General features: G+C 36.1%; 2 protein-coding genes across 5 annotated transcripts; both read right to left on the reverse strand.

Annotated features, from left to right (window-relative positions):
* Window positions 1-32,343: 32,343 nt before the first annotated feature.
* On the reverse strand, window positions 32,344-45,661 carry LOC112314270 (caspase-12). Its single transcript, XM_053925793.2, has 11 exons — window positions 45,361-45,661; window positions 43,867-44,115; window positions 42,518-42,577; window positions 42,275-42,346; window positions 38,850-38,944; window positions 38,286-38,459; window positions 37,301-37,535; window positions 36,746-36,892; window positions 33,761-33,870; window positions 33,265-33,384; window positions 32,344-32,693 (listed from the first exon to the last, which is right to left on the reverse strand). The coding sequence occupies exons 1-10, from the start codon at window positions 45,365-45,367 to the stop codon at window positions 33,286-33,288; spliced, it is 1,248 nt and encodes a 415-aa protein (XP_053781768.1). The 5' UTR covers window positions 45,368-45,661; the 3' UTR covers window positions 32,344-32,693; window positions 33,265-33,285.
* A 10,584-nt stretch (window positions 45,662-56,245) lies between these two features.
* On the reverse strand, window positions 56,246-68,498 carry LOC112314322 (caspase-1-like). Of its 4 annotated transcripts, XR_008426991.1 has the most exons (10): window positions 68,423-68,498; window positions 67,522-67,788; window positions 65,424-65,524; window positions 64,463-64,636; window positions 62,811-63,045; window positions 61,622-61,765; window positions 60,356-60,465; window positions 59,107-59,210; window positions 56,783-56,906; window positions 56,246-56,364 (listed from the first exon to the last, which is right to left on the reverse strand). XR_008426991.1 is itself a non-coding variant. In XM_053925554.1 (9 exons), the coding sequence occupies exons 1-8, from the start codon at window positions 68,427-68,429 to the stop codon at window positions 59,112-59,114; spliced, it is 1,137 nt and encodes a 378-aa protein (XP_053781529.1). In that variant the 5' UTR covers window positions 68,430-68,498; the 3' UTR covers window positions 56,248-56,364; window positions 59,107-59,111. The 4 variants fall into 4 exon arrangements, 3 of the variants coding, with proteins under 3 accessions (XP_053781529.1, XP_024426647.2, XP_053781528.1); XM_053925554.1 differs by lacking the exon at window positions 56,783-56,906 and having other exon boundaries at window positions 56,248-56,364; XM_024570879.4 differs by lacking the exon at window positions 56,246-56,364 and having other exon boundaries at window positions 56,570-56,906.
* Window positions 68,499-72,089: the final 3,591 nt, after the last annotated feature.

Consider the following 72,089-nt stretch of genomic DNA (forward strand, 5'->3'; position numbering starts at 1 on the left):
TACCTGGGGCAAATCTTTCTCTGTGGACACACTGCCTTCTGGTCTAAATCAGGTTCCCACAATACTACAGGCCACTGAGAGTGAAAACTCTTGATTTATACCTATTTTGAGCGGCTGTGACTGCTATTTTATTCACTATTAAGCCCCACAGTCAATCATGCATAGTAGAAGTAAAGCCCATGTAACTTATTGAGATAGAGTGAGAGCCAATTACTTTTTTTAAGCTGACAGAGCTTACAAACAAGTAAAAGGCTGCCATTTTTGAATGGCCCTATATCTTTAAAAATATATATTTTACCTTAGTATAGAAACAGCCTAGGTACTTTGCAAGTTTTACAAAATTATAATAATGGAGAATGGAGGATCTTTTTGAAGTATCCAATATAAAGTTAGAGACACACAGATTTTAGGAAAAAGCATATTCAATAAAGCATTCTTATGACTTCTGTATTAGAAGAGGTAAAAAGAATGAGAAGGAGAAGAGGGAAGTCATCTAATGGGCATCAAACTGAGATTTTTTAGTTCATTAACTAGAGTATATTTTTCCTAAGTTTTTATCAAAATTATGGGAAATCACTTAAAAATCTTTGTGAAAACTATAATTAAAAAAAGCCTATTAGAAACTCTAAATTTATCAGCTTATCCTATTGAGCTATTATTCTAAATCTGTATTTGGGATTGTGGTAAAGGCTTTAAACATGATAAAAACTCATTTAGCTCCCAGCCATTTGGTAAAATATTGGTGGGCACAATACAAAGGTTTTTAAATATGTGATGATATGAGTCACAAAAGCATATAAGATTTGGGATAGGATGTCACCACAAGTTGGGGTAGTACATGAAAGCTTCATAATTACAGACTTGAAGCCAGTTTTTAAAAGATAGGTTGTATTTGTATAATAGGACAAGAAAGGATTTATTGGATAAGTATTTAATATAAAAAACAGATTATATTTAAAGCACTGTAATTCTGCATTAAAATGTTGCTCCCAATATCATTTCATGTAGTATATATTTATATTTATAACTAAATATTTAAATAAATAGTAATTTATATTTTTCATAATCTGTAAGATAATCTCAGTAAGAGCATACCTTTACTACTAAAATGATGATGTTTAATTTATCCCAAATAAAAATTAATTATGGGATTCATATTCTTACTACATCACAGTTATACTTTTTAAAGAACAATATTGACTTTTAGTGTATCTGTGTGGATTTTGTGCTGTTTTCTTTTTCATAAAATTTATGGGGGTTTTTTCCTGAATTTTGGATCCCAAGAAAAAATTAGTTGAGAAATCAGGGATGTGATTACTGTGCAAGAATTGAAGCTTGAAAGTCAGCATGGAGACATTGCTAGTTTGAAGGAAGAAAGCTGATGATGATTAAGGTTACCATTTCCAGCAGCAGGCAGAAGAGAAGCGTTCGTGACCTCCTCAGTCAGTCTCACCTGTAGCTGTTGCCATGGTAAAATGTGGGTTTTTTTTTAACGTAATTTTTGTTACTGACTCCATTTGAGTTAATTTCTGTGATTTAGCAAATTCATAGTGTTTCCATAGATATACAAATATGGGGAGAATTAATTCTTGATCTCACTACTTTTTATGTATTGTTTCCATACCTGTGTATTGCCAAAATCAAGCTCCATTATATGATGGAACTGAAAGCAATGGGAAGATCTATGGAATAGTTAATTTATCATAGGGTATTTACATTTCATACAAGTATTTAGTTAATTTAAATGTATGTTTTTCAATTATCTGGACGTTTCAATGTTCTCAATTTATATGTTAATAAAAGTTGGTTTAGGAAGAGGCTAAAAAAACTAAGAATTATAAAAACAAGATGCTTTTTGGTAAGTGCACAAAAATGATTTATCAGTCAAATCAGGCTACATTTAATATCCTTGCTTGTATGGTAAAAACTGGCATTTCCTTTTTTTCACATTTCCATTTTCAAAGCCCTAAAGTGATCTGTTTTCAGAAGAAGGTCAAGGAGGAAGAATGCTGTCTTCAGCATCATTCTGATTTTAAACCTAAAATTGCATCTGCCCTGGATTCTAGAAAACATTTTTTAACGAATAAAATGCTTCATCTAGTAAATTTCCTCTGATTCCAAGTGTACTTTTCAAGTGATTGTTAGGGAATTTGAGAAACTCTGAGTCACAAGTAAAATGAAGTGACAGTTAAAAATGTATACTTATTTTGTATATTTTATTTTATATTTTATTGTTTATGAAATTACAGATTTTCCTGCTTTTTCTTCCTTTTCCCACCTCCACCCAGACCCATACTCTCCCTCCTTAAGTCAATCCCCATATTGTTTTCTGTTCCCATGGATCATTCATAAATGTCTTCGGTTAATCCCTCACCACCTTTTTTCATTCAGTCCCCTGCTTTCCCCTCTGGACACTGTCAGTATGTTTTATATATTTATCTTCTGTTTCTATTCTGTTTATTAGCTTATTATGTTCATTAGATTCCACATATACATGAGGTGATGTGATATTTGTCTTTCACTGACTGGCTTATTTTGCTTACCATAATATTCTCCAGGTCCATCCATGCTGAGATCCATCTTCATTTTTACTGCTGTGTAGTATTCTATTGTATAAATGGACCACAGCTTTTTTATCCACTTATCTAGTGATGGGAACTTAGGCTGTTTCCAGTTCTTGGTTATTGTTATATATAGTGATATTTATATTATATAATTATATATATGTAATATATATAATTTTTATTGGTATTTTAGGATTCTTAGGATATATTCCCAGGACTTCAATTTCTGGGTCAAAAGGGAGTTTCATTTTTAATTATTTTGGGGATACTCTATATTGCTTCCACAGTGGCTACACTAGACCGCTTTCCCTCCAACAATAGCAGTTTTTTGACTGCATTAAAAACAGTGTAAAAATGGTAACAACTTTCACTAGAAGTCCATACAATATTCTAAAACATGATCTAGGAAACAACATGACTCATTGATTTACTAATAGATCACATAACAATCTGTACATGATTAATGTGTTGCTTTCTTAATCTCATGAACTAAAAAGTAATAATTTGTCTAGAGAAACAAAAAACTATGTCCAATATATGCTGTATACAGAAAAGCACATGAAACTAGTGAAATGTAACCTCACTCAGTGTTTATCAGAGAAAGGAATGAGGTAAGAACATGGATCAGGCAGCTGTTCAGGTTGCCCCTGGTGGGGGGGGATAAAAGGTATAGCGACATTTATCTTAAGTTTCTATAAAGTGGTTCTTTACATAACAGGCACACGCAAACTTACCTGTTTCCTGCATTAAATGGTAAATGCACTAAAAACAACACTGTTTAGCAGAGCTGAACAGTTTTTCTGAAGATGTTTGCAATGTACAAAAATGGCCTACATGATACCACTATGGGCCCAAATTTCAAACTCAAAACAAGTCAGATGATAGTAATCTTGAAGAAAGCAAGAACAGTAAGAGGAAAGTGTGATGAGAACAGTCAGAAGAAAATGTAGAATCAGAGTGAATGTTGTATTAAGGAAGTTACTGTAAACAGTGATTTATTTTATTACCTAAAGCATAAAAGTATCCCAAGAAGTCTTCCACAACAGAACAATCATAATATAAGGCACTCCAAATAACATAAAATGTCAGGTGCATGAAGGACAAAAAATTTCTTTCAATTTCCCCCAAGATACACAAAATAATAACCCAGACAACTAGCAAGGGTGCTCAATCAACTGACTTGGCAGAGAGGTTTTCAGTGTGCTCTGAACTTTATTTTTCTTTAAATTTAAAAAAATTTATTTATGTTTAGAGAGAGGGAAAGGGAAGGAAAAAGAGAGGGAGAGAAATATCAATGAGTGGTTGCCTCTCATGTGCCCCCCATTGGACACCTGACCTGCAACCCAGACATGTGCCCTGACTGGGAATCAAACCAATGACCCCTTGGTTCACAGCTTGTGCTGAATCCACTGAGCTGCACAAGCCAGCGCTATTTTTCTTTAATTTTTCATTAAATTTATTAGGGTGACATTGGTTAAAAATTACATAGGTTTAAAGTGTACAATTCTATATCACCTGTATTTTGCATTAATTGTTTACCATCCAAAGTGAAATCTCTACCCATCACATGTATTTGACCCCCTTTACCTTTTACTACCTCCCCCTACTTTCTTCCCTCTGGTAACTACCATACTGTTGTCTGTTCTATGAGTTTTTGTTTGTTTCTTTGACTTGTGTGTTTATTTGTTGCCTTTAATGTTTGAACCTAAAATATAATTGAGATTGTAGGCATTTTAGATCATATAGGAAGAGAAGGCAGTTGATTGATTCAAGGCTAGAACAAATGAAATGGCACCCAAGATGTGTGTCTGAGAGTGGGTCACAAAGAACTCAGTACTTCTGGCAAGTTGATGGGAAGCTCTGGGATCTGCAATTCTACCTACTGTTAAGGCTTGATTCTTTTCCCAGATGACATTTGAGCTCCCATTGAGGGTGAGGGAAGTAGAGTCAGATGATGCGTATAATACATGATGAACTTGGAAAGTTTCAAGCTAATGGCATTGAAATGTCTATGACTGAAAGTGCTCCAAGCTATTTTTGGCCATTGAGTTATGTTTTACTATCAGTAGGAGAGGCTAGGGTTCACATTCTCTTATTTCCATGGCTAGGAGTAAACAGGTGCCTATGCTTTTGGGGAACACATACTACTGTGTCTGGAAGAGAGCCTGTAGGCAAGTATGTCTTCTGCTCTATGCTACAGGCAGTGGTTGGGCAAAAACCTGTGCATCCAATGAAATGATCTGCACTGACCAAGGGATGCTGGGCCAGAGAAACGAGATCAGATCACCAGTCAGAGTCAGGGCTTAAAACTCAAGAAATGACCCTGTTGGTAATGCCAGGCTCTGCCAATTCTACCTTTGTAATCTTGGGAAAGTTACCTTTCTGGGCCATGATTATCTCATATGTAAAATGGGAATAATAACAGTATCCAACTTGTCAAGTTGTTAAGAAGATTGAATGAGATTATATCTATAAAATATTTAGAGCAGTGGCTAGCTTATAACAGTATCCATTAAATAATAGCAAATAAAAGTAACTTTTACTCTTTTCAGGAAAATCACCTCATAGTAATTTGGTTACTAAGTTTCCACAAGTCAGGCAATTAGGTAGAACTCTTACTTGTTCAAATGTAAGGAATACTAGATAGCCAACATTGTACCAAAAGTCTAATTTGACACCAAGTGAAGTCTGGTTCTGTATCTCAATTTACTGGTTAAATCTGAGAAACTATACTTAGAGGAGAGATAGAGCAGTTTTCGGTTTCTTCCACATCTCCTAATTCTCTAAAATAAATGCCTTTTGGTAACTCATCCAGCCCTATTTTGTTGTTGAATTCAGTGTTGCAGATGCCTATAGATTAATTGTAATACACCACAATTTATATACACTAACTCTTAAGATAATCATAGAAGCATAAACTCATAAACCTGAACAAAGTGTTATGATCATCAAGTTCAAAATTCACATTTACTCTTGAAGAAATGTACCTTTGCTTGGACTTCTTACTTAAACCCCTCTTTCCCTTCAGCTTTGAGAAGTGGAATCCGGAATGGGGATCCTGGTCCTCAGCTGTTGCTTACCCACTGTATGCATTCCCATTTACCTGCTCCGAGAGTGAGAATGCTAAAGGCTCAAGGGCCTTGATGAATGTGCTTCGCCCAATGCATGGTGCTTCATGTAACTCACTCCAACCATTGTATTAACAGTGAGCATGAAGTATAATGATAACAACATAAATCAATGTGAAGCTTCTTAATTTTAAAGAACAATACAATTAATATAGATGTGAATCCTTTATTGACCTTGAATTCTCTTGAGTTTATTATTTTGTGACCTAGCATTAACATTTTCTGGAATTTATAATATTTATGTCAATACCAATATATCTAATTATAGTGGATTCTGAATAATTAGATCTCAGACACGACAATGCTAAGGGTTTTCATTTTAGATTTAGAATAACCTGATGCCAAAGACAAGAGTAACTAGGCATGTAGTGCATTTAATCCCCAAAGAGATGACAGAAATCCAGTTGAGCATAGAGAGGATGTAGACTCCAAGCATTAACAGAAGCCTCTGGTACACATAAGGCAGAATGCTAGCCAGAGGAAATGTGGTGGCCCAGATAGTGCAAATGACAATTTTGGCTTAAAGTAAACAGGCAGCATGCTGTTACATTTCAGAATACAGGGCAGAAGCCTGTCCAGGTCTGTGACATTTTTCTAGCCTTTACTCATGCGATTGTAAGTATATGATGACCTCTCCAAAGGAAGATATCACAGTCTAATAGCACCATTTTAGAAAAGAGAGAGAGATTGTAACTTTACATGCCTATGAAATGAGAAAGGGAAATGCTAATGTTCAATATTTGAAACAGCATTGCCATTTCTCATTTCATAGGCATGTAAAGTTACAATCTCTCTCTTTTCTAAAATGGTGCTATTAGACTGTGATATCTTGAATGTATTAGACATATATTGAATACATTTTTACATTGCTAAAAATATAACGAAATATCTGTGTGTGTACACAACATACTAATAGCAATTGGACACAGGTTATGTCCCTTATTTGCATATATTCAGGTATTATTTAAAAGCTTCCTCTAATCTATAATAATAGATGGTAATAAGATCTCAAGATTAATGAGCTAAACAATTGAGATGATGAAAGAAGGCACATATATTTTTATAGTTGTTATTCAGAGAGACAGAAGATCAAATGACAAACACTTCTATTTTTATTACATATGCAAAATTTTTTATTTATGGCATTGATCTTATTTAAGTACTATTTATATAATATTATATATGTCTAATGGCTACCATCTGTACACTACAGTATTAACAGAAGTTCTTCAGAATATATGTGATCCAAAAGAATTAAGTAATCTCATTTTGATATGTATATAGACTTGTATTGCCTTGTGGGATAAAAGCAAGTTAGTCGCCTGTGCACACTATAACCCTAACCTTAAACAATCAAGCTGAATTACATTGCTATAAATCACATATGCAAAACAGTGCTTTGATTCCCTCCACTGCCAGGGTGTATAGTCTTGTATAAAGAACATACTGATGTAACTAGTTATTCAAATAAAATGGAAGGGCAGTGATGGCTATAGCCTAAGGTACTCAGTGAAATACCTGTGAAGTTCTCTTTTGAATTTCATTGGTTTCTGCATGTAATACTATTCCAAGTAAACAAGTCGTTAAGAAATAATTCACTCAAAGGGAACATACTGACCTCGCAATTCTCAAGACTTGTAAGAAGTAGCTCTCAAGCATAGCTGCCAACCACATTAGAATAGTATGAAAACATTTTTTAAAATATCTGCAGCCGGACTCTATCTTTCAGTTCTTATTGCTAGAGGGAGGAAAGCATAAGGGGACTAAATGGTAGTGGAAGAAAATACAATGAAGATTTAATTAAAAAGAAAAAATAAAAGAAAAATATTAGAAAGCAAAATACACAAAAAATGAATAGATTGACTTTAGCCTTCAATATACGAAGTCTTTCCAGAAGTTATCTAGCCATATCATATGAAGAATAGAGACATTATTGAAAAAGATACAAGATACAAGAAACATTGTACATAGGACAATGAAGCCTCAGTCCCCTTCAAAGTGGTACCTTGGGACCTCACACAGTTCTCCAAATCACTATCAGCTGCCCCGTCATATTTTCCTGAATCTCATAAACAGTCTGAAAGTCTCTTCCCTTTCACAGGTGATTTTACTTTTGGTAAAAGCTTGAAGTTGCAGGGTGCCAAATCTGGGCTGTAGGGGGACTGAGTCACCTGAGTGATATGATGTTTTGCCAAAAACTCTGCATGATATACAAGCATGTGTATTGTTGTGCTCAAACTGCCAATCACCAGTTGCCCAGGGCTGCAGCCAAATTGTTTCCATGGAGGAATGTTCAAGCTTAATGCAAAATTTGATGCAGATTCATTGCTCTACTCACTCAGTCATTTCGAATGTGGTGGCCACACAGTACACATGCTCACTCGACAGCATCTACCACCCCCACTGACTAGTACAATGAAGTCGTCATTATTTGCATATGGGCATTCCAGTCCACTCTCCTTTACATCAATGTCACCCAAACCATTCTCATTGTATTAACAATGGCTGGACTTTTCCTGGACAGACAGCATTAGCTAATATTTTGGATAAGTTACTTAATATTTTAAGCAAATATATTTATTTGTGAAATGGGTTTCCTCTTTTGCAAATGCTAAATTCTTACTTGGTGGTGAGTTTATGTGAGTATTAAATATGGTAAGAAACAGATTAGGGTTTCAAAATGCAGAAAATGCCATACAAGTATTGTCTTACTAGAGTAATCTAATTTTTTCTTTTATTTTTTATTATCATTTTTTATTGTTGTTCAAGTACAGTTGTTTCCATTTTCCTGCAATCACTTTCCCTGGACCCCCAACCCCACCTCCCACCCTCAATCCTTCACCCCTTTGGCTTTGTACTTGGGTCCTTTATACATGTTCTTTGACAATGCTTTCCCTTCTTAATCTATTTTTTTAATGTTTCTCACTACAGGTATTTTATTTTTATTTCATTTTTATCACAATAATAATTTTTGAAGAGTGCAGTGCAGTTTAGTAGTGTTATGTCCATAAGTTTTAAAAAAATAGTAAGTTATAATTGACAAAATTTTGAAGATATTTGAAGTGGCAGCATGATGATTTTGTCACCTGTGTATCATCTGTAAACAGATACTTAGGTTGCTTCCACACCTGGACTATTGGTCACAACACTGTAATGATCATGGGAGTACAAGTATCTCCTAGAAAAAATGGTGCAGTTTTCTTTGGCTATATATCCAAAAGTGAGACTGCTGAATTATATGGTAGTCTTATTCTCAATTTTTTTGAGAAACCTCTACACTGTTTTCCATCATGGCTGTTCCAATTTACATTTCCACCAACAGTTCACAAGAGTTCCCTTTTCTCCACATCTTCACCAGCATTAGTTATGTTTTGTATTTTGATACTAGACATCCTAACAAATGTGGGGTGATCTCAAATTGTGGTTTTAATTTGTATTTCTCTGACAATTAGTGATATTGATTACCTTTACATGTACCACTGGCCATTTGTGTGTCTTTGAAAAAAATGCCTATTTAGAGCCTTTACCCATTTTTTAATACCAAGTTATTTTTTTTTCACAGTATATCAGATGAACCTAACAGACATATACAGACCATTCCAATCAACAGCAGCAGGATACACATTCTTCTCAAGCACGTGTGAAACATTGTCCAGATAGACGCTATGTTAAACCATAAAACAAGACTTAATAAATTTAAGAAGACTGAAATTAATCAATTGTCTTTTCTGACCACAGTGTTATGAAACTATAAATTGATAAGGAAAAAAATGGAAAATTCACAAATATGTAGTGATTAAACATGTTACTGAACAACCAATAGGTCAAAGAAGTCAAAAATCAATCAAAGAATATCTTGAGACAAATGAAAATAAAGATACAACATATCAAAACTTATGAGATGCAGCAAAAGAAGTTCTAAGAGGAAAGTTCATAGTCATAAATGCTTATATTAAGAAATAAAAAAGATCTCAAATAAGAAACCTAATATTATACCTCAATAAATGAGACAAAGAAGAATAAATTAAGCCAAAAGTTAGTAAAAGGAAGGAAACAACAAATATCAGGGTGGAAATACACAAAATAGAGATTAAAATGAGAATAGAAATGATAAATAAAACTAAGAGCTAGGTTTTTGAAAAGATAAACAGAAAAGGCAAATATTTCACTCACCAAGAAAAAAGTTCTCTAATAAAATTATAAATGAAAGAGGAATTGATTTCTAGATTAATTTCTAGATTAATTTTATTGATGTCATAAAATATGCTACGTACAATCTTGACTTTTATTTTTATTTTTTATTATTGTTCAATTACAACTGTCCCCATTTTCCTCCCATAAAATTTTCTTTTAAGTAGACAAGGAGGAAAAGACTTCTCAAGAGAGGGCAATTAAATGGTTATTCTGAGAAGGAAAATGACACAAGGAGGAAGATACATTTCTGAGATCAAGAGAGGAAAAAGTTTTAGGAGGGAATTGTCACACAGCAAAGGGGTATCTGGTAAGTGGAAAGAGTTTTTTTGTTTTTTAAAGAGTCTATTGCACTTGCCAACCAAATAACCATTGGTACCGCTGCAAGTGTATTTTCATATAATGGTGGGATGATCAAGTACAATGCAGAATTTTGAAGAATGAATAAAATGTGAGAAAGGAAAGCAATTAAAGGACAATTTATTTTCTACATTTATTTCCTACATCTTTCTCTTCTATCACTATAACTATAATAAATTATCATTTTAAAAGCTATCACTTCACTTCTCTTTAGTGGTTTTTCATATCTCACTATATGTCCTTATATTGGCCTAGCTAGGATTCTCTGCTACTTCTCTGTCTCAGAACTTTTATTCTTTCCCTTAGGTACAGGGATCAGCCACCATAACGGCCTTGCTGTTCCAATAACAAATTAAGACTACTCCTTGTTCAGGGCCTCTACTCCTGCCATTCCTTATGTCTGAAAAGCTAATCCCCCAGAGGTCTGCTTGTCTTGCCACCTTCTTCAGGTGTCTGCTCAGATGTCTCTATCACACTAAAGACTAAGCACCCATTTAAAATAGCAGATATGCTCCACCCTCAATCACACATACTCCTTAGCTTTATTCCTGGCTTTATTTTTTTTCTCTCAGAGCACTTTCACCATCTAACATATATATTTTTACTAAAAATGTGCATGTATATAAAATTATATAGTTAAATGATGAAAAATAATCCAAAAGCATTTTAAAATTAATGCAAACCTAATCTGAAATTCTACTGGCATGTTAGAACATCTTTCCATGTTCCTCTAAATACACACAATTTAAACTAAATACAATCATAATATATCTATCTGCTTTTTGGTCTCTAACTTATTTTTAAAAATTGTATATTAGTACATAATCTCAGTTAAACTTTTCATATTTAATCTTAGTACCTTAGTTGAAAAAAACGTTCTTCTGGCAAAGAAAAGATAAACAGCAAGGTAAGTAATCTGAGTTCATTTCTATGATGGTTTAATTCTTATACCACTCACAACAATATAATATTTTACTATTTACAAAGTGTTTCCCGTTTTATTTTATTTAACAGTCTATACTAAGGAAGTATTTTTGTCTTTAGTTTACAATGAGGAAAGTGGGCTTTTAATATAATTAAATATCTTTACGGAAGTCACAAAACTAAGTGGCAAGTTTGGTATTTGCAAATACAAATAAAATATGTTCTCCAAGTCATACATTCAATAACAATATGACAAGAAGCCATGGCCATAAAAATTAATAGGAAATGGCTCGTCTCTCCTTCCTGCAATTCAAAGTTTAGTGAGAAAGGCATGTAAACACGTACAGTGAAATCACTCTGAGAAATCCTGGAAAAGATGTAAACATATTGGGAAAAAGTAGCCACCTTTCCTCCTTTGATGATAGGATTTGGGGTACAGATCACAACAGAATAAGTGTGTCATTGAAAAAATGTCAATCCACTTCAAAGGAGGTCTGGTGAGAAATGGGACAAAGCCTTCACTAGAGAACTTTCCTTGAGATTTGGACCTGTATTTTTTTTTAAACCTGATTTTAATAAATAACTGAATTCTCATAAACAAGCACAGCAAAATGAAAGTAGAAATCTGTCAACTACTATTCAAGGTGAGCCTGCTAAGTAGGTACAATGAAGATGAGTTAGAGAGTTTTAACAAAACACTATTAAAATATGCATGTTGTCTTTTTTAATTTTAAAAATGTGTGCTTTCTGTCTTTACCCATATTTGACTATTATTAAAAAAAAATTGCCCTGGCTGGTGTGGCTCAGTGGATTGGGTGCTGACCTGTGAACCAAAGGGTCGCCAGTTCGATTCCCCATCAGGGCATAGGCCTGGGTTGAGGGCCAGGTCCCCAGTATGGGGCACACAAGAGGCAACCACACATAGATGTTTCTCTCCCTCTCTTTCTTCCTCTCTTCTCCCTGTCTAAAAAGTAAATAAATAAAATCTGAAAAAAATTCTTTAAAGATGAAATATTCAGCAAATTCAGGGAATTTCTTTACTTTTTTCTACTTTTATTTCTTTTAATTTTATTAAATTTATTGGGGTGAATTGATTAATAAAATTATAAAGGTTTCAAGTGTACAATCTATAACACATCATCTGTATATTGCATTGTGTGTTGACCACCCAAAGTTAAGTCTTCTTTCATTACCACATATTTGATCTTCTTCACCCTTTCTACTTCCTTCCATTACCCCTTCCCTCTGGCAACCACCACACTGTTGTCTATAAGTTTTGTTTGTTGATTTGTTTTTTTCAATTTTACACCTCACATATGAGTGAAATCATGTGATTCTTGACATTTTTCTGTCTCAGATTTCACTTAGCATGGTATTCTCAATCTCCATATTGTTGAAAATGGCAGTACTTTAAAATGTTTTTTGTCTGAGAATTCCATTGTATACATATACCAAAACTTCTGTAACCAATCTGTTGAAGGACACCAGTTGTTTTCACATTTTGTTCACCATGAAAAATGCTACAATAGACAGAAGGGTCCATATATCTTTGTAAGTAAAAGTTTGGGCTATATACCCATAAGAGGGACTGATGTATCATTTGTTAACTTTATTCTTGATTTTTTGAGGAACATTTATACTTTTTTCCATAGTTTCAACACCAGTTACCAGCAGTGTATAAGTGTTCCTTTTTTTTCACATCTGCTCCAAAACATGCTATTGATTGTCTTGTTGAAAATAACCATTCTAAACAAGTGTGAAGTAGTATCTCATTGTGGTTTTGATTTGCATTTCCTTAAAAGCTAGCAAAGTTGAGCATCTTTTCATATATCTGTTGGCCATTAGTATGTCTTCTTGAGAGAAGTTTCTTTTCAGGTCCCATATTTAATTTAATTTAATTTAATTTATTTATTTACATTTTATTTATTTATTTATTTATTTATTTAAATATTTTATTTATATTTAGATAAAGGGGATGGGAGGTAGAAAGAGAAGAAACATTGACATGGGAAAGAAAAATTAATTGGCTGCCTCTCATGCACACCCCTGCCAGGGACCAAACCTATAAGCCAGGCATGTGCTCTGACCCTGAATCAAACTGGAAACCTTTTACTTATAGGATGATGCCCTACCAACAGAGCCACACTGGTCAGAGCATCCTCTGCTTTTTAAATGGGATTGTATGAGTTTTTGCTGCTGAGGTCTATGAGTTCTTTATATGTTTTGGTACTAATCCCTTATTGGAGGTGTTGTTTACAAATATCTTCTCCAATTTGGTTGCTTGACATTTTGCTTTGTTGATAGTTTCTTGCTTTGCAGAGACATGGATTGAAAGAATCAACATAGTTTAAATAGCCCTGTTAACCAAAACAATATAAAGCTTTAATTTAATCTCAATCAAAATCCCAATGGCATTCAAAAACAATAGAACAAAAAAAAAACATCTGAGTTTTATGGAATCACAACATACCAGTAACAGCCAAAACAATCCTAGCAAAAACAAAACAAAACAAAGACACCAAAGTCGAAGGTATCACATGTCCTGACTTCAAATTATATGTAGTACACAGTGACAATAACCAAAATGACATGGTATTAGCAGAAAAGCAGACACACAGAATAACGGAACAGTATTGAGAGCCCAGAAATAATCCACACATATATGGGCAAATAATTTTTGACAAAAGAGCCAAAGGCACATAATGGAGAAAAGAAGCTGTCTTCAAATGCCGTGGCAAAAATTTGAAAACCACATGCAAAAGAATGAAACTAGACTGCTATTTATCACTATACATAAGCATTACCTCAAAATGAACCGTGGACCTAAGTATAAGACCTGAAATAATAAAATACAAGAAAGAAAACATAGGTCCTAAACTAATGGACCTTGGTCTTAGAGAAGATTTTATGAATTTGACATTAAAGGCAAGAAATCAAAGCAAAACTAAATGAATCAGACTATATAAAACTAAAAAGCTTCCAACAATTTCTAATAACTCTTTAAATGGCAGAGAGAGCAGGATGTATCAAAATATGACCTAGTTTGAAGACTGGAAATATTAATAATTAAGCAGACCACCAAAGTGAGCTCTGTTCAGGAAGTGAAGACAAAATGGCTGGTAACTGAACCATGAAAACAGAGAGAATTTACTTATGGAAAATCATGGAAATGGAAGAAATCTTCAGAAAAATAAAAGGGTCTTCTCTGAACTGAGACAATCAGTACCTTTTTTCAGAATTGAATTTCAAAGACATCTTATTGACCTTCTTAGATATAAAGTTGTAGTTTTTGTTTTTCAAAAAACAATATGAAGAAAATTCTTTCAAAAGACCATAGAAATTACTTAGGGACATCAGCCTAATTTAGTTGACAATCTTAGAAATGTATTATCATATAATTGATGTAATGCATTAATATTCTTTCTTTGAATATTAACAATTTTATTATGTTAAGGAATAATGAAATAATATTTTTTTTGAAAACTTGCCATTGAAGACTCAAGGCTTCATTAAGCATCAAAAATCAGAATTTATATCATTTTCAGAGAACTAAAAACTGTTAATTTTCAGAATTCTATAATTCAGCTCTGAAGAAAATATCTATGTGTTATAAACTAAGCTTTGTGGAAATGAACACATAAATATAAAACAAATATTATTGTCTATGACATACATTACTTCTAAGTAAGATATTCATAATTAAAGCATTATGACAACTTAAGTGGGGAAAAAAGATGGAATTTTTTTCATTTGCAACCATACTTCTTTTAATTTAAACAGAGAAATCCATGGGTACATTGTTAGTTCAATATCAAAAATGACATTGTGTACATTAAGATATCATTCAGGAAAATGATTTATATGTAAGAGAACTGATTTTATGAAATTAACTTAAAGCTTAATTGCAGAAAATAAGTGCCATTACAGACTGGAAAAACACACAATGAAAATCATATGTAATTGACACAATTAGATTTTTTTTTCATTTTGAGAAGGATTTCTATTATATGAATCTTACAAAAATGCTATAGATTGCAGTTTAAAATGTAGAACATGAAATTCATCATTTTATATTTTATAATTATATATATTTTATGATTTTAATACTTAACCTCTTTGATTTAGGAATGAAAATACATCAATAACTGTTCAGTTACTTCCACATACCTGTTGCAGATGTGAGTTCTGGTCTGCAAACTCAGGTGAACATTTATTTCCACATTATTTTTTATTTATTGCAAATTAACTTATTTTCTACTCTAAGCACAACCCCCCAAATTGAATGAAAATCCAACTGTAGTTACTGTTTGGATTGCGCCCCTCTGTCCCAGCCTTAGAAGTATGCTTAAATACTGGGGTCTTACTTGGAGCCAAGGTATTGGTTATGACTTGGACATTGGTCTCTATTGACACGGACTGTTACTAGAAATCCCACTGTCTGACCTGTCTGACATATTTAGTCACTTCAGAGCTGCGACTATTCTGCAGCTCTGTCATATGGAGACACAGGGATGGATTTCTGGTGAGGCTGGGAGTCCCAGACCTGCAACCAGGGGCCCTGGCACACTCACCTCACTGTCATTTTCTCTGTTACCCTTCCACATCCTGCAGGCTCTGGAAGGAACATCTCCACCACTTTGCTTCTTACTGACCTCCATATCTCTGTATTCCCACTTCAGAGAATATGACTTTAGTGCTACAAATCCCTCTCTTTTTGTATTTGTACATTCTCTCCAGGTTTTGGAAAACAGCCAAGAAACCCTGCCACAAACATCATAAACATGCAAAAAATGAGGTGTCTTCCTACTTGCTAGAATGAAAGGAATGGGCATACAGGTGAGAAAGAAATAGCACAACATTATTTTCCCATATTCTCAAACAAAAATTTGTGAAGTTTATTTTGGGACTGTTTCTATATCCCCAAAATAATTCAACAATTTTAATGCACCTGCTATGGTACGCCAGCCCCTCTCAACCACAAAAAATCAAGTTGGTCAACTTATTTGACTTTTTCAGACTTGAATGTAGTTCATCCAGCCAAATATGATACAAATGTAAATATGGACTTTACGTTACACTGAGTTTAAATAGTATATTTTCTCCACGTCTGAGCATGCATATAGTTTTTCTGTATGTTAAATTGCTTATGTTCTCAATCAAAATATATTAAAGTTTTTATCACCTTCAACTATCAATCTAGAGGAAAATATTATGTTTCTGTTTCCATACTACTTTTACACTGCATCTATATTCTTTTTATGACTTATCATATTCTTTTTTGCTCAATTAATGAGATGATTGCATGTCTTTTTGACATTATTTAAGTTAAGCTCTAGAGATGGCTTTTAATAGCATTTCAAATGTTTTATAACTATGAGAAAGTGAAAAGCTTTCTTTTCATTTTTATTTTTTTATTCTTGTTCAAGTACAATTGCCTCCATTTTCACCCCACCACAACCCTGCCCCACTCATCCCCACCTCCCACCCTGAAAACCACCCCCTTTGGAACTCTGTCCATGTGTCCTTCGTACATGTTCCTTGATGGCCCTCCCCATTATCCCCTATTTTAACCCCTCTGCCCCCTCCTTTCTGGTTACTGTCAGATTGTTCTTTATTTCAATGTCTCTTCATATTTTGCTTGCTTGTTTGTTTTGTTGATCAGGTTCCACTTATAGGTGAGATCATATGGTATTTCTATTTTGTTTTTTATTGTATTTCAAGCACAGTTGTCTCCACTTTGCCCCCATTACCCTCCCCCATCCCACCCACCCTAACCTCCTACCCTCAATCCTACCCCCCCTTTGGCTTTGTCCATGGGTCCTTTATACATGTTTCTTCACAACCCTACCCCTTCTTTCCTCAACTCTCCCCCTCTATTTCCCCTCTGGTTACTGTCAGTTTGTTCTTTATTTCAATGTCTTTGGTTATATTTTGCTTGCTTGTTTCCTTTATTGATTAGGTTCCACTAATAGGTGAGATCATATGGTATTTATCCTTCACCACCTGGCTTATTTCACTTAGCATAATGCTCTCCAGTTACATCCATGCTGTCCTGAAGGTTAGGAGCTCCTTCTTTCTTTCTGCTGAGTAGTATTCCATTATGTAAATGTACCATAGATTTTTGATCTACTCAGAAAAACTTTCTTATACTTTCTAAACATCGATCCCTTGATTTGAAAGTGAAATTACAAGAATTACCTTATGATGTAGGGTATTGTATAAAAATAGGAAATGCAAAAATGTTATCATGACATAGTTTGTACTCAGTAAATAATTTATAGTAACTTTATTTTTCCAACCACTAGATAACCATTTATTTAATAAATGGATAAATGTAGCATTTACTTCTCATATGCACACACATACACACACAAACACAAACATACCTGGAAACATATATACAAACATATATTTTAACTCATTTTGATGTAAAAATATTAATAGACTTTTTAATAGATGGCTAGTACTAAATATTAATGACTTAAGGTACCTTTATATTTGTATATATATATGATTTAAAAATTGATGCTAACCAAGTGTCTGGTTCCAGCTGATTTAAAAACAGCATCTTAGTTCATATCCATGAGTCACATATGTAAGTTATGTGGCTACTCCATTTCCTATGCTGTACTTTGTATTCCCATGGCTATTCTGTAACTACCTATTTGTATGTCTTGATCCCTCAAAAGTGTGGGGATTACCTCAAGGAGTGTGGGTTGCTGGATGGAGAGGGGCAAAAGGGAAAAATTCAGACAACTGTAATAACATAATCAATAAAATATAATTTAAAAAATTAAAAAAATAAAAACACCACCTTAGATCTTCAATCATTAATGCTGTTAGGTCACATTATACTTTAAAGTCTAAATTTTTATACTGTAAAATATTCAGATAACTTCTGCACATATTCCATAGAGTTATTTGTGACAGGTGAAATTAAAAAATAAAACTAACAAAAAATAAAACAATGTTGCCTACTTATAGACACTCTAATATTCCAATATAATTTGTTTTTAAAGTGAAAATGTTTGGCCCAGTGGATTATATTCAGTCTGTATAGATTTAGTTTGGGTTTTGTTTTGTTTCTCTACCTTCCTCATCACCTCACCAGAAAAAGTATTAGATGATCTTCTCTAGAAGTTATATTTATGTTTTGTCTTTCTTATATATTCCAGGCATTCACCATGTTACAAGAATATATCATGGATCATTTTTTAATTAATAATATGGTATCTTATGGTATATATGTACTTTTAGGCTAATATAGGTCGAGTATCCTGGAAAACACACTCTGATATGAAAATTGAAGTATGGAAATTTTATGGGGGAATGTTCTTCAGAAACAAGACATATGAGGGACAAAGAAAACAGGATTGGGCTAAGAGAGGAGGTGAGATGCAGTGTAATTTCAGGGGAGGCCCCAGGCAGTCTCATGTGAGCACATCCAACATGGGATGAAACTTTAGGGACATATACATTTAGGGGCTATACATTTTTACCTTACCCCCAACAACAGTTAAATACCCAGGGTGGGGGGATATGCTCTTGGTTTTTAGCTATTCTCTTCACCTTGGTTGACTCATGGGACTGGGCTTACTAAGGAGCTCTTAGCAGCCAGCATTCCTTGCAACTGTGGGAGACAGTGCTTCAATCATGGAGGGTAATCTCAGTAACTGAAAATGTCACCTCATTAAGCCATTTAGATAAACTTGCCTTGTAAAATAAGTTTCCCTCATCTAGGAACAGCTCCTTTGGGATTGTAAATGATTTCTCTTTATGAAGAAACATACAGAAAGTAGGAGGAGGTATAGCCTTAGTCTTATAGGTGCTCCAAAGGATGCAATTTATTTTAATTACCCTTTCTTTTTTACTTTCTATAATCCCTTCACATTAACAACTCTACTAGTTTTGGAGAATTATCTGATGGCATGACACAGACCCACATCACTAAAGGATTCAAGGCCCTGTCTACCGATATCTTTCTAAGGTTCTGGCTGCTGTACTTTTATACTGTACTTTACCTTTTATCTCAGTTAAAGAGAAGAGTACCTAGAGGTTCCCAAATGGACCCCTTAGACGCCAAGTGTATTTTCCCTGTCCTCTTCTACCAATGTGTAATATCAGTCTTATCTTATGAAGATCATGGTCATTTACCCATTCCTAGAAGGTGACTCTGTTCCTTGTCTGCTAGTCTTTGGGCACAAAAAGCACAAAATAACCAGCAGTGTAGTAGTCATAGCTAAAATTTAATGAGATTCTGGGTGTCCTTCTGGAGACTTCTAGAACCAAATATATTTGAACTGTAGAAACAAGAAGGAAAACCTCCCCTACAGAGTTGTTAAGAATATTGGGAAATGGAGGCACTCGTGCCTCTCCCAGGAAGTCCAGGTTTCATGTGTCTTTCTTACCTTCTGGGGACATAGCACCACAAACTGGCTTTTGACTTAGGGTATAGTCTACAGCCATGGTGGTGTGTCATTTCTACAGTTTTAGAGTATGATATGCTAGCCGGCACTTCCGCTGCACCTTCAAAAGGCCTTTTTATTATTCTTTCAGATTGGCAACTTTTGCTTATTACAGCATTGGAACTGGTTTTAAGAATCAGTTTTAGAACTGGTAGATTTTATGATCATAAATGCCCACTTCTACATTTCATTTGCTATAAAGTGGGTCCTTTGATTGGTGCAATATTATGTAGGAATCATAGGCTTGTGAGGGTACATAGTCCCTGGGATAGTGTTCTTTTTTAGGCCTTATGGATAGGAAATATATGTAAACTTAACCAAGAAAATCTATTTACTCCAGTATGATGACTCACTGTTCCATTCAGAGTAGAAGGGACATAGTGTACTCAACATTCCAGCAAGTGCCTTGGCATGCTCCTCTGAGGATAGTGTATCAAGGGCTCAGCATTGATCTTTTTATGACATATTGGACATTTGATAGTGGCAATGGCCTTAAATATATCAATATTTGTGAATACTTAATACTATTTTATAGTTTATTCTTTAATAATATGCTCTGAAAATCAGAGAATCTAGCTCTGAATGAGCTGACACATTGCCAAATTGTTTTGGTGAGAGCAAGCAAGAAGAATATTAAATTTCTAAGGAACAAAAAACTCAAAGCTAAAAAAATAGATTAGTTAATAAACTTTCAGTGGTAATGTGTGGAATGAAATGGCTTGTGATTTACAAAATAAACTTTTTTTCTGTCCTTCTTAAAAGAGAAAAAAATATTTATCAATACCTTTACTCCACTAATATTTATGGTATATATTTTCTTGGGGAATGCCAAGAAGGGCTTTTGCGCACATGAAGGCTAGCTTTTAGCAAAAATAGTGTCGCTGCAACAGAGTTTACTATACTTACACATAAAAGAGTGATTGTCACTATCTATAAGCACATTTTTGATCAGCATTTATTAGTTGGACTTTATATTCTGGGAGAAGGTTCTACAAGGTCTGTCTGGAAAAAATCCAGCCATCGTTACATAATGAGAACAGTTTGCATGACATTGATGTAACCTGGCAGCCAAGGAGAGTGAACTGGAATGCACATGTGTGGATAATGATGATTTCACTATACTAGTCAGTGGGGGCAGTGGATGTCATCGAGTGAGCATGTGTACTGTGTAGCTGTCACATTCAAAATGACTGAGTAGAGCAAAACATCTGCATCAAATTTTGCATTAAGCTTGAACATTCCTCTGTGGAAACTATTTGGATGATTCAGAATGCTTTCAGGGACAATGCAGTGAGTGCATCTCAAATAAAAATGTGTGTGGTACAAATGCTTCAAAGATGGTTGAATATCTGTTGAAAGTGGTCCTCATTCTGGAAGGCCTGAAACAAGTAGAACACCTGACAATGTTGAAATGGACAGGCTGCAATCAACAAAGATCAGCAGCTGACAGTGAGAGAATTAGAAGCTCATATGCAGATTCTAAAAACTATTGTGTTTGAGATTTGGACCCAGGACCTCGGCATGAAACATGTAGTGGCAAAATTTGTTCTGAAGCTTCTGCTACTACAGCAGACAGAACTAGAGTTGGGAAAATTATGTGAGGTTTCAAGGTGCCTACCTTGAAGAGGACATAGGCATCATTGTCCTATGTACAATGTTTTTTGTATTTTGTATCTTCAATAAATGTCTCTATTTTTCATATCACATGGCTGGATACTTTCTGGGCAGACCTCTTATATCTTTGCTGTTTTCTTTGAAGTACATAGCAGAATACCTAAAATATGTAACGTTTCCACTTAAATTGCAATGAGTAAATCAATATATTTCTACATTTTATACTATTTGCATATCTGTTCTCATATGCATATTTTATTTCATTCTGCATGAGTTAGAGAAAATACTTTATTCATTTAGTTGTTACTAATGCATCCATCTGTTCAGCAAATGTTTATTGAACCTATATTCTGTTTTAAGCATTATGCTAGTAGTGGGGGATAGACAGTATCTTTCTTTTTGGCCAAAACATTCATTCAGTTTTTCTGTAAAATGGCTGTAGTAGACCTTACTTTTCTTTAATTTTATTTGAAATAATTTTGTTAGATTGCATTGTGATAGCTGTCATATCAGTGTGCATTAAAAAAAACATCAAAATTGGTGAATTTTTGCATAGCCATCTTCATACTGAAGATGGAAGAAAATAAGCAATATTTCTGGCATATTATGCTTTATTGTTGCAAGAAAAGTAAAAACACAACTGAAACGCAAAAAAAAAAAAAAAAACATTTGTGCAGTATATGGAGAAGGTGGTCTGACTGATCGGACCTGTCAAAAATGGTTTGTGAAGTTTAATGCTGGAGATTTCTCACTGGATGACGCTTCATGGTGGTAGACCAGGTGAAGTTGATAGTGATCAAACTGAGACATTAATTGAGAACGATCAACATTATACCACATGGAGGACAGCCAACTTACTCAAAATACCCAAACCAAGCACTGAAAACTATTAGCAGCAACTTGGTTATGTGAATCACTTTGATGTTTCTAAGCACATTTCCACAAGCAATTCTCTACTTATATGTAACAAAAACATTCCATTTTTAAAACAAATTGTGATGGGTGATGAAAAGTAAATACTTTACAATAATGTGCAATGGAGGAATTTGTGGGGCAAGCAAAAAGCCACCACAACCACACCAAATGCCTGTCTTCATCCAAAGAAAGTGATGTGTATATAGTGGGATTGGAAGGGAGTGCTCAAGTATGAACCTCTTCCAGAAAACCAAATGATTAATTCCAGCAAGAACTGCTCCCAATTAGACCAATGGAAAGAAGCACTCGGCGAAAAGTGTCCAAAATTAGTCAACAGAAAATGCATAATCTTCCATCAGAATAATGTTAAGACCACATGTTTCTTTGAGGACCAGGCAAAAACTGTTACAGCTGGGAAATTCTGATTCATCTGCTGTATTCACCAGACATTGCACCTTCAGATTTCCATTTATTTCAGTCTTAACAAAATTCTCTTAATAGAAAAAAACTTGAACTCCCTGGAAGACTGCAAAAGGCACCTGAAACAGTCCTTTGCTCAAAAAGATAAAAAGTTTTGGCAAGATGGAATCATGAAGTTGCCTGAAAGATAGCAGAAGGTAATGGAACAAAACAGTAAATACGTTGTTATTAAAGATATTTCTGAAAATAAAAATATGTCTTTGATGTGGACACCGGCCCTCAGTGTCCACGGCGTTATGGATGAGATGAGACAAATTCACACAGACTACAGAAATCCTGTGGAAGAGATGGGATGACATGGCCGCTCTCTCAGTGAAAGAGAGGACTGGCCCCCTCCCTTGCCCAGAGAGGCTTTTATTGCTTTTTTTCTGGGCATATTACATTGAGGATGGTGCTCATTTACTATGCACAGGTTCGCTTTAAGTGGTTACCTTTTACAGAAAACAAAGGAGAGGATGTTGCTAATTACATCAAAAAGGAAGGGTATTTGCCAATGTAAAGGGAAAAGTGGTTGAACTGGTTATACTTGTCCTTGGGAGGTTTAGCATAGATTTTAGGAAGTTACTTTAAAGATATGCAGTAAACATTTGCTGCCTCAATTCAGGGTGAGGGAGTTTTAGCAAAAGCAAGTCTCAAAGCAGCCTAGGTACAATGCAGACCTGATTCCCCAAAGGAGAACCTATCCGTGGGTGTGGGTCCTGTGTGCCAGACCTCACTTTCTACTGGCCTTTCCGAGTGGGACCTGGGTTACATTTCCCACACCATGCAGAACCGTCTCCTATATGTCTTTTATTTTTATTTAAAAACTGAACTAACTTTTGACCAATTCAATACTTTTAGTCTAACAGAGAGATATGCCATTAAACAGTAATTAAAATACAGAATAAGTAATGCCCTGACAGTGTTCACAACCAAAGGTCCTGTAGGTAAATTAAGAGAATCATAAAAAGCTTTTACTAGAAAGTGGTAGATTGGTATGAAGACAGAAATGATGGTAAGAAGTTATGTAAACAAATGGGGAGCAGAGAAGCACATCAAGTGACCATCACACACAGAGCTATGGTGCTTGTCTACAGGAAAGCAAGAATAATGAAGAGATAAAAGGGATTGGTTGTGACGGGGTCTTCAGAGTACAAGGCAGAAAGTTGCTGGAGACTAGGTAAGCCAGGGTTTGACTATGATTAATCTTATAATCATGTGTGGTAGATTTTATCATAAGGACTCTGAAGAAATGTTGGCGAATTCAAAGCAGGAATAATATTATAGAGTCAAGGAGTCTAGTAAAGAGATATAAAAAATTTATGGGAGATAATATTGGCCTTAATGACAATTCTGGCAATGAGGGTGGAAATAATGGTCAACTTTGAGAGACATAGGATTTGAAAATCAATTTGATGTGGATGGAGAGAAAGACGGAAAAGACAAGCAGGATTCCTTGTTTCTGGCCTTCACGCTCATACCATTAACTTCAACAGAGAAATAAAAATGTACAGCAGGTTAGTTATTCAGGGATATGATGACTTCAAAATTTGAACTTGTTGTTTTTGCAAACATTCACTGGAGAGGTTGAAAAAGAGTTGGAATTTTAAGTTTAGAGCTGAGGAAATATGGATTTTGGAGCTATATCTACATATGTGGCCATTGAATCCTTAGATGTGAATAAGATATTCTCAGTAAAATGTAAAACAAGACAAGTAGTCCTAGAAAAAAAGAGTTGGCAATATCAAATATAAATTGAGTTGCAGACAAAGAGTCTGCATTTGGGGAAATCATTAGTAAAGTGCTTCAGATTCCAAAACGTATAGGAGATTAAGAGACAGCCAACAAATTTGCTGGACAGTAGTCAATTAATTAAACATTTTGAACTTGGGCTTAAGTGTAATTGGTGACTGGAACCTCTTTCACAAGACACTAATTCCATTCATGAGGTTCCACCCCATAACCTAATTTCCTCCCAAATGCCTCACCTTCTAGTACCATCTTATTGGGCATTAGGATTTCAACATAAGAATGTGGGGGAAACTCAAACATTTAGCTAATAGCTAGGTATTTTACATAATATTAAATAAGCTCTATATAAGTAGTAAGACTTTTCATGGTTATATACTCAACAACTACTGTTGAATCAGGCAGAAAACAATCATACAAAAACTATGAAATGAGTGATGTTTGGTTGTGAATGAAAGAATGTATTATGTATTCTAAGAAATAATAGATGTTCCCAAAGAAGAATCTAGAAAAGATGGAGTAGGTTTGATACAATAGGGGAAAAATCCTCAACTAAAAACAAAAACTAAGTTTTGTATTACAAAAAAGAAAGTTTGTACTACAAAGCCATTTGCAAAATATGTTACATATTTTGTCTCTTTAGTTCCACAGAATAATGTTTTCTAGATGGATTCATTCATTTAGTTAAAAAAAAAAAAAAGGAGTGCCTTCTCTGCACCAGGCACTGTTTTAAGCTCTGTAAATGCCAAGCAAAACAAAGTTGTTGCCCTCATGGAGGTTAATATTTTCATGGCCAAGATGGCCATATAAATGATAAGCAAATAATTAGGTAGTGTGTCATAAGGTATTTGGTACTGTGGGAAAATAATGAAGCAGGGTAAGGACGTAGGGCATATCAAAGGCAGGAGACAGTATGCTATTTTACTCAGAGTGGTGAGGAAAAAGCTCACTGTTAAGATGTTGATTTAATAGAGACCCAAAGAAGGGCAGTGGTGTAACAGGGAGGTTAGGCCAAATTTCTGGGGAACACGGTGGGGCACAATCTACCTCTACACCCACACAGGGAGAAGATAGGGGGTGGGGAGAAATACCAAGGAAGCAGATTAAAACAACAGATGATGAAAGCTTTCCTTCTATGAAAGGAGGGGTGGCAGGAGAAGAGTGCCTTGAGGTACTATGAACAAACCAGAGTGCATTGTCCTGGCAACTGAGCAGCATGTGACCCAGCTGAAGGGAGCTTTCCTGAGGTTGTGCCCCGAAAAGCTCAAAATACACATGTAGGGTAGAAGTGAGCAAGCTTCAGTTGGGGCCAGATGCCCTGCTCCGGCCGAGACACTGTGCCTTTTGTGTGGCTAGGGACTATGCCCCCTTGCAGAACATGGCACTTGGAAGAGGAAGAAAAATAAACATGGCCAACCTTAGCCCACATTGGTTGAAAAGCTGGACACTCCCACAGTGTGCGGAATTTTGGGAGGGAACTTTAAAACACAACATGGATAGAAGTGTCTCTCTCTCGTTCTTTGCCCCACATGGGTGGGAGTGCTTAAGGCTTAGGCCTTGCATGGTCGGAAGACAGCAGAGTTTGAGTCCCGTGCTGGGACATGCGTCAACAGGCACCAGCCCTTGGGCTTGTCTTCAGAGCAGCACATGCAAGTGTAGGCTGGGAACATTCCTGGGCTCCAGGAGAACAGGCAGCCTCAAGCGCGGGGGTCCCACAGATGGAGCTTCCCCTCCATGACCATCTGGTGTTATCTGGCAGTACACCCCAGATCCCATGAGAGAGACTGCTGTGTGAGGCCATGGCAATGTTGAGACCCCCTGAGTGAACACCAGAGAGACCAGAGAGAGAGAGAGAGAGAAGGAGGGAGGGCGTATGAGGACAGAGATCCATTTGCATAGTCATCTTGGGTCTGCAAAAGGACCGATAAGAAATAATGGGGGACTTCTGGGCATGGGTTTGGACTTTAGTCATTCTGCAAACAAGGGAATCTCTGTACTTTGCAGGAGAGGTTGGTCCAGTGCAGGAATGCTCCCAGTTCCCTCAAACTGGCAACCCTCTTAATAAAAACCTCTTTCTTTCCCCGGGTATGTTATGTTATGTTGTTACACACGGTGGCAAGTGGCTGGACCCCGGGCTGCGGTTACAGTAGTAAGCCATGTTGATAAGGGGATGGGAGAGGAGATTGTTTCAGACAGAGTGGTTAGGAAATTCTGAGTTGAGAATGTGCTTGGCCAGTAAGAGGAATAACCCTGGCAGCACTTGAAACTAGAGAGGTAGACAGGAACTATTTCCTATGAGTTTAAGGAAGATCTATGTATAACTTATAGGCAAGAGGGGGCACTTTTATACAGTGACCAATAAGCATAGAAAAATATGCTTAACCAGTTTATATGTCAAGGAAGTAAAAATGAAATTTATTTATTCTGCTTTGGGCTTGACAAGTTAATCAAATGTGAGAAAATGAGCCATATCACATTCGGTTCATAGGAAGTGCACATTTGGACAATTTTTGAATAATATCCTACATAGAAAATGTAAATTTTAATTTATTTGACCCTGTGATTTTAGTTCTGAGAGTTTATTCCAATAATGTTATCAGAGAGAAACTTAAAGACATATTTACAAGAAAAATTTTAGTATAAAATTGCTTAAGAACAAATTTTTGAAATTATCTAATTTAAAATATATTCTAATACATCCATTAAACAGAATATTAGGCAGCCATTAAAACTGTGGAAACAATCTATGGCAGAGAGAGAGATATTTGAGAACCCAATGCCTTTTTCCTAACAGAAACCCCATTTTTTTTTTAGTTAGGCATGTGACAACATGCAATAAACACTTAATTTCTCAGCTTCCATGGCAGCTATGAGTTGCTTTGTGACTATAATATGGTGAATGGCTACAGGAAGGAACAGTTTTCTGAAAGGGCAGGTTCATGTGCTTTTTCTTCTCTTCCTCATTCATACTGACCGGAGAGCTGTGCTTTAATAAGAGTAAAGGCTGTAGCTCCAGCAGACACACTGAGCCAAGAAGTGACCTTTGAAATACAAGGCTCTCGCTGAAAAGTAATAGAAAGGATGGCCAGGACTGAGGACATAAGGGAGACCTCACCCCCTTACATTGACCAAATCAGCCTTAGATTGTCTTCCTCTAGATTTTCAAGCTTATGCTCTTTACATTACTGATGTTTTATGTCTCTGCTACTCACTTTAATCCTAGACAATATTTTAAAATAAAAATGCCACAGAAAAGCTTGTACAGTATGTTTTGAAATATATCTGAGTGTCTGTATATATTCAGAGAGAGAGAAAGATACCAAGATGAAAAAGAGAGAGAATATAAACCATGCTGAGGAACACAGATTCTCACTTTCTGTTTATAACTTACAAATATAATGGTACATTTCTACATAGTTTTAATGTTCTCAAGATTAAAACAAAATACAGCTTTTTTGCTTGTATAAATTGACTTTTATCTACAGATTAAAAATTAAAATAATGAATACTTACATGCAGACATAGTATATTGGTAATATTTTAAATTTTTACACTTTGATAATTTTTAGAAGCTACTACTGAGGAATCAGTTGGGCCTTTAATGTGTTTTTAGGTAAACTTATAAGTAAGCTCATAAAAAAATATTTTCAGATATTCAAGGATTCATTGAAAATATGACTCATAGTTGATTGAAAAAAATATTAAAAATAGCCTATGGCTAAGTTAGAAGTAAATCATTAGAAATCAAGTCAATATGAATAAAAATTAAAGTAAATAAGAATTCAATCTATAAATATAAATATGGATATTCTAAATCAAATATTAATAATATTTCAAGTAGAGAGTCAATAAATGATTCTAGGTGACAAAGAAAATTTTATCCTAAGAATATAATCATTATTTAATATCAGGATACCTATTAATGTAATATCAGTAGTTCAAATAGAAAGATAATACTTTCTAACATTTTATTCTATGTTAAGGGCCCAAAATAGCATTCACCACTGAGAGGAAGACAGACTGTGTGAAAAATAACAATGTAAATATACATTATAAAAAATTAGCTTAGATTAATAAGAAATATATTTAGTTATAAAGTACTGGAGGTCTTTCTATTAAAATAATAGTTAAGGATTCCCAGTATCACTATTTTAATTGTTTTATTTTATCTAGAGGTATATGATATAGAACTTTATGAATATAAAATAGAAGCTGTGAATATTGACAAGTTGGAGACAAGTATAGGTCTGAAGTTGATAAAATTTCATATGTACAATTTTTTATTTTTATCTTATTTATTTATTTTTATTAAATCATTTTTATTGTTATTCTATTACAGTTGTCTCAGTTTTTCCCTCTTTGCCCTCCTCTGTCCATTCCACCCCCTGCTCCGACAGTCAATCCCCACACCATGATCCATGTCCATGGGTCATTCATATATGTTCTTTGACTAGTCCCTTCCCTTCTTTCTACAGTCGTCCTCCCTACACCCTCTCTAGTTACTTCAAGTCTGTTCCATGGTTCCATGTCTATGGCTCTATTTTGTTCATTAGTTTATTTTGTTCACAGATACCTCTTATAGGTGAGATCATATGGTATTTTTCACTGACTGGCTCCTTTCACTTAGTGTAATATTCTCCAGTTCCACCCATGCTGTTGTGAAGGGTAGGAGCTCCTTCTTTCTTTCTGCTGTGTAGTATTCCACTGTGTAAATATATCACAGTTTTTTGATTCACTCATTTACCGATAGATTTTTAAAAGAAAGCTAGGTGAAAAATTCTCTAAGTCATTGAATGGTCAGTTCAGATCATGCATTAAATATATCATATATATAATATATATTTAAGAATCAATAGTGGCTGCTATTTGCTTTTAACACTCACAGCAATAAATCAGTTTGAATCTATAGGGGAAAATTTTTTATTCAAAATAGTAAGGAAATACAATTTGTCTAAGAATATTCTTATCCAAACATTTGAGTAGGTTATATAAAGAAAAATATAAACCATTTCTTAAAGATGATAAAGAGCCCTGGAGGGTGGCTCACTTTGTTGGAACATCGATCTGTACAGCAAAACGTTTGCAGGTTCAATTCCAGGTCAGGGCACATACCAGGGTTGTAGGTTCTATCCCCTGTCTGGACACGTACAGGAGGCAACTGATTGATGTTTCTTTATCACATCTCTCTCTCTCTCTCCCCCCTCCCCCTTTCTCTCTCTCTAAAATCAATAAACATATTCTCACATGAAGATTAAAAGTTTTTTAAAAGATTAAAAATAATATGTGGCTTAATGATTACATAAAAAATGGCCTTAGGTAACCAAATGTTCATATTTACATCAATTCAAACTCTATTTTAATTGTCAGAAAATGTATTATATCATTCTAAAATTCACCTGGGAGCATGTACAAAAATAAATAAGAAAAGTGTGAATAAAGGGGGGATAGTGAAGATCATAAAACCACACTGATTAACAGTGTGATGTGGCAGAGCCCTAAAAGTTAAATCAGTGCTTGTTAACAGTAATGACTTCTGCCAGAAGCAGTTGCTAATTATGTGACAGGCAGGGCAGCAGGGAGCCAAGACATACACAAAGCATCACACCTGCTCTGCATGAATCATGTGTCCGTGTACCCACTTTGTACATGGAAACTGTTGTGTGAGAAGTTAACTAATCTACTCTAAAAATGCCACAATTAGCATTTTACAAATGCAGGATATAAAAGGAGGACTTGTACTGCATTGAAGATGCTTATCAGAGAAAATGACTTTTTTAGTTTCTATTTTCTAGACCAGATTTCCAGACACCAGCTTATTTTTGCTTTCTCTCTAAAGGCATATCAGATTATCCAGATTGCATGCTTACCTTAAGGCTATTGTTTTGTACTGGGTGTTTTTAAAGCTAGTTTGAGTGGATTTGAATCCCTTATAGTCAAAGATTCCTTAACATACATACTAAAATCTAGTACCTTATTTATATCCTCCAAAAACAAATAGTCCAATAATGTTAATGTTAAAGACAATGTTGCACCTGTAAGAAAATGACACGATTTATTTACTACATATTTACATTCATTGAAAAAATTTCAATAATATCCTTTTTATCAGCACTTAGTTTTATTTATTATTTTCAATTAATTTTTTTATTGTTGTTCAAGTGCAGTTGTTTCCATTTTCTCCCCACCATTACCCCCCACCTCAGCCATCCCCACCTACCACCCTTGATCCTACCCCCCTTTGGCTTTGTCCATGTGTCCTTTATAGTTGTTCCTGAAAACCCTTCCCCCTTTTCCCCCCATTATCCCCTCCCACCACCCCTCTGGTTACTGTCAGTTGGTTCTTAATTTCACTGTCTCTGGCTATATTTTGCTTGCTTCTTTGTTTTGTTGATTAGGCTCCACTTATAGGTGAGATTATATGGTATTTGTCTTTCATGACCTGGCTTATTTCAGTTACCATAATGCTCTCCAGATCCATCCATGCTGTCGTGAAGGGTGGGAGCTCCTTTTTTCTTTCTGCTGCATGGTATTCCATTGTGTAAATGAACCATAATTTTTGATCCATTCATTTACTTATGGGCACTTAGGTAGCTTCCAGCACTTGGCTATTATAAATTGTGCTGCTATGAACATTGGGGTGCATAGGTTCTTTTGAACTGGTGTTTCAAGGTTCTTAGGGTATAAATAAATAATATCCTTAATAATAAAAATCCATAGTTCACAGCAAAGTACTTACATATAAACAAATCAAATCTTAGAAACAATTAAAAGGATTGTTTCTTTTAATCAAAGGATTAATCAAATCTTAGGCATTTAAGGATTAAATCAAATTTTAGGATTAATCAAATCCTAAGGATTTGAGAAGGATTAATCAAATCTTAGAAACAATTTAAAAAATATAGATGGAGTAGTAAAGTATTTAAATTTGAAAAATAGAAGCAAACATAAACAAATGTAAATGAATTACTAAAAATTTGAGTGTTTTACATATACCATACATGAAATTTATTACCAACTAACAAAAAGTGCTTGCTAACATAACCATTAACTGAAATGTTATTAAACAGAAAGTTCTTACAAAAGTTAATTAAAAATGCATAAAACATGTAATAAAATAAAATAACACAAATTAATAATTCACATGAAATATATAATAAAATATTAAAAATCCAATAATAATAAAAATGTCAATTTACTATTTTTCATCTGTTACTGTAGTAACTTTATTAAACAGACTTTTAATTTTTTGTCAGTCATTACCTTAGATATCTTGTGTGCATATAATTTGGCATAAATTTTTGACAATAAAATGTGTAAAAATATTTTATATCTACATCTAGATATTCCACTTGTAGAAAGTCATTATAAGAAAATAAACTTAGACAAAGTAAAAGTATGAAAATATTCATCATCACACAGTGTATAGAAAATAAATATTTCAAAAGACATTAAAAGTAAGTAAAGTTTAGCCCTGGCTGGGTGGCTCAGTTGGTTGGAACCTTGTCCTGTACACCGAAAACCAGACGGTTCGATCACTGGTTGAGCTGTGAATGGGGCAACTAATGGATGTTTCTCTCTCACGTTGATGATGATTCTCTCTCTCCTTCTCTCCCTATTTTTCTCTCTCTCTCTCCCTCCCTTACCTCCCTCCCTACTTCCTCTCTTTCTAAAATCAACAAACATATCGCTGGGTAAGGAGTTAAAAAAAAGTAAGTAAAATTTGAATAATATGTTATAATACCTGATAGAATATTACAAAACCAAAAATAATATTTAGGGCATTTTTACTGTGATTAGTGAATGTTGTCCTGAAAACAGAAACAGAATTAAGGAAATTTTATAAAAATAAGTTGAGTTTTTTTTTTTAATACGTAGAGTTACAAAAAGATTAAGTGTTATTTCTTCATTAAAAATCTTTTTATGTTTCTCTATGTTTAAATTTTGTTTTTCAATGAGTATGATTCATCTTTTTGATAAAATGAGAAGACAAGCATGCTTTTAAAGGGATTTTATTGAGCATTAACTCAACAACAGTATGATAGTGACTTCAGCCTGGTATTTGTGGAGGGTGGGCAGTTAGGAGTTTGGTACAGAAACTTTCTCTTTTTTCTCTATTTTTACTGAAATGTATTATGTAACACTGGTTAACAAAATTGCACAGGTTTCAGGCGCACAGTTCCACAACACATCATCTGTAAACTGTATTGTGTGTTCACCACCGCAAGTCAAGTCTCCGTACAAAAATATCCTTGATCAAAAAATCACCTTTTAAAGTAGTAAATTCTTTAGTAAAAAAGTACAGACCATAATGCCTTCATTTTTTCCTGGAAAAAACAAAAAAACCCAATATGACTATTAGTAACTGGAAGTAAGATATAAATAGAGCTAATCTTCACTGTGAGGCATATCTTCACAAAAGGGCTAAGTATATGGCAATCATGCCCAAATGGGAAGATCTGTACTAGGGCCTGGCTGGCTTAGCTTGGATTCTTCAGTAGTCAGTTACATTGTGGCCTCCTCACAGAGTAGGGGTGTGACTCAGCAAAACTGCCTTCTTGGGAAGGAAGCCTAACACCATCTGTATAAAACCTGTCAAATTACTTTCTTTTGTGTATACGTCAGATCTAAATATTTTCTACTCACTGAGAAGGTTTTTGAGAGAAATAAGGACTGAAGTGTTTTCTATCTGAACTTTTAATTTATTACACAATCATTATATTATGGTCAAACGCAAACAGAACCAGGGTTTTCCCTGGAGCCATTAAAAAAGGCAGACGAGGGGAACTTTTGTGATGTGTGTGCAGCGCCACTCTATCCTTGTCCTCCATTCTATCTGGACTATATGTATAGACCCTGAGCAGGAAGCGCCCAAATCCACTTCTTGTATACACTTACCTGAGAAGTTTCACAGTAGCTTTAATTGCCAGGGAAGAGGTAGAAATATCGTGTCATGGACACTCTTTCAATTGTGGGCATCTGGGCCAGAGCACTCGGTTTCTCAAAGGAACGTTGAACCTAAATTAGTAAAGAAATCCTTTAGAGATTTTCTAAACAGGAAATCTGAACTTCTCACTTGGAAATGAGAAAATTTATTGTGTGTATTAAGGCTGTTGCCAGATAATACAAACAGAAGAAATTTTTAGATTTTCCTTGGGTGCAGTGGGAACTAGTACAAACATAAACATTTTCTGAATGAGCGATTCAGGAAATCAGGATTGGAGAAACTCACACTGGTTCTATACAGTACTTCATAAAACTTCTTTTTTAAATAAACTTGGGCTATAGGAAGGAGCATCAAGAGAACCTAAAGCTTCAGGACTCTAAAAATGTTTTGCAAATCTTTCTACAAAGTTTTCTGGGGCATAGATTAAAAGGACAAGGAGATCCTTACCTTTCGAAAAATCTCCTCCAAATGATGACACCAAGAATATTCTTTGAAGTGTTGGATAATTTGGTAAATGAAGAGAGAGCCATCTGTGCCCATTCTCCAAGAACTATTATCTGCAAATAAAAAGTATAAAAATATTGGGGGAAGGGCTTTCGTTTAAGTGTGGGAGACACCTAGAGCCATATCTTTTGGATAAAGTTTGATTTTGATGCTTTTGGGGGAGAGAGAGAGAGGTGAAGTCTAGATAAAGTTGGGACTACAGGTTTATAGAACAGCCCTAAGAAAACCATATTGGACCCTCAATTATTATCCCTTTCACTCTCTTACTAGCAGGGCCAAAGTTATGACCCTTAGGATAGCTAGTAGTATAAAAGAACATGTTTTTTTTTCAAAACTTACCTCACACACACACACGCACACACAAATTTTAATTCAGCTCTTGACATTCTTTGATTCTGGGTCTTTTCCTCATTCACATTGTTTCCTAGTATAATTCTTTGCCCTTAGAGTTTTGTTGTGTGAATATCTTTTGAATTACTACTTCTCCTTACCATTGCAATGTGATCAAATCTCTTCTGTCATAAAAAAGCAAATATTTTAATTATCTGTTTATCTGAAACTACCATCCTACTTCTCCTCCTTTTTAATAGTTCAATTTCTCAAATATATTCTACTTACCAACTTCATTTTCTTCTCACCTGCTCACGCCTGTCAGGCTTCTCCCCCCCACACTATATTTACCAAATGACTTTCTGTAAGGTCATCCTTGTCCTCCAAGTCATTAAATCTGATGGTAATCTACTGGGCTTTACTTTATCTGATTTGTCATTCACATTAGCAACTATTTTATCTCCAACGGATTTTTTCTTGGTAACTCTGACAACACGTGCTCTGACCATACCTTCTGAGTCTAGTTTGATGATTAAATCACACTGCTATCTCTAATCTTGAACTCTGGACATCTTCAAGCCTCACATACTGTAGGATCTCTTCTCCCTCTGTTCTCTGTTTCTAGATAATGTTACCTATTTTTAGAATATTAAATATCATCTTTAAGTAAGCATTTCTAAAAACTCTAACACAGATCTCTCCTCTGAAAAATACAACTGTGTAACTCTTTACTCTTCATTTCACCTTAAAATAGGCCAAAGGAATCTTATTTTAATGAATACATGAGTCATCTATTTATAAACTTGAGTAACCTCTGTTATCTCTTCTTCTTTACCTGCTATATCCACTAAACCACTAAGTCATATTAATTTTTATCTACTAATTATTTCTTGGATCCAACAACTCACTGCATTCCAAGACTATCATTATCACCTGTAGCTTGTAATGCTGCCATAGCATTTAAACCTGTCTCCTTATGTCTAGTCTCACCAGACTGTAATCCATTCCCCACAAAATCCTCAAAGTGATCACTTAAAAATAAAAATATCATTTCCTTGTTTAAATTGCACCAAAATTTCCTGTTATTATTAGTGTACAATAATATTAGTAATACAGTATATTAGTATAACAGACCAAATCCTTCCCTAACATATGAGGCCTCAAATTTCATGCCTCCTGCCTACCACTCCCATCTTCCCCTTGGTCGCTCTCCCTTGGCTCCATGCTCCAGCCTCACTGGCCCTGTTTTCCCAGCTCCTTTCCTTTTCACATCCTCCATGTACACTGCTTTTTCTGTCTGGAATGTTCCTCTTGCCCCTGACATGCTTAACTCCTTCATTTTTCAAATGTGAACACATTTTTTTTTCTTTAAAACACTTATCACAGTTGGCAGTCATTATATATTTCTGTTACGTTATATGTATATCCTCCCACCCCCAATTAATTTCTGAGTCTCTGGCTTGAGCATACGCTCTGTGAGGTGCAGTAACCATGTCTGCTATAGTTGTGTATCACGTGTCCTACACCCAACCCCATGCTAGCACATAGTGATATTAGAAAGGAATGCAAAAAATTTACATATTAAGCTTTATTCTCTCAACTAAATTAAACAATATATTAGAGTATGTGACTTTAATGTGGAACTCTTCTTTTAAATATACAGTTTCCAAAATACAAAATACACTGAAGTAGAACTAATCCAGATGTGCAGGGGCCTGCATGGCCCTCTTTCCTATTTCTCCAGGTTAGACTCACAGGATCCTCTAGTTCCTTGCTACTCACTTTTGGTCATGGACCAACAGCACGAGCATCACAATGGAGAATTTCTGAAAGGTAGAATCTCAGGCCCTACCCCAGATCTGCTGAATCAGAAATCTACATTTTAATGAGATTCCCAAAGAATTTCTATGCTCATTAAAGTTTGCAATTGCTATACTAGAGCACTTAAAGCTGCAACTTGTGTAAACTAGATTTAACAATTGCCTTTATTACCTGAATGGTTGCTGAAACAATATTGTGGATGGCTGTTAAACAGATTTTCTACAGATGAGGCCACGGACAAGCAAGAATGGCTTTTGTTTTTACCTTCTGCTCTTCTTCTATGACTTTTCTACCAAAGAAGGATTTTTAGTCATTGGCTAGATTATTCTGAAGGCAGGCACTTGAATGTTAACTAATTTCCTAAGACTATATTCAAGTAAGAGGCCAACATGTTCTAGGATATGTGGAGCAAGTATTCATTTTCCTGGCTTATTTAATTACTAGTACAGGATCAAGTGGACCAAACCATGAGAATATGATACATTGCTGTACCATGGGTATATTTAAAAAGGAAAAAAAGAAACCTCTTACTTTATATATAGTAAGACTATTTTAAGTCTGGATCCTCACCAAACTCCTGTTTAGTTTGAAAGTTTCCTCCAAAATAAAGATTTAACTTTTTACTTATGACAAATTCAATATTTTAAATGTATTTACCACCAAAAATGTCTCATTAGAGAGGAAATGTTCTTATATTAGTGATAAGATATGATCATAGCCTCGCCTGTAATCTAGAAACTAATTGACTAAGAAACTGTTCTCTCTGAAGCCACTTACGTGGAGTTGAAGATTTGAACGCAATGAAGTCCTTCTCCACATGGGCCTTTGTAACTGCGTCACTCCAGATGTAACACTGAAAGGTATGGTCGTATCTATAGGCAGAGACTCTTCCCATGTCAGTCACCCAAACAGTCCCATCACCTCCTGAGAGAGACATCCATGTCATATGAAAGGTGTTATATTTAAACACTGACACACAAAATCTCTTTTACCATTATACCATCACTTCAGTACATCTTAATATATCATTTATTAAAATGAAAGTATCTTACTACTAGAAAAACTACCTAACTGACTGTAAACCATACAGAGCCCGCTTAAATTTCAAGAATAAACTTGTTGACTGTCTGGTTGCAAATGATGGGGGCATTCTTAACTATTCTAGGAGACTTGTCATTTCTTTAGGAAAGGTTCAGACTTAATTTCTGGACTGGGACTGAGTAGTACTAAAATGTGGTTTTTCTCACCCATCTCCAGGAAAAAGAAGACTAGACATCAGGCTGATAGAAGAAAGTGCAAGGCCACTCCCTGGGTTTCCCAACTCAGACTCACTGCCTCTGCATGCCTGCATGATGATGACTTTGGGTTTGTCTCTTAGACTCTGGCAGTTACGGTTGTTGAAAATCTGGAAGACTGTATCATCGTGAAGTATATCTGGCTCTTGTTCTGTGTGCTTTATCCCACAGATTCCTTCCAGGATGCCGTGAGACATAAACACCAAGAATGTACTGTCCGCGGATCGGTGTTCTTGCCGGGCAGCGAACTGTAATAGCTCTGTTTCCATTTCCTAAAAGAGACTCTAGAATTATTACGAAGACACTCTCCATATATAGCTTGTACTCAAATAGTACAATAGATGGAGTAAACAAAAAAGGTGCAGGCACCAAGGAATCAGGTGATTTGGACTTAGGAAGATGCTGGGGAATGAAATATAATGAGGGGGCAAGTGACATGACAAGTTTCCAGCAGGAAGGCTTAGCTTTCATCTGTTCTGTTTATTGGAGATTCTATAAGTTTTCATTCCAAAAGACAAACAGTTTTCTCCTGACAAAAGCTATAAACACTTAACAATTTTCTTTAAAGTGGGAAAGCAGAAAGTTAGGTTTAAAATGGCTTGTCTAAAGTCACCCAAAATATTTAGGGAGAGCCTGAATCATAACTTTGTGTGTGTGTATTTTTTTACGACATACCTGGTTCCACATTTATACATATGGTATGAAAATGATAAAAGTCTCATGAGCTCATTATGTAGGTATCAGGCAATTTAAGGGCCCATCTCACCCATACTATCAAATAATAGATGTCCCTCAGACTGAGGCCTTTAGAAAGATGCAGCATTTTTAGTGAAATATTAGCACATAAAGGTGCTCTAAAACTTTGATATGAGACTGTGCATTGAAGGAGGCTGAAATCCAGGGGATCCTATTCTGGAGCAAATGTAATTCCTATAATATGTATTTGTTTTTATAGCTGTTAAGGAAAAAATTTCAAAACTGTTTAGGGTGGTAGGAAGCTTGTCCCATTCTTAAGTCATTACCAGAGCTGTAAGATTCACTTTTACAATCACTGAGTATCCAAGGTTTACAAGTAGGTCTTGCATCCCCAAAAGATCAACTTCAGAACCATATCGCTTATCAAGATAATCAAATTCTTTGTTGCAGATGATGAGGGCCAGGCGTGTTCTGCCCTCCTTCTCCATCACTGGATATATCTGCAATTAACAGATACAGAGTGAGTTGTCCCAGGCCTCCTCCCTTTTGCCTAAAGTCCATACAAAACAGGCCTTTAAAGTTATAGAGTGGAAGGCTGGAGAGCTTGGGAATGGAACTATGTCCTCAAGAGGAAAGAGACAGGACCATGACTGAAAACATGTAGTAGCAACTTGGCTTTGGTTGTGTGGTGGATAGGAGTTCAGAGTGTGTTCCAAGATGAGGTGGAAGAGACAGGAAATCTAATGTAAGGATCACTTAATTCGATAGCATTCTATGCCATTTGTCTTGATCTTACACCCTTTATAACAAGAACTAAAATTCCCAGTATGTCCTCAGTATCTTCTTTGAGTGGGCAAATTTGTGTGTCTCCCTATTCCAAAGCAAAATACCTCATCTGCCTTTGTTGTCTTCAGTCTATGGAAAAGATCAGGAGGACAAAGCTTTAAATTATGACTGGGTTGAGAAGCCTGGGTTTCCAGGGGAGCTAAAAGCAAAAGAAAAAAAAAAAACCTCATTAAGCAGTAATATTCACTGCTTTGCAATCATGCAGCCCTTTTGATTGGGTTCCCATTCTTTGGAAATGCTTACTGCCATCCCACCAAAGTATTTTATATTTAAAATTTATTTCCTTTTGTTTCTTTCTTCCTCTTATTGACCCCACTATGTATTTCTGTTTTCCTTAGTGGTCACAGCATTGACTAGTCTTTTAAAGCCAACACATTAAACTCACATGAACACAGTATTTAAGATTTAGAAGGAAGCCTAATGTTCACTTAGCCTAGTCAAGTCATTATTCAGATACTTGAACTCTACTTTCAATACCCCTAGTTTATTATTACCACTCTCTGAAATAGCTCCACTAACAGGGAACTTAAAACATTCTAAAGCACTTTTGAACCATTTTGAAAGACCTTCTAAGTCCTGGCATGTATTTCCCACACTGGGACCATTAAAAAAAAAAAAGATCTAATTCCTTTCCCTGTGAAAGCTCATGAATTCCTCTATGACATCAACATACATCCCCATTATTTTATATACATGCCCCATATGAACAATTATTGTATTTTATCTTCATAGGGTTTATTATACTGTAAGCTTAATTAAGACAGGGAAGGTGGCTTTAATCTTTGTATTTCCAGGATCTAGCATGATATCTGGCACAGATTAATGTTATCTTTCATAGTTTATAACTGCTTGTCAATGAACGGTTGCCTTCAACTTCACAACAGCTATCAAGTATCTCCTGATACTTTGTTTTTCCTTAGGGCAACAAGCCTCTGTTCTTTTTAATGGGTTTTTTTTTTTTGCATACAAATTATTTAATCTTTTAACCAATAAACCCCTCAGTTTACCTACATCTCTACCCACCTACTCCATTTTTCCTCCTACTACGAAGGAAAACACGGTCTGCCTCCTATATAACGGTGATACCTCTACTTTTGCTCTGAATTCTATTCCTTCTCACCCACAAGGACTTTACTCAGACATTTATTCAGCTGCTCATTCCACTTCATTAGTTTCTCTCACTCTTCCAGCTGTTTTATCCCCACTGACATATTAGTCTGCCTTTATATCAGGGTACTTTAAAAAACACCTTTGCCTTGACCCTATTTCTTCTCCAGCTGAGGAATTGGGCTGAGGAGTGGGGCAGAGTCTCTGCTGACTTCCTAGTATAATACCTTAAAAGCTTTGTCTATTTTCACTATTTTTATTTTTTTCAACTCATGTTTTCTTCTGGATACATATAGACTGGCTCCTATCCTAACCACTTAAGTGGTGCACTTGTTATCAAGTTTACCAATTTTTCATTTTTTCACATTTAACATGGTTGAACAAATCTTGTTTCTTGAAAAAAAATGTTTTCTAGGCCTCTGTGATGCTGCATTTTCTAGCCATTCTTTCTAAATTTGCCTTCAGTATGGCTCTTCCTCTTCTGCAGACATCCAAAGTTGAGTTGTTCTATAGGCGGACCTCCATTATTCTCTAACTGCATTTCTTCCCAAGGTCTCTTTTGGTCCCATCATCCTAAATCTATTTACATGCTGATGAGTCCAAACATTTATTTCCATCTCTGATTCCTCTTTGAACTCCTCAGTAGAACATCCACCTGTTCATACAACATGTACCCTTGGATGTGGAACATGTTTCGAATTAAACATGTACACAGGGCTCCTGATATTTGTCCACAGCTGCAAATCTGTTTCTCCTGGCTTTATGATCAATCACAAGTTTCTGTATCTCAGTAATCAGTACCTACTTGCCAACCCCCAAAATCCTAGAATCACTGTCAATTCTTTCATTTCTTTTATTAACCCACACCCAATCCACCTGTAGTTTCTGTTGATCTTACCTCCCACATAGATCCCAAATTTAACTCCTTGTTATCATCTCTATTACTCCAACTGTAATCTAAAAGCTATTATCTCAACTGAAACATGTAACTTTTAACTAGCCTTTTTGACTCTATGCTTATTTCTCTCTTCATTTAAAAACTTCTTAAAGGTTTCCTATTGCAAATAGATTTCAAATTCTTCCCCACTTTCTGAAAATCCCAAAATGGTGTAGCAATGACAATCTGGCTCTTTAGCAGCTCTTCCTACCACGTTCCCCCTGGTGTCCAATTCTCCAGCCAGACCGGCCTTTTCCATGACAAGATCATTCCAGATACAGAGCTTTTGTTCTTGCTCTTGTTTCCACTTTCCTTGGAATGCTTTTGATTTTAACTTTGTCACGACTCCCTCGCTATTGTTCAAGTATGTACTGAAATATCACCTCAAAAGACTTCTTAAAACTATCCACCCTGGCTCATGCACCCTCCACTGATCCCAACAACAACATCTCTTCCTATGATGTTGTTGTTGGGATCAGCAACATCGTAGCCCTCTGTTCTCTTGTATGTGCCCTGAAGTTGCACTATTTATTTTTTGCATGTTTATTATACATTCACCCTCACTACACTGCAAACTCCATGTAAGCAGGATCTTTGAATTGCTTTTTGCTATAAACCCAGTAATTAGAATAGCATACAGTAGGTTTTCAATTAATGTATGCACATATATAATAAATAAATAGATATAAAAATGAATAAAGATTACAAAGTTTTTATTCCCTTGTTCACAAACTTTTAAGATATGATACTCAGAAGACAACACTGTCACTATTCCCTGTCTAGACACTATTATTCTTTAAAGTGGTCAAATATGTCACCAGTTTCTTTGGTGACCATATTGTACATAGGATTCATACTGCTTTTTAATGTACCTTTCTTAATCACATCCTTATTTGGTTTTGTGAAGTTGGTATTTGCTTATATCTGAGATGCTTTATAAATCCTTTTAAAGATATTATTAATCCCATTTAAAAATATGAACCTGAGACAAGCTGAGATATATATACCACAGAGCATGGTGAGACAATGGCAGATGGGTTTAATCTACAGATTTCTCATGTTTTACCCCATTTCTCTTTCCATTACACCATGGAGACTTTCTTACATGCCTTAATTTAAGTAATGTCATTATGTGTCCATGATATTGCCTGTCAGAGGTGGAACTGATGCCTGGCACAATCCAGCATGCTCCTCAGGTTTAGCATCTTCATTTTCACTTCCAGATTCTTAGGAGAATTAAAGAGCAGGGATGTGTGTGTTAATTTTACTTTTGAGAAACTTTGTTATGGGCAGAAGGAAAATACCTGATGTCTTAAACCTAAATTTTGTAGTCTTTTCACTATAACATAGGGTCTCTGTATAACTGCCTTCTCCCAAGTGATGGATGAGGGCTCCCATGAGGCATCGGGTTTTGATGGCATTTACCTGTTGGAGGGACAGCCAGTGCCTGCAGTGATCTAGCTTTTTGCTCATCTTCATTTTCTCCATTTTCATATTCTGAGTTGGAACAAACAAGAAGTTAAGCATCAATGCTTTACTTCAAAAGTTATTTCCAAAGATGAACCTTGACTAAGAACACACATGCCCTAGATCTTTACAAGAATACATTCTGACAACACTAGAAGTCCAAGAGTTTCTGACTATGATGTGAGATTTGGGGGCAGTTACCTGTCAAAGAAGAAGATTCATTGTTCTCAGATTCATCATCCTCATTTTCAGGATGAGACTCTGAAATAAAATAAAATGAAAATTTGTTAGCAGAAGTAAGTTTCTCATACCCACACACTTCAAACTCTTTCCCTTGCATTAACAAGGAAATTACTATGTTCAGCATAGGGCTACCTTATGAAGCCTGGAGGTTTGACTCATTCTCTAAAGTCCAGGGTTTTGTTTGTTTTGTTTTGTTTTTACAGAATTATAATATTCTGTCCAATGAAAGAGGAGGCAGACTTTCAGAGAAACAAGGAAGAGCTCATTATCTTCCCATTTGTATACTACAAGGAATACATTCTTTCATCACAGCTTTTCTGCAAAAGCATTTTTTATTCTGAGGAGGAAAAGCCTTCACAAAAGTTAGTCTTTCAACAACAAAAATATAATACTAGAGGGATATTCCAAGGATTTGGAATATACCAATGTATATATTTTACTCTGAAGTAGGGGTCAGCAAACTATAGCTTGAGGGCTCAACTCAACATAAGACCTATTGTTGTAAATAAAAATTTATTGGAACACATTCACACTCATTTGTACTGATTACACAATATGTTGCAGATGTCATGCTACAACAGAAAATTTGAGTCGTTGTGACAGAGATCATATGGTCCAAGATGTTTAAAATTCTATCTATCCTTTCAAAGAAAAAGCATGGCCAACCCATGCTCTAGACAGAAAGATACATTTATGTTCTAGCCTCAAATTACCTACAGTCTTCCTTTAACAAGGAAAAATATAGGTTCTTAGAGATTGGGATAAGCCATCGCTAAGCAGAAGATGATGGATTTTTTTGTATTGAATATTATGTGTTTGAGAATGACTCCAATGTCCAAAGTGTATGGCCATAATAGCCCACATTAGGTAAAAATTTTAATTAAATGTTATATGACTCCAGTACCATTGATTAATTTAACAAATATTTACTCAGCACCTGTCAGGGGCCATTTCTGTGAGTTTGGGATTTATTCCTGAACCAAACAAAGATATGTATCTCATGGAACTTACATTTTAGCAGGGAGACATATAATATAATGAATAAGCAAATGCTATAGAATGATTGAAGGTGACAATTGCTAAAAAAAAAAAAGAAAATGTGCATCATTGTAAAGTGATTGGAGATGTTGCAACAGGGACGAAAGTAGATCAGGGCATTTTGAACTATCAGATGGGAAAGTCAGGCAAAGAGGATACCAGAGATGTGGATCATTTGTTCTCCACATGCGATCAGAAATAAGAAGACAATGGGTGTAAAGATAGTAGATGAAGAACAAGCTACTAGCCCTTTGGCCTGAGATACTCACTTAATCTCAGCTGCCTCTTGGTATTGAAGAGCCGGTCCATAAATATTTTGCCTGCCATTTCAGTTTTCTCAGTGACATCATCAACTAGGCTTTCAGTCTTGTTCACAATGACTTTCACTCCTTCCCCTAGTCTTTGTAACTCATCTCCATTTAACACATTCTTTTCCATCAAATCATCAAAAATTCCATCAAGGAAGTTCTTTGCAATTGACTTCACCATGTTGATAGGATCTTCTTGAGGTCCCTTGTCTGTGAGAAAGATAGGATTTTAGATGTAGACAGGACCTTCAATATCTGGTTCTAGGCCAGTGGTTCTCAAATTTCAATGTGCCAAAGATAAAGCTTGGTAAGCACAACTCTCTGTACCCCATTCACAAAAAATCTAATTTGATAGTCCCTGGCCGAGTAGTTCAGTTGGTTAGAGCATCCTCCTGATACACCAAGGTTGTGGGTTCAGTCTCCCGTCAGGGCACATGCAAGGAGCAACAATGAGTGTATAAGTGGAACAACAAATTATCTATTAATCTATCTATCATCTATCTATCTATCTATCTATCTATCTATCTACAATCTATCTATCTATCATCTATCTATCTAATCTATCACTTTTTTGAGATCTATCTATCTCAAAAAAGTGATAGATTAGATAGAGAAAAAAAGTGATTTGATAGATCAGGGTGGATCTATCGAATTTTCATTTCATTTTACTTCACTTCCATGAATTTCCATGAATCTAACAATTCCTGAGATGATGCTGAAGAGAACATTTAAAACAACACCTGTCTTGTTCAAGCTTGTGCCTTTTTATAGATGGGGAAACAGAGTTTCAGAGACTTGAAGCAACTTCACTAAGGAGGTTGATGATGGCCGACTCTGTTCAGTCTTTGTATTGCCCATCATCCATTCACTTCCTGTCACATTTATCAATGCTTAATTTAAAAACACATTATATTCAATATGTATAGAAGTAAAGCATGAACAAATTACACCTCTAAAAGAATGCATTTTGTTTTCATGGGCAGGGCTGAGGGCAGCTCTGCAGAGACTGAGAGAGCAAACCGTAGCTGGTGTGCTTTCTGCTGGAAACGAAAAGTCAGAGAGAGAACAGAAACATGGAGAAAATGCAAGTTACTCTGTTCCACAGCAAGGCCTCTCATCTGAACAAGAGGACACTCATAAAATTGGTGAGAATTCTGGGTCAGTATGATGAATACAAGAAAAGCCTAAAATCACAGGAAAGTTTTAAGAACATAGGTACAGATTTTTCACACTTTCCCTTCTTTCTAAGAAGCTGTGACTTATTACCTAAAATAGTTTGTATTGTCATAGTCATTACCGTGGTCCAAACTCCTACCACCTACATCATAGAGTAAAATAATTTTGCCCAGTTAGTGCCCTTCTCATGGATCTTTTTCTCTCCCCTACCCTGTCCTCTGAAGCTGTAAACCTCCCAAAACACAGCCATAAACAATGGAAAAAATTGTACCCACTCACCAGCCATTGCTGCTTCAGCTCCCTGGGCAGGAAAAAGCAGTGAAAATGAAAGCAACTTTCTTTCTTCTTTCAGTGGGGATTTCCTAAATGGGAAACTGCAGAGTCTCAAATTCTATTCTCTGCCAGGATAGAATTTGACTCCTCAGATTCATAGCTTCTTTTCTTTGGAAAACAGCAAAACTTGTCTTTTCACTTTGGTATAACAAAGTCTGCAGAATGAAATACACACACACAGAGTTTTTGTTCTGTTTTCCAATCTGTTTTTAACACTCTTAATAAGTCAAATTGACCCTTATTTGTTTGTGTACCACGCCTTAGCCACTAAATCAGAGGGAGGACCATTCAACCCTGGAAGGGAAGTCTTAATGCAGAAGGCTTGAGGGGAGGAAGAAACCAACTGAAAACTGCCTAACTTAGTAAGGATATCACTGTTTTAAAATCCCAAATAGACAATCTCTTCTTTCTATTTTTTAGAAAACAAAAAAAACCTTTACTTTGTACATTGATAAAGATAAGTTCCATTTTAGTGAAATGTGCATAAAGATTATTTTTCAGTTTAAATAATAATAATAAATAAAAAGAACCTCAGAAATATTATACTGTAATTAAATTCAATGGTATCTGCTAAACAAGAACATTGGAGTCTTCATGTATTTGTAAGAAAATTCCAGTACTACTTTTGAAAATAAATGTTTAGATTGTGGTTTAAAACATGCAGTTTAGATTTATTAAACAATTACATATAACAATACCTAGAATAGAGCTTAATTTGTAGTGTTTGATGAAATAAGATAGTTCATTTCCCCCTACTCAATGAAACTTAGGCAAACTTTTCTCTCTTTCTTGATCTCCTTAGTTGTCAGTTCTGGGTATGGTTTATGAATATATTCATGTGTATATTTTTTGTTTGCTGAATGCAAAAGGACTCTACTACTTAATTAAAAAAGTGATAGCTTTAAAATTAAAATTAAACAATAGAAATTATATAAAATGAACTATGATCATCTAGCTCATTTCTTTTTGTATATATCAATTACATATTTTTAAATGTCTATATTATTAATATAATTCCATATTTATTTCAAAAACCTATATGTATGCATACATGCACACACACACAAAGCATTTTATACAATGTTCATTCAGATTCCTCAATACATGAACTTCTTTCTTGATCTTCATTCCTTCTTGTATCTCAAAAACATGTTAGTATTTCCATTAAAGCAGTTTGCTGGTTGAAAATTCCTTCATTTTTCTTTGCCTAAAAATATCTTTATTTTGCCTTTCTTCTCTTTTAAATTTATTTTTATTGTATTTTTCCATTACCATTTATCCCCCTTTACCCTCTTCCACCTCCACCCATCTGCCTCCCCTAATCATCTAGCTTCTTTAGTCTCACATGACAAAGTTACCACCATTATATGTTTACTTTGCATATTTGTGAATTTTTCCCATGCTTTTAAAAAAACACAAAACAATACTGATTTTAGATAGCCCTAACAATTGATTTCCTTGGGTCCATGCTCTTTTCTCTGATTGCAGACTGGCCTTATGACTTGGTTTGGGCCAACATGATGCAGTAGTGGGACATTGTGCAATTCTGAGCCCAGTCTTTGGAAGCATTGTGCATTTCTCCCTCATGACCACCTGAGCCTCCATGAAAATAGGCCTGCTCTAGGCAGCCAAAAGATAAGAAACATCACATAGAGAAGAGCTCAGCTGTGTCAGCCAAGGTTACCTCACCCTGCATCACCTTTAAGCCAAATGCTTTTCAAACATATGAGAGATCCCAGTTATTTCACAGAGCCCCAAATCAAGGAGCTGCTTAAGTGTTCATGATATTCCAAAAAAACCCACTCAGTGGACTAGCAGATGTGTACATGCTGCTTATAATTCACTTACAGGGGAGCACACCCATGGTGGTGGGTTGGTGCGAGAGAGACCACACCTCTTCCAGACTGAGGGTCATTATAAGGGGTCTCGGACACAAGCAGCATGGGTCCAGGTTGCACAAACCTATGTGTGTCCTGGTGCTACATTACATTAGTGTGTGTGTGCTGATGGAAAGGATCAAGAAGCTGTCACAGGACAAGAAACCACTTCCAAAAGAAGTAAGGAATTACAATCCATTCCCAAAACAATACAGATTCCTTCTCACCAGAGACCCTCTGACTAACCCTCAGTCACATGAGGGAGAAGGCCATGTATTGACCCCACACCAACAATGTCAGTGGAGTTACCTGTCCTACATGCAGGTAATCCCAGACACATGCATAATCCCAGAAACAAGAAGACCCACCCAATTGACTGGTTGATTTGTGAACCATAGTAAATACTTATTGATATTAGCCACTAAGTTTTGGGGTAGTTTGTTACTCAACCATAGATAACTGACAAATACATACTTACCTATACCATTTTTCCCATAGTATCAATATTTTTTTAAATTTGATAATAGATGAAAATACTTAGAAAAGTCAACACTTTAAGATCTATCTCAAGTTTTGATGATTATATAGTATTAAAAGTGTTTCCAGGTTATAATTTTAGAATGTTTGCCAAATTAATAGATACATAACACAATTAATCCAGTAGTACTGAAAAGAACATAATGAAAAGCATATTCTCCAGTACAACTCTTTCCATTTTTAATCCCACACCCTACATTTCATTTCTCTAAACTATTTTTGTTTTTTTTGTTTTCTGGTGATAATCTTCAGAACTCTCAATAACATGCTTATTTTATACTTTTGTTTCCTGGTATTAAATTGAAACAATGCCTTTGATACTTTATACAAAAAAGAGTTGTAGTTTACTTACACTGCCTCACTTCTACCAGTTCTGCCTAATATTTGATGACTTGATTTGAATTATTTTCTTGATTAATTTTTCAATATTAAATAACACTTAACCCTCATTTCTTCTTCCATCAGTGTTGCTCAGTAACAATTCTCCTCTATGTAAGTTGATGATAGTAGCCTACATACAAGTCCCTCCATCTTTTCTCACCTCCAATTATACCACCATTTTAACCTATATTTTTATTTTACATTACCAAAGTTATTAAAATTTTCATTCAATTCTTTATTCAGTACCAAGGCTCCTGTGTTCTGTCCGTGCAATAACTAAATGTTATTGCAATGAAAAACATTTATATTAGTATTGAAGATGTATCTATATATCTAATTTATATCTATCTAGATATAAATATAGCTATATAGATGTGTCTTCAATATTAATATACATATATCTATATATAGATATAGATGTAAATGTAGATGTATATAGTCTGTATATATATACACGTATCTATATATAGTCTGTCTAGCAAAGTGATATATTAGTACTACATTTCCTTCTCTTTGGGCCCAATCTCACAAATATTTTTCCATTCAGAGAAGAATATTTCTAGTCTCAATATCTACCAACTCACCATTACCTGGTCTCACATTTTTGGGCTTCACTCCTGCAATTCTATCTAAGGCTAAGACATGCATTTTTTATTCTATTCCTTCACCTTTACCGAGTCAAGGACATTCTTCAACGACAGTCCCATTGCTCTTCTACCTCATTATTTTCCTCATTATTAATCATGTCATTGTTCTAAACATAAAAAAAACACTACAGTTCCTCTTTATTAAAAAGAACTCACTTGATCCCTCTTCCCCACAACTCCTCAAAGGTATTTTTTATCCTTACTATTCCCAGATGTTCTTCATTCTTTCTTAAATCAGTTCCAAGTACTCTTTGTCTCTACCCTTCTATCAAAACAACTCTTGTTAGTGTAATCTATCACTTCAATGTTGCCAAATCAAATGTACAATTCTCAATTTTTTGACCCATTAGAATTATTTCAGAGCGATATTTACACCTCCTCCTGAAACCCTTCATTCATTTCCCTTCCAGATCACATCTTTGTCTTGATCCTCCTGTTACTTCATTGGCTGTTATTCACATCTTTGGTCTTTGCTTTATTTTTCATCACTTATTCAGCAGAGTCCCCAGTATCTTGGTTTTCAAAACTATTTATATATAAGAAGACAACTCAAAAATTTAACCACTCACTTTGCTTATTTCCTGAGTGCCATTCTCATATAACCAATAAAAATCTTTTGAATGTCTTAGTAGTCCTTTCAATTTTGACATTCCTTACCACCTCTGAGAGCATAATCCTATTTCATTCGAGTTATTAAAGCTAACTTCATCCTTCCTGTTATTCAGAGTAGATTTTTCTCAAAACTTTATCCAATTTGGTGGCTTTTCCTTCAAAACATGAAGGTTGCTCACTACCCTCACTTCTTGCTTCCTGATCTGAACTACCATCAAATCTGAATTTTTGCAAATATTCTTTCTGCTTCTCATGAGCTCCTATCATTGTCATTATCATCTTAACCCCATAGCCAGAGTGCTACTCATAAAATATAACTCCAATAATTAGTTTTATTCTTCTTCTCATAATTTTCCAATAGCTTTTTACTTTTGAGTAAAGATTAAAAGTCTTTTACTGTAATGGTACCTTGTATGATGTGGACCTTGGTCACCTCACTGATCTTATGTCCTAACTTTTCCCTGTGCCTTTTGGCCTCTGATTCTAGACACACTAATTCCCTTGGTATTCCTCAAACACCCCAAGCACATGCTTATCTCAGGGCATTCTTAGTTGTTTTCCCTCTGTCTGGAATGTTCACCCTTAACATATCTCATAGCCGGCTATATCTCTTTCTTCAGGTTTCTTCTGATGATAAATTATATGTTTATTTTATTTTTGTCTATTATCTCTCTCTTCCCTGTTAGACTTCATGTTTTCATGAAGACAAGGACTTTGTCTGCTTTTTTTTAAGATAGCAAATGCCTGATGTAGAGTTTTTAATATTTGAGGTTGATTAAATGAATGGATCTTTTGTTGATTATGTGCATTGTAAAAGGTTCTTCCCCTGGTTTCTACAGCTTGTCTTTTTTTCTTTCTACCATCTATAAATTCATTTTCATTTTTATTTTTAAGTTTTTTCAAGGTATAATTTATAAATGAAACATTGCACTTATTTAATGTAAACATTTCAATGACTGAGAAGTTTGACTGCACTCATGATATCATCACCACAAAGTTTAACATTGTACACAGTGCTCTTAAATCTTATCATAAATTTATTTATAGGTTTCTTTATGCAATGTGCTTTCCAAACCTTGTTGAAAAAATGCCCCTACATGAATCACATAAAGATACTCTCCTATATTTTTCTCTTAGCAACTTATGAAAAATTATTTTTTACCTTTTGGTCTTTACTGAATCTGGAATATTCTTTTGTGTATGGCTTGAGATACAAAATGTGTGTGTGTTTTTCTACAAAATAATTTCTTGAATCATTTATTATTTTACTTCTGCAACATGCCACATTTTATATTGTTCATTCTAGCCTTTGCATACTTTTCTGTGTATCTATTTGTCTACCCATGTGCCAACTGATAGAACTTTACATTATGTCATGATATTGTGATTTGTGTCCAGGTAATCTCTCACCACTTTTAAATTATTTTTCTAGGCTATTATTACTAATTTATTTTCTAAACAAATAGTATAAGCAAACTGTCAAGTTTAAGAAAACACGTCATTAGATATTCTTTGGTATTCTGTTATGTTTATAGATTAATTTGGGCAAAAATAGAAAATTTTACATTTATTTGTGTTCTCTAAATGATGTGTCATATCCCTCATATTAGTTAAATCTTCCGTTATGTCACTCAATCATTTCTTAAAATAATTTTCCATATATATGTTGTAACTACTTGTTTATAATTTTCTTTAAGCAACTTTTAATGTTTATTGCTATTCCAAATAGAGGCTTAAAAAGCAAAAATATTTCCTACTTGGCTGTCTTTTGAATAGCAAATGCTATTAAATGTTTATTGGAATTCTTGTGAATGTGAAGACTTTATTTTAAATTCTAAGAAATTTCAGTGAGGACTTTCAGTCAAGATGGTGGCGTAGGTAAATGCGGTACATGAATCCTCCCAAAACTGTATCAAAATTACAACTAAATTATAGAATAACTACCATTCAGAACCACCTGAAATCTAGCTGAATGGAAGTCCTACAACAAGGGATGCAAAAAAAAAGATACCTCAAGACTGGAAAGAGGGGTAGAGAGGTGGAATGGGCTTGTGCCACACTGATGTGTGGCAGATAAAAATTGGGAGGGACATCTCTGCTGCGGAGTTCCTCCCTGAGGAGTGAGAGGTTTCATCCACACATCATCCCCAGGATTCCAGGGCCAAGAAGAGAAGTCTCCATAACTCCTTGCTGTAAAAACCGGTGGAGATCGTGGCTCAGGGAAATGAAGGCTTCTATAGTCCCAAGCAGTTCTTCTTAAAGGGTCAGTGCTTGGACTTACTTGGACTCACAGGCTCTGGAAGCAGCTCAAAAGTCACCAGGGGCATGTGGGGAGGGACTGAATTGTCTGGCATAGGGGCAAGAGATTGAGGGCAGCTTTGTGACAGAAAAAAAGTGCCAGCAGAAGCCATCGTTTCTTTTCTGAGAAACCCTCCATGCAGCTGTCAGACAGGCACCATATCTGAGCGTCCATCAACCTGTCTAACGCAGCTAATCTGGCCCTCGTGATTCCCTGAGAACTAGCCCCACTTAACTTGCTGGACCACCAAGCCATTTTCAGTGGCTTTTCCATACATCTGGCTTTTCTTGCCTCATGCTTCAGACTTTCTTAAAACCCTCAGACAAATAGCATCTGGCCTCTGCATATCCTGCACGCCTGGCTAAGTGGTCTCAGGCCCAGCACTAGAGGCACCCAGCCTTGGTTCACAGCATGACCTTTCCTGAGCACCTCTGAGCCCAGCACAAATAGCAGTCTTCTGCAGATCACTCCGTAGCTAGTGCCAGGTTGCCCCAGGCAAGGCATAGGCAGTAGCTGACCTTGGACTGCCTAAAAAGTTCCAGAGCCAAGCCACCGAGTGAACAGCTTTAGACCACACCAGACTATAACCCTACAACTTCCACGAGTGAGGAAGAGGGAAGAGTTGGTGAGCACTAAAGACCCAATGAAGCAAATCCTTCTCCATAGGTTTGATGTTTGCATGGCAGCTCTTCCACTATAGTTGCAGCCAATCCTTGCAGAGGCAGCCAATAGCACAATTAAGGCTCAAACACAATAGGGCAGTGCACACATCCCATATAAGGATGCACCTGGAGCATCCAGCTAGAGTGACTGGGGAGGCTGAACCACAAGGCCCTACTATACAAAGCCACTCTACGAAGTCTGGGAGATATAACAGCTCTACCTAATATATAAAAACAAAATAGAGAAACAGACAAAGAAACAGGTCCCAAATGAAAGAACAGGACAAATCTCCAGGAAAAAAAAAGAAAACTAAAAAAATTTTACATAAGCAAACTACCAGACGCAGAGTTCAAAACAATGGTTATAAGGATGCTCAAGGAACTTAGTGAAAATTTCAACTGGCATAAAAAAAGAGGGAGAGAGAGAAACTATAAAAAATAACCAGTCAGATATGAAGTATATACTAACTGAAATGAAGACTATGTTACAGGGAATAAACAGTAGAATAAATGAAGCCAAGAATCAAATCAGCAATTTGGAATATAAGGAAGCAAAAAATTCCCAATCAAAACATCAAAAAGAAAAAAAGGACCCAAATAAATGAATATAGCATAAAAACCTCTGGGAAAACTTCAAATGTACCAACATTTGTATTATAGGGGTGCAGGAAAGAAGAGAGCAAAAAATTGAAAACCTACTTGAACAAATAATAAGAGAAAATTTCCCTAACATGGTGAAATAAATAGACATACAAGTGCAGGAATTATGGAGGCTCCCAAACAAGATGAACCCAAGGAGGCCCACGCCAAGGCATATCATAAGTAAAATGCCAAAGATTAAAGACAAAGAGAGAATCTTATAGCAGCAGCAAGACAAAAGTAGTTAGTTACCTGCAAGGGAGCTCCCATAAGAATGTCAGCTGATTTTTCAACAGAAACTTTGTAGACCAGAGGGATTAGCAAGAAATATTCAAAGTTGTGGAAAGCAAGTACTTATAATCAAGATTATTCTACCCAGCAAAGTTATCACTTAGAATCAAAGGACATGTAAAGAGCTTCCCAGACAAGAAAAAGATAAAGGAGTTCATCACCACCACCAAACCTGTATTACAACAAATGTTATAATTATTTGTTATTAAATTATAATTGCATTCCCAGAGTAAATTCTAGCTGTCTAAAAAATATTAATACTATAAGGATTTGATTTGCTAACACTTTATTTAGAATGGTTACATCACTGTTCCTGAAAAATCAGACTGTGCTTTCCTAACTTTGCCTCCACTTCTCCAGTTCTGTAGCACTTTTGTGCTAGCACCATGAAGAATTTAAGAAAGTTACTTCTCTTTTTATTTTCTGGAAGTACTTATATAAATTTGAGCTTATCACTCTCTTAGAAGTTTTGTAAGACATTTCTTTACACCACTCATACATGTTAACTTTTTTTTCAGGTAGATGTGACAAAGAAAAAGTAATCCATTTAATGTTTATGGATTAATTTGGCTTTTTATTTCTCCATGGATTAAATTTGCTAATTGCTTATCTAGAATTCCATCTATATTTTACATAAAAGTGTCATGTTTTTTCCATACTTGTGTTTATTTGTGTATAGTGTCCTTTTTGTCATCCACACTGTCTATGTGCTAATTCTAATCTTCATACTCCATCTTGCTAAATATCTGCTTCTAGTCCTTTTAAAAGCCAGGTTTCACTTTTAGTTATGTGCTCAATATTTTTATCTCATTACCATGTCATTGATTTTTGGTTTTTTAACTTTATTGTTTTCATTTTTCTATGTTATTATTAATTTATTATTTTTCTGACTGCTTATGTTTAATGCTAGATCCACTTTTTCTTGTTTTATGTGTGTATATATACATATGTGCATATACAGTTAGTATATGTATATGAAACATAAATATATGTGTGTGTTCCTGTGTGTGTTTTTTCCAACTATGTGGTGATGTTTGAAAATCTTTGTTTTCGGTTTCTACTATCATCATGCAGTAGTAGGATGAAGTGTCTAAAATATATATTTTTGAATCTTTGTTATGTGTCTTATGTTTCCACATAGAAAAGCTGAGCCCAATAATATAAAAATCATGAATCCTTGTACTACTGGTAACACTTATAATTCAAAATTCAGTTAAACCTCTGATTCAGAACCTTATGATTTCAGTTTTTTGTTACTTTTTAGAAAGTGCAGTACGGTGGTTCATAAGTCAGACTCTAGACCAACTCAAATTGCATTAAAATCGTGGGGTGTCCACCTATGACCTGTGTAACTTTGAGCAAGTCATTTAAGCTCTAAATTCTTTTGTTTTATTGCAGGTAAAGTGGAGGTATTGATAGTAATTGCTTTATAGGGTTGCTATGAACATTAAGTTAGTTGTTTATATATAAAACCCTTACAATAATCAAAATCCTTAAATAATCTTGATATACATTTAATATACATAAATATCAATGATTAGGGCTATATTTTAAGCCTAGAGCATTCTCTTATTTTAACTCATTTGAGCTGTATACTAAAATAATTATCCAGCATTCTGTGTGTGTGTAACAGAAGTGGTGCCTCTTTCTGAGAAGCTCTGATAGCCATTTTGCCAAAATTCCTCTACCAGCGTTCACCCTCCCATAAATTTTAACATTCTCTCTTCCATTGCTGACACTCTCCATTCTCATTCTGTCCTTTACCTGATATTTCTATTTCCATATAAAGACAATAAGGCTATACCATCTTAAACCAAAAGCCAAATTATTTTAGACAATCGCTAAATGCTTGTAAAAGAATAAAATGTTCCTGAAGTTTGGAAATAGGCACATATCTAGAATGAAAATAATCAACAGGAAAGTGTATTTATTTCATAGAAAGAAAGAAAGGTACATGGGAATCACTTGCTAAAATATTAGTTTACCGAGGAAAATATTAGCTGAACCTATGATGTTGGTTAAGGAATGAGCTAGAAAACTTCTCTGTACCACTGTAGACCGTGGGGTTGATGAGTAGTACACTGGCGAGGAGCTGACCATTTTACAGTTCTGGTCTTCCATGTCAGCACCATCTCCTTTCATTCTGTTGCTGAGGGCAAGTCCTGGCCAGTCTTTTCACTCAGTGAAATGCAGATCTTATATGAGTCATAAGCCAGAAAATCCAGTTAGCTTCCTCCATTTCATTTCCATTCACAGACCATTTTAATTGAAATTTGGAGAGGGGGGTTGGAGAAAGTGAGGAAAAGAAGAAAAAAAATAACAAACTCATGGACATAGACAACAGTGTGAGGGTAATGGGCGGGGAAAGAGGGTAGCTGAGGTGGAAGAGTGTATGAGGGAATAAATGGGGATGGATGGAGACTTGACTTGGTGTGTTGAACACAGAATACAATGTATGGATGGTGTGTTCTTGAGTTGTGCACTTGTTATCTGTATACTTTTGTTAACCACAGTCATCCTAATAAATTCAATGAATAAGGAAATAAAGAACAAAATAAGCAAACAAAACAGAAACATACTCATGAATATAAGGAACAAACGGATTGTTTCCAGATAAAAGGGGACAATTAGAGGACTGAGTAAAAATTATGAAGAGATTAAGAAATACGAAGTGGTAGTAACAAAACAGTCATGTGATGTACAGCACGGGGAATACAGTCAGGGATACTGATAAAGCATGTATGATGTCACTTACCAGGGGAAATCACTTCACAAGTTATATAAATATCCAACCATTATACTGTACACTGAAACTAAAACATATTGAATAACCACTATAACTGAAAAATAATTAAAAGAAAAAGTAATCCAAAAAAAGAAAAAGGACCCAAAGATGCAGTTTATTTGTTTTCATTTTTATTTAAATACAGCGGTTAAATATGTGTGCAGTATTGGTAAAGGTGCTTCTGAAATTTGATAAAGAAGGGCTGGGTGACTTTAACTTCCTGAAGAACAAAAAAGAACAGAAGATCAGAATAGTAATTCCCAGAAGTCTGTACCCATCCCGTATGATTCTTTTTCTTTCTTTTTCTTTTTTTGTTGAGTGAATTTTTTTTTGTTTGTCACACTTTATTTTTTTTTAATTTTTATTGTTATTCAATTACAGTTGTATGCCTTTTCTCCCCATCCCTCCACCCTCCCCCTTGATTTTGTCCATGTGTCCTTTATAGTATATAGATTCTTTTTCTTTTTTCATCCTCTTCCATGTGCTTTTGCCTTTTCCCTTGGCTTCAAATGGTGATAATTGTAGTGTATTCATAGAAAGTACTCAGGCTGGGCTTTGGAAAATCTAATTAGATTATCTCATTTCTCTGGTCAAATGGTTTCCAATTTCACTCAGGATAAGAATTTTAGAACATTTACCATGTGATCACCAAGGCCCATGTGATCAGGCTGTTCACCTTGTTTCTCAGTTTGTCTCTGTCATGTTCCCCACTCTCTTTCTCCTCCAGCCCACTGCATTTTGGCAGGGGGGGAAGTGGGACAACTGCAATAGCATACACAATAAAATATTTAAAAAACGTGACTACATTTCTGCCTCAGGGTTTTGTACTTACTAGTCCCTGTGCTGGAACACGTTTTCTGCACAGAATCACAGGATTCACTACCCAACTCAGTCCATGCTCTGTTCTAATTTCATTATTTTCTTACTTCAAAGAAGACTGTCCTGTATAATCTATTACAGTATGAACAACACCCATCTTTTCATATTTTCAACTTCCTTTATTTTTCTTCTTAGCTCTGATCACTCCCTGACATATTTCAGTTTGTGTATTTAGAGTCGGTCTCCACTCACCATCGTGCGAGCTCTCTGAGAGCAGGGTATCCAGTGATTTTGTACACTGGTATATTCTAAAATTCTAGAGCAGAATTTGGAATGTAGTAAGTGCTTCATAAATTTTAGTCGAATAAATAGCTCAACACCAAAATGTTGTTCTATTGTACTAATTAAGCAATAAAAGCTATTCTGATAAGGTATTTATGCCTTTATGTGACAAGGGAACCAGAAACAAGGGGTAAAGGAAAGGGGAGATTTAAAGGATTAAGATAAACTTACTATAAAAAAATACTTTCAATTATGTTGCTGAGAGAGAGATTAAAAATATACTTATTACACAGTAGGATCTAAAGCTGTTGTGAGTAAAGTAATTGTTGGGTATAAACTTGATGGGCCATTCTAAAATATTTTGACCCCAAAAAAGACATAAGTGTTAACGTGGCTGCTCACAGGGGTTTCTGAGCAGTAACTAAGGACGTGAGAGCAACTCTCAGTGTTCTGTGATGTACACTGTAAGAATAACTGTTGGGAACCGCCCTGCCTGGTTTCAGAGGCTGTAACCCCTCATGGTTAAGGCTGAGTCAGAGTTGGGACCATAAGCCACTAAGGAGACAAAGCTTGTCTCCCTGGCAGGTGTGCCACCTCTGCCCACTTCACCCTGCTTGGCCCTGAGCTTGGCCAGTTAGCCAATGACGGGTAAGAATCCTCAAGGGAGGATCAACCTAAGACAGGCTCTGGTCACGGAAGAGGCCCGCAGGGAAGGACTCGGGGGGCTGTGGAAAAAGGGGGTGATGGACCCTCGCCCCTCGGCTTTGAAATAGCCTGAGTCCTCATTCTGTCTGCAAGAAGTCTCCTAATCTCTTGGCTGCCTTACTTCCCTTGCCTGACTTAAGCCTGAAGCAATAACAGAGGGCAGTGCAGTCCTGTGCTGGGAGGGGCGGATTCCCTGGGGAATCAGGCCTAACAAAAATACATACATTCCTGTGAAACCTACTTAATTTGTACCCTAGGTTTAAGAGATAAGGGTCCAGACCTGAGATGAGTCTGGCGCCTAAAGTTTTATGGCCCTCTAACTAATTGGCTGTAACTCAGAATAAGCCCTCAGAGTTCTCTGTAAATCTATTGTTTAACCCTTATTGACTGACAATGATTGATGAGCTTTATCTGTATTCCTATGCAAATGAACCTAATAAAAGCCCCTGGAGAGAGAGGCTCGGGGCCCTTCTCCCCTTGAGAGAAACGGCCACCTTTCCTCCCAAGCAGATCATGTCTTGGTAGTCTTTTTCTTCGTCCAGTGGCGGAACCTGGGGGGGGCTGCGTTAAAGCCCCCCGGCAAATAACCAGAGAACCAGAATCTGCATCAGTACAGCCAATCCAGCCCCAAATATGTCTGTGGTAATGGGAGCTCACAGACAGTGATGTGATCACTGTGCTCAAAGTTGGCTCCTTTGTTTTTAGCATTTTTCAGGATATGAGGGAAGTTTGGTAACTCAGTGTCTGTGACTGCGTGTGTGTGTGTGTGTGTGTGTGTGTGAGGGAGAGAGAAGGGGAGAGAAGGAAGTATAACTAATGATGGAAGCATGATTACACTTTTGTTTTAGTAATTGCTACCCTGTGTTCTTCATTGTTTATTCCTTTCTGCCTTCATCAAGCTTATCTCCTTGAGGGACTGACAGATTGATTAATTGATTGTGGAAATGGAGGAGGATCCAGATGGGTATGTGTAGAATGACAAAAAATCTAATTGCCAAACTATATCAAAAAGTAACACTAATTTGACCACGCAAGCAATTGGCTACCTTTTGTCATTGGACATCACTACCAATACTCTCTCATTTAATTCACCTGCCAACACCTCTAACAGGTACTATTTTCAGTTAGCAGGACTGCCAACAACTCTGATACTTACTATTTTCAATTGCCAGGAAACAGGTAGAAATATCTTGTCATGGATAATCGTTCAATGGTGGGCATCTGGGCTTTAACATCTGGGTTTTCAAATGACCGTTGTACCTATAAGGAAAAGGAGTCTGTAGATGAAGCAGGACTCTGAGCCACTCTCAGAGAACATTTTGCACCATGAGCCAACAAATTCTGGGAATGAAAGGTGCTACTAGGGTTGATGGGAGCAAGGCCACGGGTATTCTTGTGTCCAGCCACTGCCACCCTACCTTTAGAAGTAATTCCCCAGGTTAGCATACCCTCGATCTCAGAACAAATGCCTCGTGTCTAATCCAAGGCCTTTCTATCTGCATTTCTTCTCTATTTCTTTTCCGTCTCTATTCTATATACCTGAACTGCCTCTCAAATATCCTCTCCCTTCAACCTCCAAGGCTACATCATCAGTATGATGAGGCACAAACCCTGACTTTTGATCTTAAAACCTGAACACAACAACTTTCACATCCCCACCACCATATTGAACTCTGAAGCTTTGTTTTTGTTTTTCTTTTTTTTTGCCATGGGCTGATCTATGAGGTCTTACTTCTAATATTCTCCCAGCAACGCCCTTGAGATTACAATGTCTAATTCCTACTCATCCAACGGGACTCAAGGGCTCGAGTTTCCATTCACAGAGTTTCCACTGTGACTCACATAACAATGTGATCTTCTCCATTCTAATGAAGGTGTGTTCCTCTTTCCCATAGGACTGGACTGTTCACTACAGTTTTGAATTTAGGATTAACACAGCCACACTTTCTCACATTCTTACTAGCAGTACATTTCTTGCTAAAGAAGAAGGTGGGGGGAGCATCTGCTCATTTATTCATGCCTTGCTGTGAATAAACATTATTTCCTGTGTGCCAACAGGGTGAGGTGTTGAGCAAATTCCTGCCTTCACGAGGTTTGCATTCAAGTGAGTCATTACAGGTAAAAAACAAACTATATGTACACCAAATGAGTGGTGGTCAGCACTGGGGGAGGGGATAACAAATTAGGAGGCAAGGGGTAATAAGGCATATTCTGATCTGGGAAAGAAATATAACTTCCTTTCTGGATTACTCCATTCAAAGAATGTCTTCTTTATTTTCTTTCAGTGCCCGAGAACTTCTTTCTTACGGATTCCCTGACAAAATCAGTCATTGTAACTTGAATTAAGAATAAGAGTAAGACTTCCTGAAAAAAAAAGAGTGACTAGAAGAGAATAAGAAGGTTACCTTCCGAAATACTTCCTCAAGGTGACAGCACCAAGAATATTTCTGAAAGCATGTGATTAGTTGTGAAATGAAGAATGAACCCTTTTTGATGTCTCTCCAGGATACATTATCTATGAAAAAAAAAAGAGTGTTAAGTCTTTGGCTGTGGCCTCAACTGCTTTTTTTATTACATTTTTTTTGTTTTGTTTTATGGGTACGTCCTTTGGGCATAGCTTGGAAATTACCTTGACGTGTTTAAGGGAAACACTTATGTATCTACATTAACTCATTTACAGCAAAGTGGAAAAAACTGGCAGAGATTAACTGAAGGGATAGCTGGTCAGAATTGCATGGTGACTGCATTATATTCTAGGAACTGACACTGACTTTGTGCCTCGTGTTCATTCAATTACTTTCAAAGGTTTGAGATATAACTGGATTATTGCTTTTACTGTGGAAAGAATAGACATTCAGAAGGGATAAAGGATTTTCCCACGTTCATGCAGTAAAGAAGGAAAAATGGGCACCTGGCTCCAAGGGTGGTTACAGAGTAAAAACCATACTGTCTCTCAGAGTGTAACAAACAAGGTAAATGAACAAATCCAAAGGAAACTTTTTAAGAGGAGACAATAGTTTAGGACATAGATTGTGGTGATGGAGTCACGGATGTGTACTTACATCCAATTCATTATGTTACATACGTTAAGTGTATAATGTATTTTTCTATGTCAGTTAAAACTCTATGCAGTGGTTTAAAACATAGTTAAAACAGAAGTTTTCAAATCAGAGGCATTCCAATGTAAGGCTTCCTAAGATGACTACCTAGAGGTCAAGGACTAAACCCTGACCCCCTACTATTAGGCTTCATTAGTCCCACAGTATCATTTTCTACATCTTTTAAAGGACATTCACACCCTTCTGAGGCAGGCAATGACACTCTAACTAGCATCAAATGGGAAATATGGAGAAAGGGCCAGAGCAGAAAACTGACTCATTCATTTGTTTTTAAATGGCGGATGGCCAACTGGACTGGTTGTATTAGGTGGTTCTAATGATTGGTGTGCCTCAGCTTATAAAGTGCAGCACTTCAAATACAAGTATAATTTTAAGAAGAGGAAACTATATAGAATCTTTGTATCCATAAAATAATGAGATAAATGTAAATGACTTTGGCAACATTCAAAGTGTGCCTTACATCATTGCTGCATAGCGCCTATCAATATTCTAGAATCACTCAGGGGTGGCCTCAGGCCCACAAATCCTTGTGTGCAGCTGAAAGACACATACGTGGGGTTGAGGAGCAGAAAGCAATGAAGTCCTTCTCCACGTGAGCTCTGTGAACAGCATCCTCCTCCAGGTCCTCACATGGCTGTGCAGAGCTGTCTGCCAAGGCTGCTGGAGAGTCACTGACCCACAATACCCCGCGATTTGCTGGAGAGACAACAACTCTGTAAACACTGTGCCTCCCTCAGTTTGAGTGTCACAATTGCGCACCTCGTTCCCTTTGAATGTTTCTTCTTTCCCTGGCCGGGTACCTCAGTGCTTAGAGAGTCATCCCAGTGGGACAAGGTTGCAGGTTCCATCCCGGTCAGGGCACATGCAGGAACCAACCAATGAATGCATCCATAAGGGAGAAAAAAATTCAGTGTTTCTCTTCCTCCCTCTCCTTCTCTCTCAAATGAACAAATTTTAAAAAGTGAGTAACAGTGAATAAATGTTAATTCTCACTATTTTTATACTCACACAGCAAACACACACACACACACTAAACTCCCCCCCGCACACACATAACTTGGCCTCTCTCTAATGTCTGTGATCAATGTGCCAGTTAACAGCAATAGCATCGTGTATGTTAAGAGTGACAGTAACATAAACCTGAAAGAACCTGTTTTCTCAGAAGAGCAAAGGAGTTGAAGCCTTATGTGCATAATTTCACAGCATAGTTACCATGTTTCCCTAAGGTATTTTTGTTTTCCTAAACATGGCTCCAAAAACCTAAGAGATGATAGGAAGTCAGAAAAAAGAGAGACAAATAAAACTTTGAGAGCAATGCCAAGTACCCTCAGCTGCCTACTCAGTTCCCTTTCAATATCGCGTGAGGTAGAAAGGGGTGCTGCTCCTACAGAATAGCTCCACTTTCTCATGAAATTCTTCTCAAGCCAGAGAATGTCAGAATGCCGGTAAAATATTTACAAATAAAGTTGTTATTAAAATGATTTCATTCCAAGGGTTAAATATTTTTGCTCAACTTTGATTTAGGAATTCTGATGATCTCCTTCATCCCTTTCCTTGGATTAAACTAATTGATATTTCTCAGCTGAAAAGATAATATCTCATGACTCCAACCCCTGAACTGGAGTTTCCCGAGAATTCAATTCACTTTATTTGCACTGAATGGGGACTAACATTGTTTCCCCTATTATGAAAACATACACCACAGTCCTCAGCAAACAATTCAGGAATTTGCAGAACTCACCACCTCTGCAGGCCTGGACGATGATGACCTTCGGTTTGTCCTTTAGACTGAGGCAGTGGCAGTTGTTGAACATCCGAAAGATGGTGTCATAAGGCAGCACATCTGGGTTTTCAGCTCTGTGCGTAGTGCCACAAATTCCTGCCAGGATGCCATGGGACATGAGCACCAAGAATGTGCTGTCTGAAGACTTGTGCTCTGGGCGGGCAGCAAATGCCTCCAGCACTGCCTCCATCTCCTGAAAAAGCCCAGTATGTCTTACTTTAATAGGCAAGCATTAACATTAATCTGACCTCCTATTTATCATGAGCAGTACAAGAAATATCTATATTGTCTTGACTGGTGTGGTTCAGTGGATTGAGAGCTGGCCTGCAAACCAAAGAGTCGCCGGTTCAATTCCCAGTCAGGGCACATGCCTGGGTTTCAGGACAGGTCTCTAGTTGGGGGCATGTGAGGGGAAACCTCACATTGATGTTTCTCTCCCTCTCTTTCTCCTTTCCCTGCTCAAAAATAAACAAACAAATAAATAAACACATAAATAAAATATTTTTAAAAAAGAAAATGAAACTTTGATAATATTCATATAATTGTGCCTTCACATAGTGGTTACTCAATGATAGCTGTTTACCTTTTCTTTCTACAGTGTAGCAGGGGGTTCAAATATTTGTCCTGTTAAATTTATTTGAGCTGTTCTCTTGATATATTTTATATTGCCTTATTTTCACTTACATACTTTTTCTATTACTATCTTTTATCTCATTAATCAGTAGGATCCTTGTGTCATAAACTTATCATACCACTTCAATTCAAATACCCTTCTCTCTGTACTTAGAATAAATTCAAACTTCTGACTAATGTATACTTCCTCCAGCCTGTCTTATTCCTCCTGTAAGCTCTTGTCACCTGGTCTTCCTGTGTTTTTCATGTTCCAGTTTTATGTATAGTTTAGACATTTCATTTGTAGTTACCCTTCCTGGAATATATCTTATTCACATATTTTCAGACCTGTCTTATTACTGATAGTCATGTGTCAGCTTCAGTATGTTCTCCTAACAAGACTTAATCTTGACCACTCCATTGAAACAAGTAGTATATGATCACCAATTTGCTCCTTTTTTCCCACTAACTTTTATCTGTCTTTTCACTCTTACAGAGAGTCATGTTGACATGCTAAATCTCTGAAATTTTCTATTTTACTTTTAATTGGATTGCCCACACCAGTAAACATAAAACAATCCGAGCTCCCTGTCTCATTCACGGACCTACCTCCAGTGTTGGGAATAGGCCCTGGGGCAAAGTCAGGACGCAGAATTGATATGGTGAGTACATGCCCGTTAAACATTCATTATTTAAGAATTGTCTGGGAATATTTGGTCTGAATCCCAATCATCTCTCATAGGAACTAAGAATTGTATGGGTACACATGCCAATCACTTTTTGTCTCTTTTTATAGAATTGAGAATATTTGGAGCTCAAAAGAGACAGAGCTTTTGCCTATCTAATACTTTAATTTTATACATACACATATACATACAAAATAGGTGTCTGAAGGTTGTTAAGGTGTTTGGCTGAGATTATAAAATTAATTTGATTGTAGGAGGATGTGAGTTGAATATGTAGTATACACATGTTTGGGGTGGGTGAGAACCCCTTACCTTGGCTGTGAGATTCTCTTCCACTTCCACACTATAACCAAGTCCTTCAAGCAGCACCTTCATTCCTGTGATGTCAAGCTCAGCCCCTTCCCTCCGAGGAAGATGATCAAACTCTCTGTTGCATATGATGAGAGCCAGACGAGTGCGGTCCTTTCTCTCCTTTATTGGATAGATCTGCAGGAAATGGATATGCAGTGACTTTGATTTACCTAAATCTCTTTTAAACCCTCATTCACTAATCACTGTTGCTTTGTCACAGGCTCATATAGCTGCCCTCTCCGCTCTCCTGTACCAGAAACCCTGCCATTTTCTTTGTAATGAATTGAATTGACAATAGATTGTGATTTAGAATGTTTAGGTTATTTAAAAATAAAAGACATGCACTGAAAAAATGAAAGTGATTCATTTTTTCAAGAGCCCAGAACTAGACCCAAAATACATTTGGGATAGTTTCTCAAGACTCTTGAGGAGACTAGAATAATTTCTACCCTAACTTTCTCCTCCATCGTATTCACCTAGACAAATCATTCTTATTCTTCAAGGTTCAGATCAAATTTCATAAAAGCCAGGAAACATTTGCTATTAGCTCAGGCTTTAATTATATTCTTAAAACATGTTTCATGTCCAGGCTTTTCAAGTAGTATGGAAATAATAACTACTTAGTCATGCTATCTTATACTCATAAATATTTTTATTTTGTCACTGTGACTTAATTATAATAACTCTCAAATAAGTATGAGAACAAAAAAACATACTGAGAGACCTGTATCTTATCATGAGATTGAAAGAAAATTGGAATTTGTGTGAGGCTACAGTATTTCCTCCTTGCTCAAAGCATCTAAGAAAGAGATTACCACTGTCTGCACCTCACCTCTCTGCCATTAGTGCTCTAAGAGATTGTGTATTCAGTGAAGGCAATTGTTTCTCTCTCTCTCTCTAGTGTATGTACAGAACACAGTACCTCTCCAGCCCTTTCGTTACACAGTTTCAGGAATTGTTCACGAGGACAAAGCTTGAGGGTATCTGTAGATTCTTCTGCTGGCTCAGCTGGTCCAGCCATGTCTGTGGGATCCAAAGGGTACACCACATGACATCACATGACAGAAATTTGAACATCTGCATCTGTGAACCAAGTATCACTTAAGGATAGTGGCAGTGAGGTAAATCCTGAGAAGTATTTTTTAACATATTAATGTAGGAATTATAATTGTATCCAACTAACCTCTAGTATGAAGAGAGGTATGGTGAGTGGGAAAGAAGGGGGGAATCCTTGGTAGCAGACCCACCCAAAAATATAATAACAAATTATGTTTTTTATGAAAAAAAAACACCTTGATGATTTGGGTCAAATTTAGCCTTTATATTCATCAAAAGAAGTTTGAGTTTTCAATTTTTTACTCTAGAAATTTCATGCACCTAAGTGAACTTTTTTTTATCAATAAGCAAGAATATATATTGAGTAAATATTTATCAGAATGCTATCCATTACAAATATAATGTAATATCTCACAATTGATTTTCCATATTTTTTGCTCCCATAAACTAGTGGTATTGATCACAAATGTGAAATTCGCTGAGTCTGATTCCATAGTTCCTATTGAAGACAAGGTTCCAATACACAAAAATTGGTCCATTCCCTGCTCTGAATGAGGAAGAGCCACAGGCTATACCACAAAATGTCCAGCTCAAAGCGACAGACTGACTTGTCCCATACTTCCCATCTAGACTGCTGGACTAAAGTCACAAACAACAAATTCAAGAACATTTTCTGCAGGAGGCCTTGCTATGGCAGTAGTGTGCATGCCAAGAACTTTCTTTTAGAAAGATCTTTCCCATTATGATTCTAATGATTCTTCTATTAGAATCACTCAAAAAAGAGATCTACTTGCCATATTGTGTGGCCCTGAAAAAACATTGGCAAGTAGATGAGGGAGAGATGAATCCATGACCATCCTGACTGAGGAGATATCGTTTGACAACTGGTGAGGCTGATTTCAGATGTTAGAGTTATCACAGTGGGAGCACAAGTGCCATTCGAATTCAATGACTAGGAATGGAAAGGAATATGGCAAGGAAGAAGAAACAGGTAATTTGAACCCTTACTGTTATTTATTGATTGTCTTTCATTTGGAGAAGTGTTAAATGAAAAAGATGTACTAAAAGAAAAACAAGAAATTAACTGTAGATGAATTTCCTATATCATTAAGACAGACATAGCTTCCCTAGTCCCTAGGAAAAAAAGGCTTCTTGCTTTTGAAGAAAAAGCTTCCCTTCCGATTTCACATGGGAAGCATAAAAGAGACTGGTCACTGGGAGTTCATCCGAACTTCTGTCTGTGCTGTGTGGAGGGACTAAGGGACTAAAGAAGGGGCAGGTCTGTTGCCTGAGGCCTGTATCAAGGTCTCAGGAGGACGGGAGGTAGTGGGGGTGGGCCTTACACAGTGGACCACAGCCTGGTTCCATGCTAGTAGACATTGTTTCTCAAAAGAAAATGCGGGAAGGCAATTAGAAGAAAGAGTCTACTTTAAAAATCCTGGCTTTTCTACAAGCATTGAATTTATTCTCTGAGTACTTCACCATCAGGAGAAATATCTTTTATTCCTCCTGGAGAGCAAAATTTGGATGAGTAATTATAAACAATATTTGATTACAGACCTTATGTCTTCATGTCAGATAACTATATAAATTTTTAAGAACCCCTAGACGTACCTAACTGATTAATAACTAACTGAATAAATAAATAAGCAATGTGCCCGCCAGGAGGACTGGAACATACAGTGTGAAGTGTTACAGACTGTTCTCATGAACTTCAACAGCTGAAATGCTCCATAGTCAGGATGGGAAATGAGTTTCATCAAACGAAGTCTACTGAGGCTAAAGCAATAAGAACAAAGAGTAAAGAGACAGGGAACAAACAAGAGTGCCATGGATTTAGAAATGGGGCCCTGAAGCCGGACATAAAGGATTTGTCTGCAAACTAACAGGACCAATGAAGAAATCAGGTATGGGTACAAATGTGCAGGGCCTACATGAACTTTAGTCTGAGTTGTTGACCTTACCTGAGGAGAGCCCCAGCTTCTTTTCCAGGTGGGGGTCACATGTACTAATTTGAATGATAAATATTTGGCTTGCGTGGTGTCCTTTCCGAATGACAGAGTCAATCAAATCTCGGGCCTTATCCATAGCTGTGTAATTTTCATATTTTACTGTCTCCATCTCCTCCTGGTTCAGCACATTTTTGTCTAATAGTTCATCTAACAAGCTGTTTATTGTGCCGATGTTCACTGATTGGATAAACAACTTCCTCTTCGACTTCAGGACCATGTCTGTTTGAAGCACAAAGATTCCCCAAGTCACTAAAACAACCTCATTCCCCTCTCTTGTCAGGGAAAGGGGATAGGACACTTTAGATTTTAACCCATTAAATGTTACCCTCCACACAGTTCAGTCACTCTGAGGATAACCACATCTCGTAATCTTCCCTCAGTATTACGATGTATACTCACTGAATGGCCTGAAGCCTGAGATTTACGATCACTAATTAGTGACTGAACACCAGGGATAATCCTGATAGTTATTCAACTCTGCATAATAAAAAGATGAAACAGTGATAGGCCATTTCCCTTGGGGACCACAGCTACCTGTTTTTATCTTATGCAATTGTGCACCATCTGTCAGATTATTCAATTAGATTGCAAAATGACAGCAGAATACCAGTAAAATCCCAGTTCCTTTCTGGCTCATGCTTTTTCTTTCTGAAAGCTGCGATAGTCTTCTCCACCCCACTCTACTTCCCTTTGCCTCCCTCCTCTTTCTTCCCTCTCCTTCATTGCTGCTCACTTAAATATTCACCAAACTTAATTATGGCTTCCCCAAAAGCCAGCTGCCTTTCAATTTTTTTTTTCCTGAAGACATGTCCTTTTAGACAGTAAAAAAACAAACAAAAAACCAAAAACTCACCAGCCATGGCTTCCCTCTCTTGTCCTTGCTCTTAGAAAGTGAAAGTATGTTCAAACTTCCTTTTCATCAGCATGTGTATACATATTAGGAAAGGCCAACTAACTGCTCATGCAAATACTTGTCTGTTTTCTTTTTTTCTTTTCTCCATAGTAACAAACAGATTGCTTAACCTTGGAGTGCATCAGTGAGTACATTCTAGGGAAATTCCTTCATCCGCCCTTGGATCAGGTCAGGGTAGGAAGCGAGTGGAGCACAGAGAATAAGAAGGATGTAAGAAAGCATGCACAGAATTATACCCACACAATGATGAATCTTTCATTTGCTAGGAAGTGCAGTGTGGAAAAGTAACTCATCCATCGGTGTCATAGTCTATTAATGTACTATTAAAAAAAATTCCACAGACTGGGTGGCTTACAAACAAAGGAATTTATTCCTCACAGTTCTGTAGTTTGGAAGCACTAGATCAGGATGCCAGTGTGGTTGGGTGGTGGTGATGGCCCTGTTCTGGGTTGCGGACTGTTGACTTCTCCCCATGTGCTCATAATAGCAGGAAGTTTGAGATATCTCACTGGAGTCTTCGGTATAAGGGCATGAATCCCTTTCATGAGGTTGCTGCCCTTATGAGCAAGTCAACTCCCTAAAGCCCCAACTCTTAATACTGTCACTTAATAATGTCACTAATACTGGCATTAGATTTTAAATTATGAATATTGGAAAAACGCATACATTCAATCTATAACCTTTGAAGAAGTTGAACCATTGTGACCCCTGCTCCCATCCTGCCTGTCTGCTCTGTGTCCTAGGAATTATGTGTTCCTAAGAAGCAGTTTTGCTATCACAAAAGGAGGCATTTTAAACTAGAATCAAATATTTTTTAAAGATTTTATTTATTTTTAGAGAGGGATAAGGGAGAGGGAAAGAGAAGGAGAGAAACATCAATGTGTGGTTGCCTCTTGTGCACCCACAACTGGGGACATGGCCCGCAGCCAAGATATGTGTCCTGACTAGGAATTGAACCAGTGGCGCTTTGGTTCTCAGACCAGCACTCAGTCCACTGAGCCACACCAGCCAGGGCTTAACTGTTTTCTTATTTAACACTCTTTTCAGATGATTCTCTGTTGTGAGACACTGTAGAGACTAACAGCTCAGGCTCTGGACTTAGAACATCTGATGTACCAACTTAACCTTCCATTCCTGGGCAAGGTATTGCTCTTTCCCATTCTTCGGTTCCTCTATTTGCAAAACAATTTAATTAATAGTATATATCTACAAATCTTTCAACACTAATTGATTAAAAATGTGGAAACTGCTATAGAACATTGTCTGGCACATCATAAGCATACTATATTATTATTTGTTAATACTATTATTTTCAATTTAAATATTTCTAAATAAAAAATTAAATAACTAGACAGTGTTAGTTTTTTTGCAGATTATCTAGTTAAATTTATCTTTGGTGAGAATCCTGGTGCATCTCATTCATTCATTCACTTATCAAGTATATATGAATGACCTACTCCATGTTAGACACATTGTAGGTGCCAAGGGTTCAGTCAAACAGGAAGTGGTCCCTTGCCCTCAGCTTCATGTTCAAGGACAGAAGACAAACAAGAAACCCCATATGTAACTGGGGTAATGTCAGATTATGGTAAGTGCTAACAAGAAGAAATTAATGGGAGAACTGGTTTATGAAATATTGGAGGACATTAAATCTGAAGACAGAGGAGTCCAGGAAGGTCTACAGAGGTTACCACCTTTAGTAAGCACATGTTCAATGGCTAGTCCCCACAAAAAACTCAACATAACCAGTTTCTTTTATAGATATTGATGGTGGAAGATGGCCTGATAATAAAATGCCTATTAATTAGCCTTTCAATATTATCAATTTATATACTAAAAATGCCCATGGTATTATTACCTTAGTTTCTTTTGAGAATAACAACCCAGATTTAATAAACATTAAAAGTGCATGTGTGTGGGGTCATACATGCAGGAAATATCTAAATTAAATATTGATACCTGTATTACATTTATTTTGAAACTCTATACCATTAAAAATAAATTGTATTTTAATATGTGGGCCATTAGTTTTTCCCTGTGTTCTAGGCCAAGTGTTATATTTATTTTTAATTACACTAAAATTCTTTGTGTAGATTTTAATCTATGGGTTTTCTCAGGGTGTTCTTATTTTTACTTTGCCACCTACCTGACCAGTTTGCAGCACAATAATGTGCTTCTTGCCCCAGGGAGACTTGTTGTAGGGAAGAAATCAGAGATTGCAGGTACATTGTTTTCTTTACACATTTATGTTTATTCATTTATTTTGGAGATGTTAAGGGCTTCGCATGAGGGTTTCTCTATAAGCCAAGGTCACACACTATTCAGCTGAAACAAGCTGAGGTGGCAGTAGAGCCACAGAAAGTATGACAGGGCAGTGTGCCTGGGTATGTGGAAGCATAAGCATTGACCCTGGGAAGCTAAGTAGGGAAACATTACATAGCAAGGGCCCACTGAGTCCTCAAAATGAAGATACTAAAAACGGAAAACATGGTAACTATCTACTGTTGGTGCATTCATGAGTAAACAAATTGTGCTAAATGCATATGCAATGATACAATTCAGTAATAAAACAGGAGCAATTTACTAATATATGTAATAACCATTGATGAAAACATTACGCTCGTATTATGAGTGAAATAAGCCATCTACAATAGAATACATACCTTATAATTCAAATTATTTAAAGTGCCAGAATAGAAACAACTAATGTATTTTGATAGAAATCAGATCAGTTTCCCTGAGGAGGAGGTGGAGAGGAATTGAATGCAGAGAGCATGATGGACATTCTGGGGTGATGAAAATGTTCTGCATCTGATAGTGTTATAATACAGCAAGCATTTGTCCAAAAATAATCAGAATATATCCCTAAAAGGAATATATTTTATGTTATATAAATTATACTACAACAATGTTGAATCTCAAAACTAAAATTAATGGTCATAATGATATGCTGCATTGGAAAGGGTTTGTTGCCTTTTATTTTTATGGACAACATACTGAAGCCTCAAAAAATTGTTTGACACTCTGGTAAGAGAAAGAGCTTTCTGGAGTGGCTAAAATGAATTAACTATAGTTGGATGTGGATTTGTAGATGGAATGGAAATTAAATTTTAGAGATGATGTTTATCAACTCAAATATTCACCGAGAAAATAGTATTACATAGATAGACTATCACATGGATAAAATCATAGAATAACCTAACGGAGCAGTCCAATTACAAGTAGTGTTTAAAAGGAAGCACACTTATTTAAAAATCTTCACCTTAGAATTGCCTGTGATAGCCTGTAGAACAATATCATTTTTAATAATAGGTAATATAAAAATCATGAAGTGATTTTATAGTGTTAATTAACCCTTATGATTCAAAATTCAGTTAAACCTCAGAAGTGAGAACACTTACAGGTTCAGTTTTTCATTGCTCTGCAGAAAGTGCAGTACAGTGGTTAATAACTCAGATTCTAGAGCAAGTCTAATTGTATTCAAATCCTGGAGTGCTCACCCATGAACTGTGTGACTTTGGGCAAGTCCTTTAAGCTCTATATTCTTCTGTTTTATTGTGGGTAAAATGGAGATATTGATAGTAATTATTTTATAGGGTTGCTGTGA

Source organism: Desmodus rotundus, chromosome 5, assembly GCF_022682495.2.
Source record: "Desmodus rotundus isolate HL8 chromosome 5, HLdesRot8A.1, whole genome shotgun sequence".
Classification (NCBI taxonomy): domain Eukaryota; kingdom Metazoa; phylum Chordata; class Mammalia; order Chiroptera; family Phyllostomidae; genus Desmodus; species Desmodus rotundus.

What these genes read in the sequence shown, in the direction of transcription:
- LOC112314270 (XM_053925793.2), bottom strand. An exon ending in GTTCAAATCTTCAACTCCAC is followed by an intron (nt 33,871 to 36,745) that starts GTAAGTGGCTTC and finishes TTTTATTTGCAG; the next exon opens with ATAATAGTTCTTGGAGAATG. An exon ending in TGGAGGAGATTTTTCGAAAG is followed by an intron (nt 33,385 to 33,760) that starts GTAAGGATCTCC and finishes TTACTAATTTAG; the next exon opens with GTTCAACGTTCCTTTGAGAA.
- LOC112314322 (XM_053925554.1), bottom strand. An exon ending in CGTCCAGGCCTGCAGAGGTG is followed by an intron (nt 61,766 to 62,810) that starts GTGAGTTCTGCA and finishes TTGTCTCTCCAG; the next exon opens with CAAATCGCGGGGTATTGTGG. An exon ending in TTTCTGCTCCTCAACCCCAC is followed by an intron (nt 60,466 to 61,621) that starts GTATGTGTCTTT and finishes TTTTTTTCATAG; the next exon opens with ATAATGTATCCTGGAGAGAC.